Source organism: Rattus norvegicus, chromosome X (assembly GCF_021556685.1).
Source record: "Rattus norvegicus strain SHRSP/BbbUtx chromosome X, alternate assembly SHRSP_T2T, whole genome shotgun sequence".
Lineage (NCBI taxonomy): Eukaryota > Metazoa > Chordata > Mammalia > Rodentia > Muridae > Rattus > Rattus norvegicus.
This window is the reverse complement of record NC_141554.1, coordinates 151,998,541-152,070,629: the sequence shown is the minus strand read 5'-3', so window position 1 is coordinate 152,070,629 and position 72,089 is coordinate 151,998,541.

The window sequence follows — 72,089 nt, the reverse complement described above, 5'->3', positions numbered from 1 at the left end:
ATTTAAAGCTCAGAATACCCAAGATACAATTCACTGACCACATGAAGCTAAAGAAGAAAGAAGACCAATGTGTGGACTCTTTAGTCCTTCTTAGAAGGAGGAACAAAAATACTCACAAGAGGAAATATGGAGACAAAGAGTGAAGCAGAGACTGAAGGAAAGGCCATGTACAGACTGCACCACCTGGGGATCCAGCCCACACAGCCGCCAAACCCAGACAGTATTGTGGATGTCAAGAAGTGCATGCCTGACATAGCTTTCTCCTGAGAGGCTCTGGCAAAGCCTGACAAATACAGAGGCAGATACCTGCAGCCCACCATTGAACTTAGAACAGGGTCCCCAATCTGAGAGTTAAAGAAAGTACTGAAGGAGCTGAAGAGTTGTGCGAACCCATAAGAAGAACAACAATATCAACCAACCAAAGCCTCCAGAGCTCCCAGAGACTAAATCACCATGCCAAGAGTACACAGGGATGGATCTATTGCTCCAGTCTCATATGTAGCAGAGGATGGCCTAGTCTGTCATCAATGGAAGGAGAGTCCCTTGGTCTTATCAAGGCTCAATGGCCCAGTATAGGGGAATCTCAGGGCAGGGAGGTGGGAGGAAATATGTGGGTGGAGGACCATCCTCACAGAAGCAGAGGACATAGTGGGTTTCTGGAGGAGAAACTAGGAAAGGGGTTAACATTTGAAATGTAAATAAAAAATATCCAATAAAAGAAAAAATGTCAAAAATAAAAGATATTGGAGAAGACAAGATATCTTTGCCAATAGGTTGGTAGTACTAATTTTTTGTAAATGACCATCTTCTCAAAAGCAATATACAGATTCAACATAATCGCTATAAAAATTATAACACAATTCCTCATAGAAATTGGAAAGAAAAATAAAAGCAAATTAACTAACCAATCAAACAACCATGCAAAGGACTCCTGATTGGAGACCTCTTTGTTACACTGAGGCAAACCTGATGGCTGCAAATAGATTCACAGTTATTTATTCATCACCCTGCATGAAGATGCTGTGCTTTCTCCAAGAGTATTTTAGTATGTCAGAAATCAGTGTCAATAGGTATGTAGAGTTTTGTCTAGATCTTCAATTTGGTCTGATGATAAACATGTCTGTTTTTATGCCACACTAATTTTTATTACTATAGTTCTGTAGTACAATTGGAGTCTGGAATGCTGGTAGCTCTAGCCATTCTTTTATTATTCAAGATGTCTTTAGCTATTCTGGAAAATCGTGTTCCCAGATTAATCTTAGAATTAGGGTTTTGTAATGGTGGCATGTAAAAGGCCTGCTCAGGTTGAAGCTAGACAGGGTCCCAAGACTGAGAGGCAGAGGTGGATACAGATTTCTACCACTAACCAAAAAGTTATATGCAATTAATTCCCATTCTTAAGGGAAAAAAACAGATATTTTCAGTATCATACTAGATAATTATAAGCATACTTCAGGGTAGGGCCAGAAATAGTTGATCAACAAAAACCAAATTCAATGGTATTTAAAAAAACATTTTATTTCCAACCATTCTGGAAATCAGTCTGGAGGTTCCTCAGAAAATTGGACATTGAACTAGCTGCAGACCCAGCTATACCTCTTGGGCATATACCCCAAAGATGCCCCAACATATAACAAAGACACATGCTCCACTATGTTCATAGCAGCCTTATTTATAATAGCCAGAAGCTGGAAAGAACCCAGATGCCCTTCAACAGAGGAATGGATACAGAAAATGTGGTACATCTACACAATGGAATACTACTCACCTATGAAAAAAATGACTTTATGAAATTCATAGGCAAAGGGAGGGAACTGGAAAATATCATCCTGAGTGAGATAACCCAATCACAGAAAAACACAAATGGTATGCACTCATTGATAAGTGGCTATTAGCTCAAATGCTCAAATTACCCTAGATGCACAGAACACATGAAACTCAAGACAGATGATCAAAATGCAAATGCTTCACTCCTTCTTTAAAAGGGGAACAAGAATACCCTTGGCAGGGAATAGGGAGGCAAAGATTAAAACAGATGCAGAAGGAACATTCTGAGCCATTCAGAGCCTGCCCCACATGTGGCCCATACATATACAGCCACCCAATAAGATAAGATGGATGAAGCAAAGAATTGCAGGCCGACAGGAACCTGATATAGATGTCTCCTGAGAGACACAGCCAGAATACAGCAAATACAGAGGCGAATGCCAGCAGCAAACCACTGAACTGAGAATAGGACCCCCGTTGAAGGAATCAGAGAAAGAACTGGAAGAGCTTGAAGGGGCTCGAGACCCCATATGTAAAACAATGCCAAGCAACCAGAGCTTCCAGGGACTAAGCAACTACCTAAAGCCTATACATGGACTGACCCTGGACTCTGACCTCATAGGTAGCAATGAATATCCTAGTAAGAGCAACAGTGGAAGGGGAAGCCCTTGGTCCTGCCAAGACTGAACCCCCAGTGAACTTGATTGTTGGGGGGAGGGCCGTAATGGGGGGAGGATGGGGAGGGGAACACCTGTATAGAAGGGGAGGGGTAGGGGTTAGGGGGATGTTGGCCTGGAAACCAGGAAAGGGAATAACAATCGAAATGTAAATAAGAAATTCTCAAGTTAATAAAGAAAAAAAATTAAAAAAAACAAAAAAAGTAAGTAAAGAAATACATAATACAAATTTTTAAAAAAGAAAAAACATTTTATTTTATTTTGCTTCATTTGTGCATATTTTTACATCTTATTTGTGTTTTGTTTGCCTACTTCGGTTTCCGTTTGTGTGTGGTGTGTGTGTGTGTGTGTGTGTGTGTGTGTGTGTGTGTGTGTGTGTGTGAAAGAGAGAGAGAGAGAGAAAGAGAGAGAGAGAGTTTTGTTTATGTTTATTTTAAAATAGAGGGGAAAAACATAATATTGGGCTCTTGGGGAAGTGGGGAGGACCTTGGAGAAATTCTTATCAAATCATGTGGGAAAACAACAAAATATATTATACAAAAAGTTTTTCAGAAGTATTACATTAGAAATATAGGTGATGGAGAACTTTACAGCCGAATTTAACCAAACCAGAGATCCTAGGCCACACAAAAATCCATGAAAATTTAAAAAGGTTTGGTTCTTTGGACAAAATCATGAAAAGGGTTTGATGAAAAACTGAAATTGTCTTTTGGCAAATGTGCTTATTTCTGTTTACTTATTTGTAAATGTCAATATCCACAAAACATATATTTTCTATAAAATAAAGATAAACTCAAATCTCAATGTTATTGTAAGAAATACAATACTGTTTATACAGGACATTTTCAGAATAACTTACTGTAATTTTTGTGATGACCTTTCTTTAAGGACAAACTACAGAAAAATTGAAGCTTTTATTCTTGGTATTGACCAAAGGACCACGAAGCCTTTATCATGTCAATATTCACAATACTTAGGTTAAAAAAACCTCACTTACATATTCATCAATGGTTCCTGTGATTTAAGGATCCTAACTTTTATATAGATATATAAATTCATGTATGTTTATATAGCATTAGAATGGAAATAAAATTTTGTAAGAACTATTGAAGGCAGAAAGATATGAAACTTAAGGGTTGGAATATGGGAGAATTTTATTCAAAGTACATTATTTACATGTATGTAGCTCTTTTACTATAAAGTATCACCATATCCAACAGTGTAACTATAAAGTGCATATCAAAGTAAAATAAGGGAATCTCAAAAAGTTGCATTTTATTTCACTCACTCCCTGAATAGTACTGAAAGAAATGGAAAAGCCCCAGTCAGAATAGGTAAGATCAAAAACTCGGGTGACAGTAGATGGTCGTGAGAATGCAGGGAAAGAACACTCTTCCATTGTTGGTGGGAATGCATGCTGGTCCAACCACTCTGGAAATCGGTCTGGTGGTTCCTCAGAAAATCGGACACAGTACTACATGAGGACACAGCTATACCACTCCTCAGCACACCCAAAAGATATTGCAATATATAACAAGGACACATGCTCCACTATGTTCATTGCAGCCTCATTTTAATAGCCAGAAGCTGGAAAGAACCCAGCTGGTCTTCAACTGAGGAGTGGATACAGAGAATACAGTACATTTACACAATGGAGTACTACTCAGCTATTAATAACAATGACTTCATGAAATTCTTAGACAAATGGATGGAACTAGAAAATATCATTCTTAGTGAAGTAACCCAGTCACAAAAGAACACACATGGTATGTATTCACTGATAAGTAGATATTAGGCAAAAAATCTCAGAATACCCATGATACAACTCACAGACCATATGAAACCCAAAAAGAAGGAAGACCAAAGTGTTGATGCTTCAGGCCTACTAAGAAGGGTGAAGAATGTAATAACAGGTCATAGAGGGAGGGAGGGACCTGGAAGGGAGAGAGGAGAAGGGGAAAGGGGAGCATAACCAGCTGTGGGAGGAGACTGGAGAGAAGTACAGAGGTTCAGGAAATTGAACAAAGGTATGTAGAAGTGGGGGTTGGGAAACTGGTGGTAATCACGAGAATGTCCAGATGCTAGTGACATAAAATGTTCCCAGGACCCAACAGGGTTGACATTAGAGGAAATACCCAAGAAAGGGGGTAGAGAGAGAACCTGTAGAGACCATATCCAGTGGATAGTCATGGCTCCAGGTTGGGGATGGGGCCACCCACCCATCTCAAAACATACTAATTCAGAATTCTTCTTATCAAAAGGAAATGCAGGTAAAGAGTGTGGAGCAGAGATCATCCAGAGACTGCCTTACCTAGGGATATATCCCATCTGTAGATATCAAACTCAGGCAATATTGCTGAGGCCAAGAAGTGCTTGCTGCCAAGAACCTGATTTAGCTGTCTCCTGAAAGGCTCTACCAGCCCATGACAAATACCGAGGCAGATGCTTGAAGTCAACCATCTGACTTGACATGAAGACATCAATGGAAGAGTTAGGGAAGGACTAAAGAAACCCCACAGGAACAACAAGAATGTCAACCAGCCAGAAACACCAAAGCCCCCAGGGACGAAACCACCAACCGAAGAGTACACATGGAGGGACGAATGGCTCCAGCTGCATATGTAGCAGAGGACACCTTGTCCAGACTCAATGAGAGGGGAGATCCTTGGTCCTGTGGAGCCTTGATGTCCCAGTGTAGGGGAATGCTAGGGTTCTGAGGCAGGAGTGGGTAGACGGGTGGGGGAATACCCTTATAGAAGCAGGGAGTATGGGGGATGTGATAGGGGCTTTAACTGGGAAGAGGGATAACATTTGAAATGTAAATAAATAAAATAACCAATAAAATAAAAATACATTATATGCATATATAAAATTCTCACAGTTAATAAAACACTTTTTATAAAGGAAATAGTAAGAAACTGGACTACTGAGCTTTCATTTACAGAAGTTGAGAAAATGATGAATATCATATGCAGATGGAATTTTTAGACAGTAAGATCTCACTGCTAATTTTTTGGCTAGTAAGAAAATAGCTCAAGTATCGGCTTCCTTGAAAACATAAAAACAGCTGCAGTGCCAAGGGGCAACTTGAAAAGGTTATCTGTGTCCCTGCCTTCAACACATACATGAAGAAAATATAGTACATATATTTTAAAACAGATTGTTTGGTTATACTGTTTGATTTTCAGTCAAATCCCCACCCCTGAGCTTCCCTTAAACAGGTATTTTGGAATAACTGTGGAAGGCAAAGAATTGAAAGGAGATGCATGTGTTCCCATGCTAAACTGTAAAATATCTACATGTGTATTTGTGTCTGGATTTCAGAGTCTGCATTTACTTTTGACCAGTAAAGACGTTGCAGGAAAATATTCTCAAATCAAATCCACTGACAAAAATCAAAATAATAGAAGAAATTTATTTAAATTGACTTAAATTATAATGACTGTTTACTTTCTAGTGTCAAAAACAAATGGTTTGGATTCATTATATTAGTATTTAATATTTTTGTTATAAATAAGAAAATGGTTTGACCCTAAATAAATTAAATTAAGATTCAATCTATAATTTCTTTGAAAACCATAAAAGTACAATTTCAGAAGTTATTAAAATGTAAAATTAACAAAAATTTTCAGGATTATTTGATGCTGAATATGAAATAAATTTGTGAATCACTTTTAATTCGATATTTTCATTTAAAAGCCTGAGTAAAATGCTACGTGAGATCACTGAGTTAAATTTATATTTTGAATTTGTATTTATATGTAAACTGTGGGTAAATGCTCTGTTTTAGTAACTGAAGCTAATAATAAAACTTGAACATTTTGTGTTGATTAGGTTGAAACAGCTTTAATTTTAAGATGTGTTGTGATTTCATTGGTATTGTTTCTATTCAGTTGCTTTCTTGTAGCAGAAAATACTTTAGACCCCCTTTCATGAGTTGGAAGCTTAGCTGGATAGGCTCTATTTCTGAGAGCCTGCTTCACTCTACTCCATCGCAGACTAGAGTCCTCACCTTAATGATGCTAATCTTATTATTTCCTTTGGCATGAACCTTGGGAACAACATTAATTTTTCTCTTGCTCTTCTTCTTCTTCTTCTTCTTCTTCTTCTTCTTCTTCTTCTTCTTCTTCTTTTTCTTCTTCTTCTTCTTCTTCTTCTTCTTCTTCTTCTTCCTCTTCCTCTTCCTCTTCTTCTTCTTCCTCCTCCTCCTTCTCCTCCTCCTCCTTTTCCTCTTCCTCCTGGTCCTCCTCCTGCTCCTGCTCCTGCTCATCCTCCTCTTGCTCCTCCTCCTCTTCCTCCTCCTCCTCCTCTTATTTCTCCCTCTTCCTCCTCCTCCTCCTCTTCTTCCTCCTCCTCCTCTTATTCCTCCCTCTTCCTCCTCCTCCTCCCTCTTCCTCCTCCTCCTCCCTCTTCCTCCTCCTCCTCCTCTTCTTTCTCCTCCTCCTCTTCCTCCTCCTCCTCTTCTTCTTCCTCCTCCTCTTCCTCCTCCTCTTCCTCTTCTTCTTCCTCTTGTTTTGTCAAGCTATAATATGTATTGTATATCACAATTGTCTTTTTATTAGATTTTTAAACATTTTTAATAACAGCTATCCAATAGATTAAAAATTATGCTGCTTGGAAATCATTTTTATTGAATAAGTTAGTCTAATTTTTTTTAGCTCCAGGAAGTTCTTAGGACAGGATAAAAGGCATCCAAATTTTTTGTGAAAATCTCAGGAGTGGTCTGTAATCTAGTTATTATTAAAGTTCTGGCTTCCTTCTGAAATTTTTTCATATAAGCTCCTATAGTCTGCTTTGTTTTTAGCAATCTCTTGCAGACTTCTACCTTGACAACTCATGAAATTCTGTTTATAGCATTCAACTATTTAATTCCAAATTCCCCAAATCTTCCATATTTCTCCAAAATACGTGATTAGATTATCCATAATATAGACCTACTCAGTGGTACACATTAGATACATTTTTGTTTCTTTAATAAAGCAGCTCCCATGGGAAACTTTGAAAGTTATAAAGAAGAAGCAATTCCCACAGAAGGACTCTAAATAGAATAATACTACAGAATATTTTTGTGTGCATAAAAGTACTGTCTATACAAATCAAAACAACCCTGAGATTCCACCTCACACTAGTCAGAATGGCTAAGATAAAAAACTCAGGTGACAACAGATGCTGGCTAGGATGTGGAGAAAGACAAACACTCCTCCATTTTTGGTGGGATTGCAATCTGGTACAACTATTCTAGAAATCAGTCTCAAGGTTCTTCAGAAAATTGGACATAGCTTAGTCTGCAGCACCAGGTAGCGGCATAACAGACATATACTATAGAAGTTGCTAGTGAGTTGAGGTCAGAGACTCAAGGTAGAGAGCTTATCAAATAGAGTGTATAAAGATATAATGCTCTAATAAGTCTTACAAGATACTCATATTCTCTGTAATCTGGGCTCCACTGGAATATTGGGTTAAAATCCTGGTTTGACAAGCTGCCTGCTTCTTATTGACAAGTATTACTAGAAGTGTAATTAAGCTGTTTTTATAGTTAGAAGAGAATACAGATTTTGCCTGAGTAACGTGGGAAATTCTGTTCACAGTTCACAACTGGTACAGGGAAATATACAATGGCTCCAAGCAGAGAACATAATAGATAAAAGCTGCTTACTTCCTATAGGCAGGTATTAGTTCAAGTTTACTTTAAAGATGGTATATTATGGTCTTCAAAGGTGTCTCATATATTCTCTAACATGGTCTCCATGGGAATTTTGGCTTTATTTCCTGGCATGACAAACTAGAGAGGCATAAGAATAGCCTCACACCGTGCTGATGGACATCTGGTTTTTTTTTCAACTTCTGGCTACTATAAATAAGGCTGCTATGAACATAGTGGAGCATGTGTCCTTGTTATATGTTGGAGTCTATAGTTCTACCCGAGGACCCAGCTCTGCCACTTCTAATTACTGTTTTTATTATAGTTCCTTTTCATAACGATATATATGCTCAATTTCTTCTTTGAAACCACAGAAAGGGGAGTTTCTAGGAGCAGATAAGTGTCAATAACAAACAAGTAACATTAAATGTCAAATTCTGTGGATTTCTGACTTTTTTTAAACCATCTATGTCTGTAAAGTAATCTGGACATTTGTCCATTAACTACTCTTAGCTATTTCTTATAAATTATCTTGAAAATGCCCAAACAGCAAACTCAGAGCCATGAACTTGCTATCTGACCCTTAACTCATATGATTAATCACCTCAGATCAGTTTATAATAGCATTTATAGAACTGGGGTCTAAGCCTTGTATTCTTAAATGTGTTGCATAAGCAAATGCTTATGTGAGAGTAACAATATCAGTCTCAATTGTATATCACTAAGAAATTCATACCAATGAAAACCGTGAATTTCAATTAACTAAATTCTGTACCAATGTAAGAGTTTACAACTTCAATTTAGTAACAAATGTAACAATTTATAATAAATGAGATTATGGCTCCATATTCAATACTACCTAATTTCTCTGTGTTAAATTATGATCATTTCTAAATTTCCCAGAAAGCCAACCTCAGAAAAATGACTTTCAGCCCCCAAAGTTCAGGACATTGGGTCAATGACTCTTTACAATTTCTGAATATTGGAGTTGAGATATCTTGAATGGGGTGCAGTGTAGGGAAAATGAGGGAGCCAGCTAAGCTTAAGAGGCCCACACCAACAATCACTGAAGTCTGTGATGTTTGTCCTTACTGGATCCCTGCTGAATGTTCTGAGATCAGGAGTTAAAGCAGGTCAATTCACCATGTCTTATTATGAGACTCACCGAAGTTATATGTATTCTGTATATATAAATCTCAAAACAAAATTTTATTATCATCAATATCTGTATGGATTATATCAATCTACCTAGGGTGTACAGACTGGTTAGGATGAAATTTTTCTTTCTTTCTTTTTAGTTCTCTTGTATCTAGTAATTCCAGGAGAATTTCTCTATCAAATATGATCTATCTAAGTCTGAAAGAGGTTCAGAGCCTAATTGCCCTTTCTAAAAATGCAGGTTCCTCAGAAAATTGGACATTGAACTGCCTGAGGATCCAGCTATACCTCTCTTGGGCATATACCCAAAAGATGCCTCAACATATAAAAGAGACACGTGCTCCACTATGTTCATCGCAGCCTTATTTATAATAGCCAGAAAATGGAAAGAACCCAGATGCCCTTCAACAGAGGAATGGATACAGAAAATGTGGTACATCTACACAATGGAATATTACTCAGCTATCAAAAACAACGAGTTTATGAAATTCGTAGGCAAACGGTTGGAACTGGAAAATATCATCCTGAGTGAGCTAACCCAATCACAGAAAGACATACATGGTATGCACTCATTGATAAGTGGCTATTAGCCCAAATGCTTGAATTACCCTAGATGCCTAGAACAAACGAAACTCAAGACGGATGATCAAAATGTGAATGCTTCACTCCTTCTTTAAATGAGGAAAAAGAATACCCTTGGCAGGGAAGGGAGAAGCAAAGATTAAAACAGAGACTGAAGGAACACCCATTCCGAGCCTGCCCCACATGTGGCTCATACATATACAGCCACCCAATTAGACAAGATGGATGAAGCAAAGAAGTGCAGACCGACAGGAGCCGGATGTAGATCTCTCCTGAGAGACACAGCCAGAATACAGCAAATACAGAGGCGAATGCCAGCAGCAAACCACTGAACTGAGAATAGGACCCCCGTTGAAGGAATCAGAGAATGAACTGGAAGAGCTTGAAGGGGCTCGAGACCCCATATGTAAAACAATGCCAAGCAACCAGAGCTTCCAGGGACTAAGCCACTACCTAAAGACTAAACATGGACTGACCCTGGACTCTGACCTCATAGGTAGCAATGAATATCCTAGTAAGAGCACCAGTGGAAGGGGAAGCCCTGGGTCCTGCTAAGACTGAACCCCCAGTGAACTAGACTGTGGGGGGGAGGGTGGCAATGGGGGGAGAGTTGGAGGGGAACACCCATAAGGAAGGGGAGGGGGGAGGGGGATGTTTGCCCGGATACCGGGAAGGGGAATAACACTCGAAATGTATATAAGAAATACTCAAGTTAATAAAAAAAAAAATGCAAAGACAAAACAGTTTGCCAAATCAGCCTACCCATTAGTCAGCAACCAGAAAAACTTGTGTCTTGTATTCTCTCAAGAAAAATAATATTATCCCAAGACAAAAAATCACACTCATTTTGAAAAACAATAGGTTGGAAAAACATATTTACCAACCCTATATCTGATAGAAGGTTAATATCCAATATATACAAAGAACTCAAGAAGTTAGACTCCAGAGAATCAAATAAGCCTATTAAAATTGGGATACAGAGCTAAAGAAAGAATTCTCCATGGAGGAATACCGAATGTCTGTGAAGTAACTAAAAAAATGCTCAATATCCTTAGTCATCAGGGAAATGACAATCAAAATGACACTGAGATACCAACTCACAGCATTCAGGATGGCTAAGATAAAAAAGTCAGGTGAAAGCAGATGCTGGGGAGGGTATGGAGAAAGAAGAACATTCCTCCATTGTTGGTGGGATTGCAAGCTGGTACAACCACTGGAAATGTTTGAAGGTTCCTCAGTAAATTGGATATACTACTATCTGAGGACCCAGCTATACCATTCCTGGGCATATAATCGAAAGGTGTTATAATATATAACAAGGACACATGCTCCACTGTGTTCATAGCAGCCTTATTTATAATAGCCAGAAGCTGGAAAGAAGCCAGATGCCCTTCAAGAGAGGAATAGATACAGAAAATGTGGTACATCTACACAATGGAGTACTACTCAGCTATCAAAACAATGACTTCATGAAATTCATAGGCAAATAGATGGAACTAGAAAATATCATCCTGAGTGAGGTAACCCAATAACAATAAAACACACATGCACTCACCACAAAGTGGATATTAGCCCAAAAGCTCAGATTACCCAAGATACAATTGACAGACCACATGAAGCTCAAGAAGGATGGCCAAAGTGTGGATGTTTCACTTCTTCTTAAAAGGGGCAACAAAAATATTTATTGGAGGAGATATGAAGACAAAATTTGGAACAGAGACTGGAGGAATGGCCATTCAGAGCCTGCCCCACCTAGGGATCTTGCCACCAATACATGCATCCTCCAAACCCAGACAATATTGCTGATTCCAAGAAGTGCATGCAGACAGGAGCCTGATATAACTGTATCCTTAGAGTATCTGCCAGAGAATGACAAATACAGAGGCGAATGCTAGCAGCCACCCATTGGAATGAGAATGGGGTCTCCATAATGGGAGTTAGAGAAAAGATTGAAGGACTTAAGGGATTTGCAAACCCATAAGAACAATAGTACCAACCAACCAGAGCTCACAAGGAGTAAAACCATCCAAAGATTATACATGGACAGACACATGGCTCCAGCTACATATGTAGCAGATGATGGCCTTGTAGGATGTCAATGAAAGGAGAGGCCCATGGTCATGTGAAGGACACTGTCAATAGGACAAACGGCAACCAACAGATTGGGAAAAAGATCTTTACCAAACCTACATCCAATAGAGGTCTAATATCTAACTTATATTATGAACTCAAGAAGTTAGACTCCAGAGAATCAAATAACCCTCATGAAAATGGGGTAGAGAATCAACTAACCCTATTAAGAATGGATTTAGAACTAAACAAATCATTCTCAACTGAAGATTATCTATTGCCTGAGAAGTACCTAAAGAAATGTTCAGCTTCCTTAGTCATCAGGGGAATGCAAATCAAAAAGACAATAAAATTCCACTACATATCAGTCAGAATGGCTAAGATCAAAAATTCATGTGACAGAAGATGCTGGCCAGGATACTGAGATAGAAGAACACCCCTTCATTTTTGGTAGGATTACAAACTGATACAACCACTCTGTAAATCAGTCTCGTGGTTTTTCTGAAAATTTGACATATTATTACCTGATGACTCAGCTATACCTCTGCTGGGAATACACCCAAAAGATGCTACAACATGTAATAAGAACACATGCTCCACGATTTTCATATCAGCTTTATTTATAATAGCCAGAAGCTGGAAAGAACCCAGATGTCCTTCAACAGAGGACAGAAAATGTGGTACATCTACACAGTGGAGCTATTATATACCATGATTTCATGAAATTGGCAGGCAAATGGACGGAACTTGGAAATATCTTGACTAAAGTAAATCACAAACAAACATGCATGGTATGTACTCATTGATAAGCTGATATTAGCCGAAAAGAACCTCAGAATACCCACAATACAACTTACATACCGTATGAAACCCAAGAAGGAATAAGATTACAACAAACTGTGGATGCTACAGTACTACTCGGTAGGGAGAAGAGAATAATCTCTGGGAAGTAGAAGGAGAAAGTCATCTGGGAGGGAGAGAGGAGGGGGGGAAGAGAACTGTGGCCTTTCAGATACGGGAGGAGATGGGGAAGAAATAAAGAGGGTCAGGAATTTGAAAGTAGGTATACAACAGTGAGGGAGGGGAACTGGAGTTAGTCATTAGAAAGTTACAGACACCAGGGACCTAAGAGGATCCCATGATCCAACAGGAAGAACTTTAGCCAAAATACCCAACAAAGGGGAGAGAGAACCTGTAGATACCATATCTAGTGGATAGACACAACCCCCAGTTGATTATGAGGCCACCCACGCACCTTAAAAATATTAATCTGAAATTCCTCCTGTCAAAAGGAAATGCAGGGACAAAGAGTGGAACAGAGACAGAAACAAACACCATATAAACACTGCCCCATCTAGGGATCCATCCCATCTTCTGACACCAAACACATACCCTATTGCTGAGGTGAAGATGTTCTTACTTACAGGAGCCCAGTATAGCTGACCCGTGAGCGGCTCTGCCACAGCTGGACCAATTGGGATGCAGATATACACAGCCAAACATTGGAATAAGTGTGGGGACCCCAATGGTGAAATTAGGGCAAGGTCTGTAGGAGTTGAAGGGGTTTGTAACTTCATAAGAACAACAAATGAAACTCAAGAAGGATGACCAAAATGTGAATGCTTCACGCCTTCTTTAAAAGGGGAACAAGAATTCCCTTGGGAGGGAATGGGGAGGCAAAGTTTAGAACAGAGGCAGAAGGAAAACCCATTCAGAGCCTGCCCCACATGTGGCCCATACATATATAGCCGCCCAATTAGATAAGATGGATGAAGCAAAGAATTGCAGGCCGACAGGAACCTGATATAGATGTCTCCTGAGAGAAACAGCCAGAATTCAGCAAATACATGGGAGAATGCCAGCAGCAAACCACTGAACTGAGAACGGGACCCCTGTTGAAGGAATCAGATAAAGGACTGGGAGAGTTTGAAGGGGCTCAAGACCCCATATGAACAACAATGCCAAGCAACCAGAGATTCCAGGGACTAAGCCACTACCTAAAGACTATACATGGACTGACCCTGGACTCTGACCTCCTAGGTAGCAATGAATAGCCTAGTAAGAGCACCAGTGGAAGGGGAAGCCCTTGGTCCTGCCAAGACTGACCCCCCAGTGAACTAGACTGTGGGGGGGAGGGCGGCAATGGGGGGAGGATGGGGAGGGGAACACCCATATAGAAGGGGAGGGGGAGGGTTTAGGGGGATGTTGGCCTGGAAACCGGGAAAGGGAATAACAATCGAAATGTAAATAAGAAATACTCAAGTTAATAGATAAAAAAATAAAAAAAAATTAAAAAAAAGAACAACATCATCAATTAACCAGATCCCCCTCCAAAGCTCGCAGGGAATAAACAACCAACCAAAGAGTACACAGGGGGTAACAATGGTTCCAATTGGATATGTAGCAGAGGACAGCCTTATCTGGCATCACTGGCATGGGTGGCCCTTGATCCTGTGAAGGCTTGATGACTGAGAATAGGGAAATGAAGGCCTCTGAGACAAGAGTGATTGTGCAGTTGGGGCAGCACTCTCATACAGGCAGGGGGAGGGAGTAGGGGATAGGGGGCTTATGGAGGAGAAATTTGGAAGGAGGTAACACTTGAAATGTAAACAATAAAATAACAAAATTTAATAAACAAAAATTGATTAGGAATGACTAGATAGATGATCTTGTAACTTGAGTGTTTAATTTTTCACTTTATTGTTTATCTAATTTGTTGACCTTCACAACCTTTTAGTGAGTCTTATTCAAATTTCTAATTATCTAAGAGCAGGATTATATAAAATTAGCCCATTCATGAGCCGAATACTTAGCTCATGTAATGAGAATTTTGCCAATGCCCAACTCAGAAGAGGGTATTTGAAGGCACAATCCTTCTTGCAATGAATTTGTTGAGAAACTCAACATCCATGTGGTTGTCTGTAATCTACTTGCCACCAAAGCAGAAAAAAAATCATAAAAACAAATGTAAATCCTTCCAACAAAAGAGAAGTGCAGTTCTATTTCTTTACCATAATTGTTAAGATTATCTTATTATTTTATTGACTACACATTATATGCCAGTAATAATGTTAAATGTTTCACGTAGTTTCCTAATAATATTTTGAGATTATATTAAACCCATATTTTCTTGCACAATAATTTCAAATGTTGAACTTTGCAATGCTTATCATTCGGGAAAAAAATACTACTAATATGCATCATTCTCCTTACTGAAATTCTCATCTGTTGTTTATAAATGAATCATTAGCATAAAGAGATGAAAATGATTTTTTAAAAAAATATGAGTCCACATTAAATTTAATCTTTAAATAATGTGTGTTCTGGTTAACCTTTGTAGTTCATTGGATGATTTTGAAGCATACATGAGACATCCATCTGAGCATAGCTGTGAGAGTGAATACAGAGAATATCATGTGTACTGCAATCTACTCTTTTTTTTAATCTTTATTAACTTGAGTATTTCTTATTTACATTTCTATTGTTATTCCCCTTCCAGGTTTCAGAGCCAACATCCTCCTAACCTCGCCCCCTCCCTTTCTATATGGGTGTTCCCCTCCCCATCCTCCCCCCATTACCGCCCTCCTCCCAACAATCACGTTCACTGAGGGTTCAGTCTTAGCAGGACCAAGGGCTTCCCCTTCCATTGGTGCTTTAACTAGGATATTCATTGCTACCTATGAGGTCAGAGTCCAGGGTCAGTCCATGTATAGTCTTTAGGTAGTGGCTTAGTCCCTGGAAGCTCTGGTTCCTTGGCATTGTTGTTCATATGGGGTCTCGAGCCCCTTCAAGCCCTTTCACTCCTTTCTCTGATTCCTTCAACCTGGGTTCTGTTCTCAGTTCAGTGTTTTGTTTTGTTTTGTTTTTTTGTTGTTTTTTTTTTGTTTTTTTTGTTTTTTTCTTGTTTTTTTAACTTGAGTATTTCTTATTTACATTTCGATTGTTATTCCCCTTCCCGGTTTCCAGGCCAACATCCTCCTAACCTCGCCCCCTCCCCTTCTATATGGGTGTTCCCCTCCCCATCCTCCCCCCCTTGTCGCCCTCCCCGCAACAGTCTAGTTCACTGAGGGTTCAATCTTAGCAGGACCCAGGGCTTCCCCTTACACTGATGATCTTACTAGGATATTCAATGCTACCTATGAGGTCAGAGTCCAGGGTCAGTCCATGTATAGTCTTTAGGTAGTGGCTTAGTCCCTGGAAGCTCTGGTTGCTTGGCACTGTTGTTCATATAGGGCCTCGAGCCCCTTCAAGCTCTTCCAGTTCTTTCTCTGATTCCTTCAACAGGGGTCCTGTTCTCAGTTCAGTGGTTTGCTGCTGACATTCGCCTCTGTATTTGCTGTATTCTGGCTTTATCCCTTAGGAGAGATCTACAACCGACTCCTGTCGGCCTGCACTTCTTTGCTTCATCCATCTTGTCTAATTGGATGGCTGTATATGTGTGGGCCACATGTGGGGCAGGCTCTGAATGGGTGTTCCTTCTGTGTCTGTTTTAATCTTTGCCTCTCTATTCCCTGCCACGGGTATTCCCCTTTTAAAGAAGGAGTGAAGCATTCACATTTTGATCATCCGTCTTGAGTTTCATTTGTTCTAGGCATCTAGGGTAATTCAAGCATTTGGGCTAATAGCCACTTATCAATGAGTGCATACCATGTATGTCTTTCTGTGATTGGGTTAGCTCACTCAGGATGATATTTTCCAGTTCCAACCATTTGCCTACGAATTTCATAAACTCGTTGTTTTTGATAGCTGAGTAATATTCCATTGTGTAGATGTACCACATTTTCTGTATCCATTCCTCTGTTGAAGGGCATCTGGGTTCTTTCCAGCTTCTGGCTATTATAAATAAGGCTGTGATGAACATAGTGGAGCACGTGTCTTTTTTATATGTTGGGGCATCTTGTGGGTATATGCCCAAGAGAGGTATAGCTGGATCCTCAGGCAGTTCAATGTCCAATTTTCTGAGGAACATCCAGACTGATTTCCAGAATGGTTGTACCAGTCTGCAATCCCACCAACAATGGAGGATTGTTCCTCTTTCTCTGCATCCTCGCCAGCATTTGCTATCCCCTGAGTTTTTGATCTTAGCCATTCTCACTGGTGTGAGGTGAAATCTCAGGGTTGTTTTGATTTGCATTTCCCTTATGACTAAAGATGTTGAACATTTCTTTAGGTGTTTCTCAGCCATTTGGCATTCCTCAGCTGTGATTTCTTTGTTTAGCTCTGAACCCATTTTTTAATAGGGTTATTTGTCTCCCTGCGGTCTAACTTCTTGAGTTCTTTGTATATTTTGGATATAAGGCCTCTATCTGTTGTAGGATTGGTAAAGATCTTTTCCCAATCTGTTGGTTGCCAGTTAATCATATTTTTAAGTACTAGCTTTATTTTAGGAATGTTAATGGAATTTCTCTTATATACTGTGTTTTCTTCATTCTCATGCCCAAAGTATATCAATTTGTTTTATTTATTTTATTGGGGTTTGAAATTTGCCTTCCTATATTTTTCAATCATTATGAGGTAATTACATAACTTTTCTGCATTGAATTTCACTCCTATAAAAGTCTTCACAAATCTTCCCCATCTGTATAAAAATGACAACACAGTTGTTTCTATGTTTTCCATATACTTTAGAGTATGGAACTTTAAAAAAAATGAGTACTTATCACAAAACTTGGCAAACACTTAGTATGAAAATTTCAAGCAATAAAGAATAGTATAATGAGAAAAATAAAGTAATGTAAAAAGTAATAGGACTAAAAACATGTAGTAGACTAAAAGTATCTGATCAAACATACCATTAATCATATACACTATGTCTGAATAAGTGAATATTACTGTATATGTTCTTTCTTTATTTTTATTTTAATTTATGATAGCCTTTGTTTACACCTGTATTATCTAAAAGGGGGAGAACATTTAAACTTCTTAATACTGAACAATATAGCTGACCTTGTCAGATTGAAAAAAATCACATTTTCAGTGTTTATCTAATTGTAAAAATCTGCAGTATTGAATTGGCACATGCAGTTCCCTTTAGCAAGTAGAATGCCTACTCTTTAGGCAGCCTTTTAAAATATAAACAAAGAAAAGGAAATGACACATAAAACTGCATTTAATTATAATATTTTAAAAATGATTTAGTTCACACTGGAAAATATCTTCTTACCTCTCCACCACAACAGCTGTAAAAGAACTTATCCTTCCTACTTGAGTGAAGAGTTACAAAAATTGATCATTTTCTGTTATTAACTATTTAAATACATTACAAACTACTTTGAACTTACTATGAAAGGTAGCAAACTTCAGAAGAAAAGATGTACAGAGACTATTCCATTTGTGGAGGAGCAGAACTACTGTGGAATTAGCAATGGATTCTAAGTGAAGGAACTATTAATATAATCAGTTTAATTCATATGGTACTGACTTAATTTTATCTCAACTCATTTGGTTGAAATTAAATCTAATTGAGTAAGATTAATTCTTCTAATTCTTCCATATCTTCCCCATCTATAGATTTTTATCAACAGGAACAGAACCAATGGATCCACTTTCTTATCCCTTAGTAATAGTATATCAGCTGCTCCTCCCAGTACCCTACATATAAGTCCCCTACCCATTCTACCTTCTCCTCTTTTGAGAATGAATCCTCCTATGGGTGTCACTTCCTACTACCCCAACACCACATACATACACATCAAGTCACTGAGGACTAGATACATCTTCTCCCAATGAGGACATACAAGGCAGTCTGTTTAGGGGTACAGGAACCCCAGGCAGGCATGCAGGCCACACTCAGGAACAACCCCCCCCCCCCCACCACCACCACCACCATCACTCCAGTTGATGGGGGATCTTCAAAATCAAGATGCTCATCTTCTACATATGTGCAAGGGATCCAGGTTAAGTCTGTATTTGCCCTTTGGTTGGTGACTCAGTTTCTGGCAGACCCCAAGGGTCCAGGCTGATTGACTTCAGCATTTTTCCTGTGGAGTCCCTTTTCTCTTCATTACAGTCAATCCTTCTCCCAACTCTTCCATAAGACTCCCTGAGCTCTATGCTATTTAGGTGTGAATCTCTGCATCTTATTCCATTGGCTGTTGTGTGGGGCTTCTTGTAGGACAGTTGTGCTAGGTTCCTGTCTGCGAGCATAACGAAGTATTTTAACAGTATCAGAGTTTGGTTCTTGCCCAAATGGTGGGTCTCAATTAGGGGCAGTCATTTGTTGGCCATTCCTTCAGTCTCTGCTTTGTATTTTCTCCTATACACCTGTAGGCAGGACACATTTTGAGTAAAATGTTTTGTGGGTGAGTTGCTGTTCTTATCTCGCACTGAAAATCCTGCCTGGCTTCAGGAGGTGACCTATATAGTCTCCACATCCCTTACTTCTGGGAGTCTTAGCTAGAGTCATGCCCATAGACCCCCTATGACCTTCCCCATCCCAGGGCTCAGGCACATCCTAGAAATTGGTCCCCACTGCCAATTTCCCTTCTCTTTCCCATGCTCTACTTATATATGATACACAGTCCCATCCCTATCCCCTCTTCCAGTTCCCTTCTTCCATTGGCATCCAATATATTTTCTGTTTTCCCTTATGAGACAGATTCCACAATCCTCCACTGGACACTCCTTGCTATTTGGTTTCTGTGCCTCTGTTGCTTATAGCATGATTATTCTTACTTTATAGCTAATATCCACATATAAGTGAATATATACCATTGATGTCCTTTCAGGTCTGGGTTATCTCACTCAGGATTATATTTTCTAGTTCCATCGACTAACATATAAACTCTATATACTTGTTTTTAATAGCTGATTAGTATTCCATTGTGTAAATGAACCACATTTTCTGTATCTGTTCTTCAGTTGAGGGATATATAGGTTGTTCCCTGTTTCTGGCTATTGCAAATAAAGCTGCTATGAACATAGCTGAGCAAGTGCCTTTCTGAGATGGTCTTTAGGGTATATGCCCAGGAGTGGTGTAGCTGCGTCTTGAGGTACAACTATTCCCAGTTTTCTGAGAAACATCAAAATTGATTTGCAGAGTATTTGTAAAATTTTGGATGCCCACCAGCTGTGGAAGTTTCCTTTGCTCCACAAACTTGCCAGCATGTATTGTCCTTTGAATTCTTAATTTTAGCCATTCTAATGGTTGTAAGGTGAAATCTCAGTGTTGTTTTGGTTTGCGTTTACTTGATGACTAAGGAATTTGACAATTTCTGTAGTCTATTTTATTAAATACTAGAATGGCTACTCTAACTTGTTTCTTCAGTTCTTTTGATAGGAAAACCTTTTTCCATCCCTTTATACTGAGAAAATTACAATCTTTGTTGCTGAGATTGGTTTCTTATATACAACAAAATTTTGGATTCTCTTCAGGAATATGTTAGCCTATGTCTTCTTACTTTGATTGAGTTCATTGATGGTGAGAGGTACTAATGACTAATGGTTCTAACTTCCTGTTATTTTGATATTGGTGGTAGTTGTATTTGTGTTTGGGGTTCTCTTTTATTAGTTTTAATGGAGTAAAACTATATATATCTTCTGTTTTCTTGAGTGTAATTAGTCTTATTGGGTTGAAGTTTTCCTTCTAGTGTACTTTGTGTGATTGGATTTGTGTAAATACTTTTCCACTAATTTTGTTTAAATTTGGTTTCATCATGGAATATCTTGGGTTCTCTGTCTATGGTGATTGAAACATTTTCTGTGTAGTACTCTGGGCAGACATCTGTAGCTTGTAAGGTCTCCAAAACCTCTTCCCAGGCCCAGATTCTGATAGATCTGCCTATATATATATATATTTCATTGTCTTCTTCAATTACAGATTTTAATATTCTTTCTTACTTCTATATATTTAGTGTTTTGATAATTAAGTGGCAGGAAGATTTTTATTTCTGGTCCAAGATGATTGGTGTTCTGTAAGCTTCTGGAACATTCCTAGGCATCTCCTTCTTTAGGTTTGGAAAACGTTCTTCTGTGATTTTGTTAAAGATGATTTCTGGGCCTTTGAGCTGAGAGTCTTCTCCTTCTATTTCCATTTTACTTAGGGTTAGTTTTTTTCAATGTGTCCCAAACGTTCTGGATGTTTTGCATCATGAACTTCTTATATTTCCCATTTTCTTTGACAAATATATTGATTTCTTCTATAATATCTTCTAGGCCTGAGATTCTCTTTCATCTCCTATATTATGTTGATGATCTTTATGTCTATAGTTTCTATTCCATTTTCTAGGCTTTACGTCTTCATGATTGTGTTTGTGTTTCCCCTTTTACGTCTGGGGCAATTTTATTAATATCTTTTCTTGTTTGCTTGTATTTTCCTATATTTCTTTGTTTCCTTTTTTAATGCTTCTACCTGTTTAAATATATTTTCCTGTATTTCCTTAAGGGGTTTATTTATATCCTATTTAAAGGCCTCTATCATCTTTACAAGATTGGACTCAAGACCTCTTCCCATGATTCAGTTATATTAGAATGTCCAGGGTTTGTTGTTGCAAGAGAGCTGGGCTCTGGTGGTGCCATCTTGCCCTGGATATTATTAATTGTGTACTTAAGATGTCTGTTAGGCATCTGTTTTTCTATGGTGTGGCTAGATGCTACTTATGGGAGCAGGACTTCTTGGGAAGGTATGGAGAACCATGGAGATCTGGGTACCTAACTGTGCTGGCCTCAAGCAAACCCAACTGGCAAGGGATTGGTGTGACAATGTTCCAAGCTGGTAGCTCCTGGGGGTTTCTGAGGCCTACATTTGGTACTAGGAGGCTCATGGACCTCTTGGGAGAAGGCACAATGATAGATAAAGGGGCTTAGGGGGTGACAAACAACTCACATTTACAGGCTGTATCCCAGGCCAACCCAACTGAGAATGTAGGCAGATCAACTAAGAAGGGACTGGTGCAGCAGAGTTCCAAATAATTAGTCTTGTGAACACTGAAGGTTCCCATATAGAAGCAGGATGCTCTTGGCATCCTGCAGGCAATTGTGGCCTGCAGAGTGAGCCAAGAGCTGGACAGTAGTGCTGAGAGGACCTTTCACAATTCACCTAAGTAGGCTGAGGCTGTAACACAGTCAGATTTGTGAGGATTCCAAATCATTTCTTTAGCCCTTTTCAGTCTAACCTTAAGAAAGTTTAATAACTCTTTTCATCTTTACCAAGGAAATTTAAGTTTCTAGTGTTTTTGTTTCTCCTTTCTATTTCACTGTATACTATTTTCACTTCTTCCAATTTTGCCTCTTCTCAATCATGCATAATATGTTTATCAAGTTCTTAGTGTCTTGAATAAACAAAAAATCCTTCATTTTTTACATTTTCTGTCTAAATTTGTCTCTCTAAATTTGTCTGATTTAGTACATTAGATATGGTATCTGTAATTTTATATTTTGTTTCATTTGTGTGTGTGTGTGTGTGTGTGTGTCTGTGTGTGTCTGTGTGTGTCTGTGTGTATGTGAACTACAGGTTGAAAAATCATGTTTAGTTCTTGTAACTTCTTAATCCTGTTATCTTCAATTTCTTTTTAGTTTCACTTTGTGCTTCCCAATGTGGATTTTGTTGTCAAAATGTGACTTGATGATGTCAATCACCAAGTCATCAAGTGACAGTCTTCAATAAACTTTGATTATTTTCATCTTTTTGCACTCTAGACAAGAAAAAAGATTTTTCCCTCAATGATCTTCTGTTGCTTCTCTCACTTCTTGCTGTCCCCTAGATTGAGCCTGTTAAGATATCATGCTCAACAGACTGGTATACAAATGATTTATATATTGACATCTTGAAATACTGCAGCAGGGTCACAAGAGCAGGTTACAGAAAGCTTCTCACTCATGAGTACCTGAACTTGGCTCAGTATATCTGGATTTTGGTGGTCGATGAAATTTTGCTATGCTGTGTTGTGTGAATTGAAATAAATATTCATTACTATCAATTGTTATATACTATTGAAATTATATTAAATGTGTCAGTCATTTGTTTCCTATTTTCATCATCTAAAAATTATGGAAAATGTGTTTGTTCTTTATATAAAGGTGAACACATATAATGTCATAATGTCACAATAAGTTTGTCATGATAAATTCATAGACATACACTTATCATTTTAAAAAATTTTAAAGGTATTGCTATTGATGTTTTATTTTCACCATCTGTTTAATCCTTATAAACCTCATTCTTGTAAAAATATATTTTAGTACCAAAGAATTAGCACAAACATGAATCCTAAATATAATATTATATTTTAAATTCCCAGCTTCATTTGAAAAGAATTAATGTTTTCGTTTTAAACTGCAATGTCCACACAAAGTAAAAACACACATAGCATATTTCGATATAGTATTTTGGGATCCACATAGTTGTCTGTCATATTTTCTAGGAAAAAATGCTTTTGTAAAGACTCAGACTTCTTATTTACTGCTCCTCCCCCAGAACTGTCATTCCAACTTCAGCTTAACTGATTTTTTAAATTATCTTTTCTTTTCATTGCATTTGTTGAGGGTGGTATAGAGGTTCATAAATGTATTTGAGTGCTTTTAGTGACTTGATGATATTTGATCTCCAGGAGCTAGAGGTATAGTCAGTTGTCAACCAAACAAAGAGATTCTAGGAACAAAATTTGGGTCTTCTTAAAAAGCAGTAAGTCCCCTTAATTCTGCATCTCCATAATTGCTTTAAAAATCTACTAGTCATCCCAAGCTAACAAATAAAATGAAAGCAGTGTCAGGAATGGGTTTATTCTTTTGGACTCATTGGCCAATAAGCTCTCATAGATGCCCTGTACCCTGTTCCCAAATAAACATATTATATAGTTTGTATTGTCATTGTTATTGTTTGAATCTCAAAATTTGGTGAAGACAATACATACTTGAGTCAGAAAATATGGAAAAACCAAGCTTGTTCTCACTTGGAAGCTTCATACACATTGGCTCACTGTCAACGTGCTAGAAGGACTTAGCAGGAAAGTAATAAGCTACCAAAGCAGAAAAGTAATCATGAATCATAGCCATCTTTAAATTTTGCAAAGCACAACATTGACTAGTTTGGCAAGATATGCCAACTGGTACAATAGCTGCACAAACATCACAGGAGTTGGGCTTAAGTATCACTTCAAATCTGAAACTCATATCTGATATCATTATTTGGCCAAAACTTATGGCTAGAGAAGTCATGAGCCCTAGAGAAGGAACTACAACAATAATGGTACTAAATGAACATAATATTAAACTAACTTCTGATGACATTATTGCTGTAGATCAATGCCTCTCCGAACCTTCATCTGAGAAGATTGTATTTGCAATAGATGGTGATAAACAGAGAGCCACAACTGGTTAAAATATGGAGAAATAAGAGACTACTAATTGAATTTTTTTTCAAATCGTATTTTTAATGATGATTCTTAAATGCTTTAACCTCACTTGTAGCATACCACCTTCCAGAAGTCATGGAAAAGGCAGGATATGTGGGAAGTGGACCTGTTTAGAACATTCTTTGGAGCAACTCCTGTCTGTGTTGTCTGGAAATCAGCAGTTCAGTTCACAGGTTAGCCAGCAGCTGCAGCTAGATTCACTTACAAACACATTGAGGATATACCAGCAGTCCAAATCAGTAGGCTTAGGCTAGCAACAGCAGTGACATAACCTAGCAGAGATAGCCAGTCCTCAGCCTTCGCTTGGGTCAGCAGGAGGGATGAGGAGGGAAACCAGGAAAAGTTCTTGGTTGTGCCTCTCTCAGGGAAGCAAAGATCAGTCATGACACAAGACCCACAAGCATTGCACAGCTAGCTATACCAGCAAGCCAAGGTCTGTCTCCTTCATTCTGTCAAGTCCTATTTATATTCTCCAAGCGTCACATGTCCTTCATGTGCCTTGCCTTATCACAGCACTTTCCTCAGCACTTGTCTTACCTCAGCACATGCATGATATCAGCCCTATCCTACAAAGCAAAGAATCCTGTATCACATGTCCTTTCACATGTTTGCTTTAGCAGAACATCCTCTCTCCTGTGTCTACTTCAGTGAAATGTTCCTTCATGAGTCTTCCTTAGTCTTTTACCTGTGTCCACTTCAGGAAACATTCCTTCATATGTTTACACCAGCAAAACACCATCAACACAACTGCCTCTCCAAATAATGCTTACATTTCCACTTCAACTTAATGTTCAATCCAAAGAGAACATAAATACTTCTTCCTTCTCAAAGGCTCAGGAATAAATATAGAAGAAATGTTAAAATTGGAATCAGTGGATAACCGCAAGACATCATCTGGACACAGCAGGGCAACCTCCATACAAACTTATGGCAACTGTGATAGCACTTACAAACCATGTGGAAACTCACAATACATTAATTCCCAGCTTGGAGAGAGGACTTGGACATACAACTATATCAATGAGCAAGGAGCAACTGATAGATAACTCTTGGGAAAAAGAGACAGTTCTGTAAGAGTGTAGCCAGTGATAAGTAGACCACTCTCCAGTGAAAGATTGCACATCCAAAAATATTTGAGCAGCACAAATTGATCTTAAAGCATTAATTAAAATAATATAAGCAGGAAAGAAATCCAGTTGAGTAGTAAAGAGTGTTAGATTGGCAAAAAGATGAGGGAAAGGAACTAATAACAAACTCTACTGCGTCAATTCAGTATGTGTGTGTACAATGTTTATATCAAAATTTGCACAATCAAACCTAATTTTTTTATTCAGATAGTGGTACAGGTAATGCAGTTTTAAAGCAAAAAGTAATTAGGTAATGATATCTCTAAATAAAATTTTTTAACTTCCTAGTATCCCTAGATTCATTTAGAATATATATAAGCTATCTCACATAGAATTGTGAAATAGCATAATTATCTGGTTTATGTAAATTTATCTCTATTGAGGTCTTGGTTCTTGCAATGATATTACAAATAAAAAACTTTAGTAATAGCAGAAATTTGCATTACAGATTCCCACTGTGACAATATTATCTGCAGTGTGATAGTTGTGTTAGATTTTTCAGTTTCACTGAATGTGGAATAATAAGACTGTATGTGGCCTTCTAGTCTCCCTGTGCACCACACCTGGGGCTTTCCCACAGCCTTCAGACACAAAACCTGCCTGCAGAGATCTGGTCTGCCAGGAGCACTCTCTTTACTAAGCCCACGGCCCAAAACTCTCTCTACTGACTATCCAAAAAGAGATCTACTGGGAGTATACAGGGCTCAGGAACAGCAGTGAGGCCAAGACAGGACACTTCCAGGCTCCATATGTGCCCACAGCAGGGGCTGTCCCGCAGCACTGGACTCAAAACCTGCATGCAGAGAGCTGGTCTACCAGGAGCCTTCTGAGTCCAAAGATCACAGGCTCACAGACTCACAGGCCCACAGATGAGACAAACTCCAGTCAGAGACAGCAAGATCAACTAACATCAGAAATAACCAGATGGCGAGAGCCAAGCACAACAACATAGGAACAAAAACCAAGGCTACTTGACATCATCAGAACCCAGTGCTCCCACCACAGCAAATAATGGATATTGCAAACACCTGAAAAACAAGATTTGGATTTAAAAATCACGTCTTATGAACTTTTAGAAGGACATAAGTAACTCCCATAAAGAAATACAGGATAACACAAGTAAACGAGTAGAAGCCCTTAAAGAGGAAACACAAAAATCCCTTAAAGCATTACAGGAAAACACAACTAACGGGTGAAGTAATAGAACAAAAGCATCCAGGATCTAAAAATAAATATAGGAACAATAAAAAATCACAAAGGGAGGCAACCCTGGGGAGATAGAAAACCTAGGAAAGAGATCAGGAGTCATAGACGCAAGCATCAGCAATGGAATACAAGAGATTGAAATGAGAGTCTCAGGTGCAGAAGATATCATGGAAAATATGGACACAAAGTCAAAGAAAATGAAAAAAAGCAAAAAGTTCCTAACCCAAAACTTCCAGGAAATCCAGGACACCATGAGAAGATCAAATCTAAGGATAATAGGTATAGAAGAGAGTGAAGATTCCCAACTTAAAGGGCCAGTAAATGTCTTCAACAAAATTATAGAAGAAATCTTCCCAAGTCTAAAGAAATATATATCCATAAACATACAAGAAGCCTACAGAACACCAAAGAGATTGGAAGAGAAAAGAAAATCATTCTGTAATGTAATAGTCAATGCACCAAATGCACTAAACAAAGAAAGAATATTAAAAGCAGTAAGGGAAAATGGTCAAGTAACAAATAAAGTCAGACCTATCAGAATTTCATTAGACTTCTCAACAGACAGTGAAAGCTAGAAGACCTGGACAGATGTCATACAGATGTTAAGAGAACACAAATTACAGCTCAGGCTACATTATCCAGCAAAACTCTCAATTAACATAGATGGAGAAACTAAGATATTCCAAGACAAAACCAAATATACTCCATATCTTTCCACAAATACAGTCCTATGAAGGATAATAGATAGAAAACTCCAACACAAGGAGGGAACTGCACCATAGACAAAGCAAGAAAATAATCTTCTTGAAACAAACCCAAAAGAAGATAGTCACCCAAACATAATTCCAACTCTAATAAAAATATTAGGAAACAACAATAATTGGTTGAAAATATCTCTTAACATCAATGGCCTCAATTCCCCAATAAAAAGACATATACTAAAAGACTGACAATTAAACAGGACCCAGCATTTTTCTGCATACAAGAAACAAAACTTAGTAACAAAGACAGACACTACTTAAGTGTAAAAGGTTGGGAAAAATTTTTCCAAGCAAATGCTTCCAAGAAGTAAGCTGGAGTACCAATTTTAATATCAAATAAAATTGACTATCAGCAAAAAATTATCAAAAATTATAAGGATGGACACTTCATACTCATCAAAGGAAAAATCTACCAAGATGAACTCTAAATTCTGAACATCTATGCTCCAAGTACAAGGGCACCCACATTAAGAAAAGAAACTTTACTAAAGCACAAAGCAAAAATTGCACCACATACAATAATAATAGGGGACTTCAACACCCCACTGTCATCAAAGAACAGATCCTGGAAACAGAAAATAAACGGAGATACAGATAACATAACAGAAGTTATGAACCAAATTGATTTAACAGACATCTATAGGACATTTCATCTTAATACAAAAGAATATACCTTCTTCTAAGCACTTCATGGTAACTTCTGAGAAATTGACCATATAACGTGTCAAAATGCAGGCCTTAATAGATACAAAGACACTGAAATAATTCCATGCATTCTGTCAGATCACCATGGACTGGATTGCAATTACAACAAAAATAACAGAATGCTCACATACACATAGATGCTGAAATACACATTACTGATGACAACTTGGTCAAGGAAGAAAAAAAGAAATTAAAGACTATTTAGAATTTAATAAAAATGAATGCAAAACATAACCAAAGCTTATAGAAAATAATGAAAGCAGTGCTAAGAGGAATGCTTATAGCTCAGAGTGTCTCCAAAAAGAAGTTGGAGAGGGTATATACTAACAGCTTGACAGCACACATGAATGCTCTAGAACAAAAAGAAGCAAATTCACCCAAGAGGAGTAGAAGGCAGGAAATAATCAAACTCTGACCTGAAATGAACCAAGTAAAAACAAAAAGTACTATACAAAGAATTTAAAAAAAAGAGCTGGTTCTTTGAAAAAGTCAATGAGATTTATAAACCCTTAACCAGACTAACCAGAAGGCACAGAGAGTACATCCAAATTAAGAAAATCAGAAATGAAAATGGAGACATAACAGAATCTTAGGAATCTCAAAAATTGTCAGATCCTGCTACAAAAGCTTATATTCAACCAAATTGGAAAAATCTGGATGAAATGAACAATTTTCTAGGTAGATACCAGGTACCAAAGCTAAATCATGATCAGATAAAACATCTAAACAGTACCATAACTACTAAAGAAATAGCAGCAGACATTAAGTCTTTGACACAAAAAGGCCAGGACATGATGGGTTTAATGTAGAATTCTATCAGACTTTCATACAAGACTTAATATCAATACTCTCCAAACTAATCCACAAAACAGAAATAAAAGGAAAACTATCCAATTCATTTTTGAAGCTACAATTACAATGATACCAATATCACACAAAGATCCTATAAAGAAAGAGAACTTCAGACCAATTTCCCTCATGAATACAGATACAAAAATACTTAATAAAATTCTGGAATCCAAATCAAGAACATATCAAAAACGATCATTCACCATGATCAAGTAGGCTTCATCCCAGGGATGTAAGGATGGTTCAATATATGAAAATCCATCAACGTAATCTTCCATATAACCAAACTCAAGGGAAAAAACATGATCATTTCACTAGATGCTGAGAAAGAATTTGAGCAAATTTAACACCCCTTCTTGATTAAAGTCTTGGAAAGATCAAGAATTCAAGGCCCATACCTAAACATAATAAAAGCAAAATCCAGCAAACCAGTAGCCAACATCAAGCTAAATGGAGAGGAAGTTTAAGCAATCCCACTAAAATCAGGGATTAGTCAAGGCTACCCACTCTCTCCTAACTTGTACAGTAGAGAATTGAAGTATTAGCCAGAGGAATAAGACAACAAAAAGTGGTCAAAGGGATACACGTTGAAAAGGAAGAAATCTGAATATTACTATTTGCAGATGATATGAAACTATAGTTAAGCGACACCCAAAATTCTACCAGAGAACTCCTAGACCTGATAAACAACTTTGGCAATGTGGCTGAATATAAAATTAACTCAAACAAATCAGTAGCCTTCCTCTACCCAAAGGATAAATACGCTGAGAAAGAAATTAGCGAAATGACACATTTCACAATAGCCATGAATAATATAAAATACCCCAGTGTAACTCTAACCAAGCAAGTGAAAGATCTATATGACAACTATTTCAAGTCTCTGAAGAAAGAAATTGAAGAAGACCTCAGAGGATGGAAGATCTCCCATGCTCATGGACTGGCAGGATTAATATAGTAAAAATGGCCATTTTGCCAAAAGCAATCTAAAGATTCAATGCAATACCCATCAAAATTCCAACTCAATTCTTCATAGAATTAGAAAGAGCAATTTTCCAATTCATTTGAAAAAGCAAAAATCCCAGAATAGTGAAAACTATTCTCAACAATGGAAAATCTTCTGGGGGAATCACCATCCCTGACCTCAACCTGTAGTACAGAGCAATAGTGATAACTGCATGGTTATTGGTACAGAGACAGTCAGGTAGATCAATTAAATAGAATTGAAGACACAGAAATGAACCCAGACACCTATGGTCCCTTGATCTTTGACAAAGGAGCTAAAACCATCCAATGGAAAAAAGATAGCATTTTCAGCAAATGGTGCTGGTTCAACTGGAAGTCAGCACATAGAAGAATGCAAATTGACCCATTTTTATCTCTGTGTACAAAGCTCAAGTCCAAATGGATCAAAGACCTCCACATAAAGCCAGATACACTCAAACTAATAGAAGAGAAAGTGGGGAAGAGACTGGAACACATAGGCCCAGGGGATATTTCCTGAACAAAACACCAATGGCATATGCTAAAAAATCAAGAATCGAAAAATGAGACCTCATAAAATTGCAAAGCTTCTATAAAACAAAGGACAATGTCATTAGGCCAAACAGAAAGTAGCAGATTAGGGAAAGATCTTTACCAATCCTACATCTCATAGAGGACTAATATTTAATATCTTACAAAGAACTCAAAAAGTTAGACTCCAGAGAATCAAAAAAATCTATTAAAAAGACTGGTACATAGCTAAACAAATTCTCAACTGAGGAATACAGAATGGCTGAGAAACACATAAAAGAATGTTCAACATCCTCAGTCACGAAGGAAATGCAAATCAACTCATACCAGAATGGCTAAGGTCGAAATCTCAGATGACATGAAATGCTGGTAATGATGTGGAGAAATAGGAACACTCTTCCATTGTTGGTGGGATTGCAAGTTGGTATAAACACTCTGGAAATCAGACTGGAGGATCCTGAGAAAATTGGACATAGTGCTGCCTGAGGACCCAGCTATACCATTCCTTGGCATATACCCAAAAGATCCTCCAACATACGACAAGGACACATGCTCCATGATGATCATAGCAGCCTTATTTATAATAGCCAGATGCTTGAAACAACACAGATGTCCCTCAACACAAGAATGGATACAGAAAATGTGGTACATTTACACAATGAGTTACTACATGAAATTATTAGGCAAATGGATAGAACTAGAAAATATCATCCTGAGTGAGGTAACCCAGTCAAAAAAGAACTCGCATGGTGTGCACTCACTGATAAGTGGATATTAGCCCAAAAGCTTGAAATACCTTAGAAAAATTTACAGATCATATGAACCTCAAGATGAAGAAATACCAAAATATAGATGCTTCATTCCTTCTTAGAATGAAGAACAAAATACTCATGGGAGGAAATATTGAGACAAAGAATAGAGCAGGGACTGAAGAAAAGGCCTTCCAGAGACTGCCTTACCTGGGTATCAATCCCATATGCAGCCACCAAATGCAGTCACTGTTGCTGATGCCAAGATGTGATTGCTGACAGGAGCCAGATATTGGTGTCTCCTGAGAGGCTCCACCAGTGCCCTACTGATACAGATGAGGATGCTTGCAGCTAACTTTTGAACTGAAAAAGGGGGTTCCCAATGGAGGAGTTAGAGAAAAGACTGAAGGAGGTGAAGGGGTTTGCAACACCATAGGAAGAACAGTAATATCAACCAAGCTGACCCCACCAGATCTTTCAGGAACTAAAGTACCAACCACTGAGTAGACATGGAGGAGCTCATGACTCCAGCCACATATGTAGCAGAATATGGCATTGTCTGGCATCAATAGGAGGAAAAGCCCTTGGTCCTGTGAAGGCTTGTTTCCCCAATGAAGGTTAATGCCAGGGCATTGAGTTTGGAATGTGTGGGTGGGCATGAGATCTTCCTCAAAGAAGCAGTGGGAGGGCTAATAAATAAGGGAGATGGTGGAAAGGGGATAGCATTTGAAATATAAATACATAAGGTATCCAGGAAAAATAAAATTCAAAAAACATAGGCTGTATACATCTTAGTAAGTTCATGATGGTATTTTGGAGAAGGCTATATAAAGGAGAAAGATTCCAACCAAAGTGGTTGGAAAGTTTCTTCCATGACCCAGACACAAAGTGGTGTGAGTGAAAATCAGTGCTGTTTTCCAATTTATCTTCCCTTTTTGCCAGGTATTCTACTTACACAGTTACTGCTGCTACTGTCACTCTCTGCTGATATCAAACTTAATCTTTTTTCGCCCATCAATGTCAAATAAAGACCAATGTCTTTCTAGAAATCATTCAGGCCTCCAGCACCAGATTGTGTGGCTTTCAAGGCTAGCAACCTTCTATGTTGAGTAGTTATTCGAGTTTTATGCATCCTGGAAATCCCTAGTTTGCACTGCATAAGCCAATCTACTTGGAATATACATCCATTCTATTATCTCTGTTCCTTTAAAGACCCTTAACTAATACATGCACCATTATATGAATCACAGCTCACAGAAAGTATTTGAAAAACAAGACTTGTTAAGCGTAATAGCCCATTTTCTTCAAAGGAATAAAATGACTGGTGCCTGGTCACCAAGAAGGCTGGATTGTATGATGTCTAAAAATTTGGTTATCTTTTTGTTTTTCTATGGAACAAGCCTTCTTAAATCCCCTACTAGCCTGAGCATTGTTTTTCCCTTATCCAGAGCTTAGGTTCTCACTGAATAGAATCCATCTTTATGAAAGATGTACCATGTAGTTTGCATCCTACATTAATAGAATCTATTTTTATGCTTATTTAAAAGACATTCCTCCTTAGGTCCTTGCCCAGAGTACTGTTTTTCTGTCAAAAGAACTTATATGTATTGTAAAGGTCACAGTTGCTTACCTAATTTGAAAGAGAGGTTTGATGTAGTTATACCTGAAGCCTTGTTGTCACAACTGTCATGTACAGACTTTTCTCCCAAAGGTTTATTGTGGTTAGATGTATAAAACTGTTAAAATATGAAGTCAGACTCTGGAAGTTTTGGCCAAGGACCTGCAAAATAGTGCTAACTTGAATATAAATCTTAACTTTATGCAGATTGTTTCCCTGCTAGTCATGACAAGTACTTGAACAAATTTGCACATACATCATGAAATGACATCAATCCGTAGCCACAAATAAAATCAATAAGAATGAACATAAGAAAAGAAATTTCTCATTAGGCTAATACAGTTTTTCTTATTAAAATATAGAGTTGAGTTCCAAAGATGGGGTCAGTCATTATGGAGAAATCAGGATATCAAATAATTCATATATATACGATGAGAGTTTAGTTCTAATAAATTTTGTTATATTTTACAATAAGCAAATTTAATTTATGTAAGCAAACCATGATAGAAAAAAATCATAAAAGTATTACAGTACACATAAACAAAAACATCTAGAATGTACAGAGAAATGTTGTCCAGATTCCAGATATACATGAATCCATTTTATTTTCACTATTTTAATTCTAATAAAATCGTCATATAGGTTCATGATACATATCATGTTAATCAATTTTAGTTGCGTTTCTATTCCACTCAATAACATTGCTTTGAGAGAATATTCATGTTTTCTTAGTATTTAATGAGCATACAGTGTGGTTTGAGACAAATAGAAGTACTTTATAAATACAAAAATGAAGAAAGTATGGTTCATGCCATGAGGAAAAGTAATGATAGAGAAGCAGTATTATAATGAAAAAAATGTTGTGCTAAACTACAAGTAGCTGCTACCTAGAGAAATTTCAGTTGATAAGGGTGACATTTTAGATGACTCTATAAAAGGAGATAAAGTCAGAAAACTCTGCCCATTAGAATTGAGTATAAAATTTTTGATTTTCGAAGAGGATGAGTATATAGTTTAAAAGTAAAGTGGAAAAAAAGCATACATAACAAAGAAAACCAACATATTAAATGCATCTTAAGGACATGCACAGATTAAAGGTATAAATCGGATAATCAGGCAAGGAAATTGGGAGAGAAAAAGCAAAATGGATGAAGGATGGAAGCTCAGAGAAAGTTACACATTGAGGAGAAAGTTATTAGACGAAGCATCATTGAGTTAGTGAAAATATGCCTTCTGAATGCTAATATTACATTGTTGCCATTGGATCGTTGCAATATTCAAAGGACTGGTAATTTTACTGCCTAGAATACACATTGGGTCTAATATCCAGTCCTACATTAAGCGAGATGTGATGGCACACATTTTAACTCCAGCCTTCTGGAGACAGAGGCTTGGGTTTGAGGTCAAAATTAGCTACATAGCAAATTGAAGAACGAACTGGATGCAGAAGATTCTCTCTCTCTCTCTCTCTCTCTCTCTCTCTCTCTCTCGCTCTCGCTCTCGCTCTCGCTCTCGCTCTCGCTCTCGCTCTCGCTCTCGCTCTCGCTCTCTCGCTCTCTTGCTCTCGCTCTCTCGCTCTCTGTCATACACACATGTATATGACACAGAAATAAATATAAGTCTTAACTAAAGAGATTTCAGTAAAGTAACAAGAGGACCATCTATTTCTGTGTCTTGCCATATAGTACATACGTGGTAGAAACTGAAATCAGAATGGAAAATATAATATTATAATGCATGTTGAGATCAATAATGTAATAGAAAAGAGAAATATAGAATTTTATAATAATTTTTAAGATGAAAATGCCTAAGTATACCAAAATAGGTCTAATTTTTTGTACTCATTTCTAAACCATACACTGCTGGAAAAAGAAAAAAATATTAAAAAATATGAAAATACTATAGACATGATTCATCAAAGGCTTTGACTTGTTCAAGTTTTGATTGGAGCACTTTAGATATATAAACAGAGATGTTGAACTTTGAATTCATATTACTGACAAAGGAAATTACTTTAAAATACTAAGTATCCTCAAATTAATTGTGAATATCCTGAATGGTACTACCTGTAGGATTTTGGTAAATTATTATCAAAAAGTTAGACAATATGAATTATAATAGTAATGATAAATAATACAATTCCTATAAATTAATCTAGAAGATAGTAAATAATGATAACTATAGAAACTATTAATTGATTCCTATTTTGTACACACACACACACACACACACACATATATATATATATATATATATATATATATATATATATATATATATATATATATCACATCCTGAAGAAGACTGCAGTGAAATTAAAGGAGCTACTGTGATTATTACTGATTTTAGCTTTCCTTTTAAAAATAGTTCTTAATAATAAGCATGTGTTATGTTTAGAATTAAAAAAACTACTATAAACTAAATGAATTAAATGTGCCATGTATTTATTTTAAGGTTCATGTGCTTTTTTTATCTGCTCTATTAGTATACCTCTAGTCCTGTCCTCATCAACACCTCTTTTAAATATATATATATATATATATATATATATAATTATTTTATTAAGTATATAATAAAATATATATAATATATACAATTTTTAGAACTTACTATGCAAATATTGATATTCTTTCACAGTGAATGTGAGCCATTTCAAAGGATTTGTGGTATTGTGTGTGTGTGTGTGTGTGTGTGTGTGTGTGTGTGTGTGTGTGCATATATATGCCTTCTAGACAGTGAGAGAAAAGTGTATTTAAATAGCTGGATGTGCTAGTGTGTGTCTCTAATCTCTCAACAAAAGAAACAGTCTCATTTTTTACAAAAAATATGTTTTATTTTGGAGTCATATATGAGTATGAATGTATGAAGAATACTGATTTAATCTTTACCAAATACTGTGCTCCAATGATACAGCATTTCATATATTTTCTATAGAAAGGTAACAAGCTTCTATACTGAGACACTTTTCAAATACATTGGTTACAACAAACAAACACCTCATAAATCCCATACCACAAAGCAGGGGTAAGTAATTCCAGTTTTAAGTCTAGATATTATCTGATGACATTCATCGCTTTTGGGTTGATGGAAGCTAGTATTCAGTTAAATTAATACATTACTTTCTTTTTGTTTTTCTTTTTTGTTTTTGTTTTGGATATTTTTTATTTACATTTCAAATATTATTCCCTTTCTCAGTTTCCTATCCATTAACCCCATATCCCAGTCCTCCCCTTTCTTTTATGAGGGTGTTCCCCCTCCCAAACCATCCACCCCTTCCCACATCCCTACCCTGACCTCCCCCTACACTGAGAGGTCCAAACTTGGCAGGACTAAGGGCTTCTCCTTCCTTTGGTGCCCAACAATGCCATCCTCTTCTACATATGCAGCTGCAGTCATGAGTCTGTTCATGGGTACTCTTTGGGTAGTGGTTTAATCTCTTGGAGCTCTTTTTGATTGGTATTGTTGTTCTTATGGAGTTGCAAGGCCCTTCAGGTCCTTCAATCCTTTCTCTAAGTCCTCCAGTGGGGACCCCATTCTCAGATCAATGGTTTGCTGCTAGCATTCACTTTTGTATTTGTCATGCTCTGCATTAAACTCTCAGTAGACAGCTATATCTCATGTCAGCATGCACTTCTTGACCTCAGCAATATTATCTGGGTTTGGTGGCTGCATGTATATAGGCTGAATCACCAGGTAGGGCGGGCTCTGAATGGTCATTCCTTCAGTCTCTGCTCCAAATTTGTCTTCATATCTCCTCCAATGAATTTTTTGCTGTCCATTTTAAGAAGGACTGAAGCATCCACACTTTGGTAATCCTTCTTTTTAGCTTCATGTGGTCTGTGGATTGTATCTTGGTTAGCTTGAGTTTTTGGGCTAATATCCACTTATCAGTGGGTGCATACCATGTGTTTGTTTTTTTTTTTTTTGTGATTGCGTTTTACTTTCTTTTCTGAATATAGGTGACCTTCATTTGAAGCATAGGTACTCAGAATGGAGAGTTCATCTTGGTGGACTTTTCCTTTGATGAGTATGAAATGTCCTTCCTTACTTTTTTTTTGATAACTTTTGGTTGAAAGTCGATTTTATTTAATATTAGAATAGCTACTCCACCCTGTTTCTTGGGACAAATTGCTTGGAAAAATATTTTCCAGCCTTCTCCTTTAAGGTAGTGTGTCTTTGTCACTGAGGTGTGATTCCTGTATGAAGCAAAATACTGGGTTCTTGTTAAGTATCCAGTCTGTTAGTCTATGTCTTTTTATTGCTATTTTGAATCCATTGATGCTAAGAGATATTACAGAACAGTGATTGTTGTTTCCTGTTATTTTTGTTGTTAGAGATGGAATTATGTTTGTGTGGTGATCTTCTTTTTGGATTCTTGCAGGAAGATTAAATTCTTGCTTTTACTATAGTATAGTTTCCCTCCTTCTTTCCAACTATTAACCTTTGTAGAGCTGGATTTATGGAAAGATATTGTGAAAAATTGGATTTGTCATGGAATATCTTGGTTTTGTCATCTATGTTACTTTAAATTTCTGCTGGTTATAGTAGCCTGGGCAGGCATTTTTTTCCCTTACGGTCTGAATGATGTCTACCTGGGGTCTTTCATAACCTCTTGTAAGGTCTGGTGTAATTCTCATAGGTTTGCCTTTATATGTTACTTGAGTTTTCTCTTACTGCTTTTAATATTCTTTGTTTTGTGTATTTGGTGTTTGGACTGTTATATGATAGGAGGAATTTCTTTTCTGTTACAGTCTATTTGGAGTTCTATAGGCTTCTTGTATTTTCATGGGCATCTTTTCCTTTAGGTTAGGGAAGTTTTCTTCTATAATTTTTGAAGTTATTTACTGGTCTTTTAAGTTGGGAATTGTCACTCTCTTGTATACCTATTATTCATAGGTTTGGTCTTTTCTTTGTGTCCTGAATTTCCTGGATGTTTTCGGTTAGGAGCTTTTTGCATTTTACATTTTCTTTGCTATTTTGTTGTTTTCTATGGTATCTTCTGTCCCTGAGATTCTCTCTTCTATCTCTTGTTTTCTGTTGGTGATTCCTGAGTCTATGATTTCTGATCTCTTTTCTAGGTTCTCTATCTCAAGGGTTGTCTCCCTTTCTTCTTTCTTTATTGCTTCTATTTCCATTTTTAGATCTTGGATGGTTTTGTTCAATTCCTTCACCTGTTTGATTATATTTTCCTGTAATTCTCTAAGCCATTTTTTGTGTTTCCTTTAAAGGGCTTCTACTTGTTTACCTGTGTTTCCCTGTATTTCATTAAGGGATTTGATTACGTCCTTTTTAAAGTCCTTTATCATCATCTTGAGATGTGATCTTTAAATCCAAATCCTGCTTTTCTGGTGTGTTGTAGTATCCAGTATTTGCTTTTGTGAGAGATGTGGATTTTGATGATGCCAAGCTGTCTGAGTTTCTGTTTCTTAGTTTCTTGCACTTGCCTCTTGCGATCTGGTTATCTCTGATGTTAGTTGGTCTTCCTTTCTCTGACTTGAGTTTGTCCCTCCTGCGGGCCTGTAAGCCTGTTAGCATGTGAGCCTGTGATCTTAGGAGTGAGAGTGCTCTTGGGAGACTAGCTCTCTTAGGGCAGGTTTTGGGTCAGAAAGCTGTGGGGCAGCCCCAGCTTTATGTACAGATGGAGACTGGAAAGTTCCTGTCCTAGGCTGCCCTTCAGCTCCTGCACTGTGTGTGCTCCTGGAGTGTCTCTTCTTGGAGAGTCAATGGAGAAAGTGGGGTCCCACTTTTTGGCTGTGGGCTTAGGACGGAGAGCACTCCTGGCAGATTAGCTCTCTGCAGGCAAATTTTATTTTGGAGGGCTTTGGGACAACCCCAGATATGGTTGCAGATGGAGACTAGAAGGGTCTTGTCCCAGGCTGCCTTGCTGCTTCCTGCCCAGTGAGTTCCTGGTGGGTCTCTCTTTGTTTAGTTAGTGGAGAGAAAGTGGGATTCTACCTGTGGGCTTAGAGGGAGAGCACTCCAATTGACTTTAATATAATCTAATTATAAAAGAAATTACAATGAAAGTTGTTCTTTCCATGAAACTTAATTAATTTAGAAGGACTTCATAGAAACAGGATATTAAGAATATTTTATAATTACATGGCTGGGGAAGATAAACAAAACTCTTGAAACATTTTATCATTTAATTACGTCCTATGTGTCTTGAAATTTATGTAAGATATTCTGGGAGGATGGACTGTTCCAGGAAACTTGATCATGTTGAACAGGTTCAGAGTCCCAGGCATCCATGCACCCAGGCACCCTCCTGAGATGGTAGAACCTTCCTGCTCCGTGCAAGATTCCTTGCCTAGAATACTTCCAACATAGAAAACATGAACTGTGGTTACAGAGTCCATTGCAGAGTTCTCCATGCTAATGAGGTGTCTAAAATCCCAGAAGGTTTATCCAATAAGCTTCTCTTCACATTCTTCCCTGTAAAAGGTATTTAATCTCTGGTTAAGTACCAGAGGATTTAGATGATGAAAATCAATAAACAGCTTGGAATGAATGACTGTTTACTTCATTAAGAACCACTGGGGATTGTGGAGGGGAGCTGAACTCCCAGAAGTGCAGACAATCCTGAGACCTCAGGACAGAATGCCACTTCTGTGTACTTCTGTCTACATTCCCGGCCCAAGAGAAAACTGCATAGTGCCTCTGGATACAGGAATATAGGAGGAGTCAGAAGGAGGAACCTGTTGATTTCTGCCTTCACCCAGAAATTAAATGAACCAGTACCACAGCCCCCTGCACCGAAATCTCCTGTGGGAGACAGCTGGACTCTCAGAAGTGTGGACACTTTGGAGAACATATAGGAGACAACTACTTTCTGCCCACATTCCTGACCTAAGAGAAAATTGCTTAGTGCCATCTCTGCCCTCTGAGCACAGGGACCTAGAAATAGTCAGGGGCAGGAGGACCCTTGGGGTTTCTACTTGTGCAGAGATCTTAAAGCCAGGCTACAGGAGCACCTAAACACCTGAGAGGAGAGCTCTCTGTTCACAGATCTGTCTGAAAGAAAACAGGTCTGCAGGATTATTAACACACAGACCTACAGTAGGGCCAAGCCATTTTGAGAGACAGCAAGACAAGTTAACACCAGAGACAACCTGATTGGGCAAGGTAAGCACAGAAACCTAAGCAATAGAAACTAAGACTACTTGGCATCATCAGAGTCCAGTTCTCCCACCAAATCAAATATTGGACATCCAAACACACCTGAAAATGAAGATTTGGATTTAAAATCACATTTTATGACAAAGATAGGGGACTTTAAGGATATAAATAACTACCTTAAATAAATACACAACAACGAAAGTAAACAAATAGAAGCCCTTAAAGAGGAAACACAAAAATACCTTAAAGAATCCCTTAAAGAATTACAGGAAACTCAACCAAACTGGTGAAGGAAATGGACAAAATCATCCACAATTAAAATTGAAAATAGAAACAATGAAGGAAGCACAAAGGGATACAAACCTGGAGATAGAAACATAGGGAAGAGATCAGGAGTCATAGATGCAATCTTCACCAACAGAATACAAGTGATGGAAGAGAGAATCTCAGGGGCAGAAGATTCCATAGACTCATCGACACAACCATCAAAGATAATGTACAAATGTTGAATGCAAAAATTTCCTAGCATACAACATCCAAAAATCCAGGACAAAATGAGAACATCAAACCTAAGGATAATAGGTATAGAAGAGAGAGAAGACTCCCAACTTAAAGGCCCAGTAATTCTAGAAGAAAACTTTCCTAACCTAAAGAAAGCCCATTATATAATAGACGAAACACCAAATGCACAAAACAAGAAAGAATTTTAAAAGCAGTAAGGAAAAAGGTCATGTAACATGTAAAGGCAGACCTATACAATTACACCAGACTTCTCACTGGAGACAATGAAAGCCAGAGGATCCTGGGCAGATGTCACACAGTCCCTAAGAGAACACAAAGGCCAGCAAAACAAAAAGGACTATACAAAGAATCAACAAACCAGGAGCTGGATCTTAGAGAAAATCAACATGAGAGATAAACCCTTAGCCAGACTAAACATGGGCACAGAGACAGTATCCGAATTAACAAAATCAAAAATGAAAACATAACAACAGAAACAGGAAATTCAAAAAATCATCAGATCCTACTACAAATGCATATATTGAACAAAACTGAAAAATCTGGAAGAAGTGGACAATTTTCTAGACAAATAACATGTCCAAAGTTAAAATAGGACCAGATAAAACAGGGAAACAACCTGAAAACTCCTAAAGAAATAGAAGCAGTTATTAAAAGACTCCCAACCAAAAAGAGCCCAGGACCAGATGGGTTTAGTGCAGAATTCTTTCAGAGCTTCACAGAAGACCTAATGCCAATACTGTCTAAACTATTCCACAAAATTGAAACAGCAGGAACACTACCCAATTCCTTTATGAAGCCACAATTATGCCTATACCTTAAGCACACAAATACCGAACAAAGAAAAAGAAATTCAGACCTATTTCCTTTATGAATATTGACTTCAAAATACTCAATGAAACTCTTGTAAACCAAATCCAAGAACACATCAAAAAGACCATCCATCATGATCAAGTAATCTTCATCCCAGGGAAGCAGGGATGGTTCAGTATATGGAAATCCAGCAACATAATCTACGATATAAACAAACTCAAAGAAAAAGACCACATCATCATTTCATTAGATGCTGAGAAAGCATTTGACAAAATTCAACATCCCTTCATGGTAAAAGTCTTGGAAAGATCAGCAATTCAAGGTCCTTACCTAAACATAGTAAAAGCAATATACAGCAAACCAATATCTAACATTAATAATGGAGAGAAACTTGAAGCAATCCCACCAAAATCAGGGATTAGACAGGGATGTCCACTTTCTCCTTACTTATTCAATATAGTACTGGGTGTCTTAGCCAGAACAAACAGACAACAAAAGGAGGTCAAAGGGATAAAAATTGGAAAGGAAGAAGTCAGAATATCACTATTTTCAAATGGTATGATAGTTTTCTTAAGTGACTCTAAAAGTTCCACCAGAGAACTACTAAGCCTGATAAACAACTTCAGTAAAGTGGCTGAGTATAAAATTAACTCAAACATATCAGTAGCCTTCCTCTACTCAAAGGATAAACATGCTGAAAAAATTAGGGAAATGACACCCTTGGCATTAGTCCCAAATAATATAATATACCTCAGTGTGACTCTAAGCAAACAAGTGAAAGATCTGTATGACCAGAACTTCAAGTCTCTGAAGAAAGAAATTGAAGGAGATTTCAGAAGTTGGAAAGAACTCCCATAATCCTGGATCGTCAGAATTCATATAGTAAAAATGGCCATTTTGACAAAAGCAATCTATAGATTCAATGCAACCCCATCAAAATTCCAACTCATTTCTTCATAGAGTTAGAAAGAGCAATTTGTAAATTCATTTGGAACAACAATAAACCCAAGAAAATAAAAAGTATCCTCATCAATGAAAGACTTTCTGGGGGATCCACCATCATTAACCTCAAGCAGTATTGCAGAGCAATAGTGAAAAACTGCATGGATTAGTACAGAGACAGGCAGGTAAATCAGTGGAATAGAATTGAAGACCCAGAAATGAACCCGGCCACCTATGTTCACTTGATGTTTGACAAAGGGAGTTAAAACCATCCAATGGGAAAAAAAAACAGAAATTTCAACAAATGGTGCTGGTTCAACTGGAGGTCAGCATGTAGAAGAATGAAAATAGACGCATTATTATCACCCTGTACAAAGCTTAAGTCCAAGTGAATCAAGGACCTCCACATCAAGCAGGATACATTCAAATTAATAGAGGAAAAAGTGGGGAAGAATCTCAATCACATGGGTAACCGGGGAAATTTTCCTGAACAAAACACCAATGGCATATGCTCTAAGATCACGAATCTATGAATGGGACCTCATAAAACTGGAAAGCTTCTGTAAGGCAAAGGACACTGTCACTAGGAAAAAACGGCAAGCAACAGATTGTGTAAATTTTTTTTACCAATCCTCCATCTAAAAGAGGGATAATATACAAAGAACTCAAGAAGTTAAACCCGAAAAAGCCAAAAAAAAAAAAAAAAACCCTATTAAAATGGGGCACAGAGCTAAACAAAGAATTCTCAGCTGATGAATTTTTTTTTTTATTTTTTATTAACTTGAGTATTATATACATTTCGAGTGTTATTCCCTTTCCCGGTTTCCGGGCAAACATCCCCCTCCCCCCTCCCCTTCCTTATGGGTGTTTCCCTCCCAACCCTCCCCGCATTGCCGACCTCCCCCCATAGACTAGTTCACTGGGGGTTCAGTCTTAGCAGGACCCAGGGCTTCCCCTTCCACTGGTGCTCTTACTAGGATATTCATTGCTACCTATGGGGTCAGAGTCCACGGTCAGTCCATGTATAGTCTTTAGGTAGTGGCTTAGTCCCTGGAAGCTCTGATTGCTTGGCATTGTTGTACTTTTGGGGTCTCGAGCCCCTTCAAGCTCTTCCAGTTCTTTCTCTGATTCCTTCAATAAGGGACCTATTCTCAGTTCAGTGGTTTGCTGCTGGCATTCGCCTCTGTATTTGCTGTATTCTGGCTGTGTCTCTCAGGAGCGATCTACATCCGGCTCCTGTCGGTCTGCACTTCTTTGCTTCATCCATCTTGTCTAATTGGGTGGCTGTATATGTATGGGCCACATGTGGGGCAGGCTCTGAATGGGTGTTCCTTCAGTTTCTGTTTTAATCTTTGCCTCTCCCTTCCCTGCCAAGGGTATTCTTTTTCCTCATTTAAAGAAGGAGTGAAGCATTCACATTTTGATCATCCGTTTTGAGTTTCGTTTGTTCTAGGGATCTAGGGTAATTCAAGCATTTGGGCTAATAGCCACTTATCAATGAGTGCATACCATGTATGTCTTTCTGTGATTGGGTTAGCTCACTCAGGATGATATTTTCCAGTTCCAACCATTTGCCTACGAATTTCATAAACTCGTTGTTTTTGATAGCTGAGTAATATTCCATTGTGTAGATGTACCACATTTTCTGTATCCATTCCTCTGTTGAAGGGCATCTGGGTTCTTTCCATTTTCTGGCTATTATAAATAAGGCTGCGATGAACATAGTGGAGCACGTGTCTCTTTTATATGTTGAGGCATCTTTTGGGTATATGCCCAAGAGAGGTATAGCTGGATCCTCAGGCAGTTCAATGTCCAATTTTCTGAAGAACCTCCAGAATGGTTGTACCAGTCTGCAATCCCACCAACAATGGAGGAGTGTTCCTCTTTCTCCACATCCTCGCCAGCATCTGCTGTCACCTGAGTTTTTGATCTTAGCCATTCTCACTGGTGTGAGGTGAAATCTCAGGGTTGTTTTGATTTGCATTTCCCTTATGACTAAAGATGTTGAACATTTCTTTAGGTGTTTCTCAGCCATTCGGCATTCCTCAGCTGTGAATTCTTTGTTTAGCTCTGAACCCTATTTTTAATAGGGTTATTAGTTTCCCTGCGGTCGAACTTCTTGAGTTCTTTGTATATTTTGGATATAAGGCCTCTATCTGTTGTAGGATTGGTAAAGATCTTTTCCCAATCTGTTGGTTGCCGTTTTGTCCTATCCACAGTGTCCTTTGCCTTACAGAAGCTTTGCAGTTTTATGAGATCCCATTTGTCGATTCTTGATCTTAGAGCATAAGCCATTGGTGTTTTGTTCAGGAAATTTTTTCCTGTGCCCATGTGTTCCAGATGCTTCCCTAGTTTTTCTTCTATTAGTTTGAGTGTGTCTGGTTTGATGTGGAGGTCCTTGATCCACTTGGACTTAAGCTTTGTACAGGTTGATAAGGATGGTTCGATCTGCATTCTTCTACATGTTGCCCTCCAGTTGAAACAGCACCATTTGCTGAAAATGCTATCTTTTTTCCATTGGATGGTTTTGGCTCCTTTGTCAAAAATCAAGTGACCATAGGTGTGTGGGTTCATTTCTGGGTCTTCAATTCTATTCCATTGGTCTATCTGTCTGTCTCTGTACCAATACCATGCAGTTTTTATCACTATTGCTCTGTAATACTGCTTGAGTTCAGGGATAGTGATTCCCCCTGAAGTCCTTTTATTGTTGAGGATAGCTTTAGCTATCCTGGGTTTTTTGTTATTCCAGATGAATTTGCAAATTGTTCTGTCTAACTCTTTGAAGAATTGGATTGGTATTTTGATGGGGATTGCATTGAATCTGTAGATTGCTTTTGGTAAAATGGCCATTTTTACTATATTAATCCTGCCAATCCATGAGCATGGGAGATCTTTCCATCTTCTGAGGTCTTCTTCAATTTCTTTCCTCAGTGTCTTGAAGTTCTTATTGTACAGATCTTTTACTTGCTTGGTTAAAGTCACACCGAGGTACTTTATATTATTTGGGTCTATTATGAAGGGTGTCGTTTCCCTAATTTCTTTCTCGGCTTGTTTCTCTTTTGTATAGAGGAAGGCAACTGATTTATTTGAGTTAATTTTATACCCAGCCACTTTGCTGAAGTTGTTTATCAGCTTTAGTAGTTCTCTGGTGGAACTTTTGGGATCACTTAAATATACTATCATGTCATCTGCAAATAGTGATATTTTGACCTCTTCTTTTCCGATCTGTATCCCCTTGATTTCCTTTTGCTGTCTGATTGCTCTGGCTAGAACTTCAAGAACTATATTGAATAAGTAGGGAGAGAGTGGGCAGCCTTGTCTAGTCCCTGATTTTAGTGGGATTGCTTCAAGTTTCTCTCCATTTAGTTTAATGTTAGCAACTGGTTTGCTGTATATGGCTTTTACTATGTTTAGGTATGGGCCTTGAATTCCTATTCTTTCGAGGACTTTTATCATGAAGGGGTGTTGAATTTTGTCAAATGCTTTCTCAGCATCTAATGAAATGATCATGTGGTTCTGTTCTTTCAGTTTGTTTATATAATGGATCACGTTGATGGTTTTCCGTATATTAAACCATCCCTGCATGCCTGGGATGAAGCCTACTTGATCATGGTGGATGATTGTTTTGATGTGCTCTTGAATTCGGTTTGCCAGAATTTTATTGAGTATTTTTGCGTCGATATTCATAAGGGAAATTGGTCTGAAGTTCTCTTTCTTTGTTGGGTCTTTGTGTGGTTTAGGTATAAGAGTAATTGTGGCTTCGTAGAAGGAATTCGGTAGGGCTCCATCTGTTTCAATTTTGTGGAATATTTTGGATAGTATTGGTATGAGGTCTTCTATGAAGGTCTGATAGAATTCTGCACTAAACCCGTCTGGACCTGGGCTCTTTTTGGTTGGGAGACCTTTAATGACTGCTTCTATTTCCGTAGGAGTTATGGGGTTGTTTAACTGGTTTATCTGTTCCTGATTTAACTTCGATACCTGGTATCTGTCTAGGAAATTGTCCATTTCCTTGAGATTTTCAAATTTATTTGAATATAGGTTTTTATAGTAGGATCTGATGATTTTTTGAATTTCCTCTGAATCTGTAGTTATGTCTCCCTTTTCATTTCTGATTTTGTTAATTTGGACACACTCTCTGTGTCCTCTCGTTAGTCTGGCTAAGGGTTTATCTATCTTGTTGATTTTCTCAAAGAACCAACTTTTGGTTCTGTTGATTCTTTCTATGGTCCTTTTTGTTTCTACTTGGTTGATTTCAGCTCTGAGTTTGATTATTTCCTGCCTTCTACTCCTCCTGGGTGTAATTGCTTCTTTTTGTTCTAGAGCTTTTAGGTGTGCTGTCAAGCTGCTGACATATGCTCTTTTCTGTTTCTTTCTGCAGGCACTCAGCGCTATGAGTTTTCCTCTTAGCACAGCTTTCATTGTGTCCCATAAGTTTGAGTATGTTATATCTTCATTTTCATTAAATTCTAAAAAGTTTTTAATTTCTTCCTTTATTTCTTCCTTGACCAGGTTATCATTGAGTAGAGCATTGTTCAATTTCCACGTATATGTGGGCATTCTTCCCTTATTGTTATTGAAGACCAGTTTTAGGCCGTGGTGGTCCGATAGCACGCATGGGATTATTTCTATCTTTCTGTACCTGTTGAGGCCCGTTTTTTGACCAATTATATGGTCAATTTTGGAGAAAGTACCATGAGGAGCTGAGAAGAAGGTATATCCTTTTGCTTTAGGATAGAATGTTCTATAAATATCCGTTAAGTCCATTTGGCTCATGACTTCTCTTAGTCTGTCGACATCACTGTTTAATTTCTGTTTCCATGATCTGTCCATTGATGAGATTGGGGTGTTGAAATCTCCCACTATTATTGTGTGAGGTGCAATGTGTGTTTTGAGCTTTAGTAAGGTTTCTTTTACGTATGTAGGTGCCCTTGTATTTGGGGCATAGATATTTAGGATTGAGAGTTCATCTTGGTGGATTTTTCCTTTGATGAATATGAAGTGTCCTTCCTTATCTTTTTTGATGACTTTTAGTTGGAAATTGATTTTATTTGATATTAGAATGGCTACTCCAGCTTGCTTCTTCTGACCATTTGCTTGGAAAGTTGTTTTCCAGCCTTTCACTCTGAGGTAGTGTCTGTCTTTGTCTCTGAGGTGTGTTTCCTGTAGGCAGCAGAATGCAGGGTCCTCGTTGCGTATCCAGTTTGTTAATCTATGTCTTTTTATTGGGGAGTTGAGGCCATTGATATTGAGAGATATTAAGGAATAGTGATTATTGTTTCCCTTTATATTCATATTTGGATGTGAGGTTATGTTTGTGTGCTTCATTCTCTTTGTTTTGTTGCCAAGACGATTAGTTTCTTGCTTCTTCTAGGGTATAGCTTGCCTCCTTATGTTGGGCTTTACCATTTATTATCCTTTGTAGTGCTGGATTTGTGGAAAGATATTGTGTAAATTTGGTTTTGTCATGGAATATCTTGGTTTCTCCATCAATGTTAATTGAGAGTTTTGCTGGATACAGTAATCTGGGCTGGAATTTGTGTTCTCTTAGGGTCTGTATGACATCAGTCCAGGATCTTCTGGCCTTCATAGTTTCTGGCGAGAAGTCTGGTGTGATTCTGATAGGTCTCCCTTTATATGTTACTTGACCTTTTTCCCTTACTGCTTTTAATATTCTTTCTTTATTTTGTGCGTTTAGTGTTTTGACAATTATGTGACGGGAGGTGTTTCTTTTCTGGTCCAATCTATTTGGAGTTCTGTAGGCTTCTTGTATGTCTATGGGTATCTCTTTTTTTAGGTTAGGGAAGTTTTCTTCTATGATTTTGTTGAAGATATTTACTGGTCCTTTGAGCTGGGAGTCTTCACTCTCTTCTATACCTATTATCCTTAGGTTTGATCTTCTCATTGAGTCCTGGATTTCCTGTATGTTTTGGACCAGTAGCTTTCTCTGCTTTACATTATCTTTGACAGTTGAGTCAATGATTTCTATGGAATCTTCTGCTCCTGAGATTCTCTCTTCCATCTCTTGTATTCCGTTGGTGAAGCTTGTATCTACAGCTCCTTGTCTCTTCTTTTGGTTTTCTATATCCAGGGTTGTTTCCATGTGTTCTTTCTTGATTTCTTCTATTTCCATTTTTAATTCCTTCAACTGTTTGATTGTGTTTTCCTGGAATTCTTTCAGGGATTTTTGTGTCTCCTCTCTATGGGCTTCTACTTGTTTATTTATGTTTTCCTGGAATTCTTTCAGGGATTTATGTGATTCCTCTCTGTAGGCTTCTACTTGTTCTCTAAGGGAGTTCTTCATGTCTTTCTTGAAGTCCTCCAGCATCATGATCAAATATGATTTTGAAACTAGATCTTGCTTTTCTGGTGTGTTTGGATATTCCGTGTTTGCTTTGGTGGGAGAATTGGGCTCCGATGATGCCATGTAGTCTTGGTTTCTGTTGCTTGTGTTCCTGCGCTTGCCTCTCGCCATCCGATTATCTCTAGTGTTAGTTTGTTCTGCTATTTCTGACAGTGGCTAGACTGTCCTATAAGCCTGTGTGTCAGGAGTGCTGTAGACCTGTTTTCCTCTCTTTCAGTCAGTTTTGGGGACAGAGTGTTCTGCTTTCGGGCGTGTAGTTTTTCCTCTCTACAGGTCTTCAGCTGTTCCTGTGGGCCTGTGTCTTGAGTTCACCAGGCAGCTTTCTTGCAGCAGAAAATTTGGTCTTACCTGTGGTCCTGAGGCTCAAGTTCGCTCGTGGGGTGCTGCCCACGGGCTCTCTGCAGTGGCAGCAACCAGGAAGACCTGTGCTGCCCCTTCCGGGAGCTTCAGTGCACCAGGGTTCCAGATGGTCTTTGGCTTTTTCCTCTGGCGTCCGAGATGTGTGTGCAGGGAGCAGTCTCTTCTGGTTTCCCAGGCTTGTCTGCCTCTCTGAAGGTTTAGCTCTCCCTCCCACGGGATTTGGGTGCAGAGAACTGTTTATCTGGTCTGTTTCTTTCAGGTTCCGGCGGTGTCTCAGGCGCAGGGGTCCTTCCGCTCCTGGGCCCTCCCCCACGGCAGCCCAGAGGCCTTATACAGTTTCCTCTTGGGCCAGGGATGTGGGCAGGGGTGAGGAGTGTTGGTGGTCTCTTCCGCTCTGCAGCCTCAGGTGTGCCCACCTGACCAGGCGGTTGGGTCTCTCTCTCACCGGGTCTGGGAGCAGAGAGTCAGCTGATGAATTTTTAATGGCTGAGAAGTACCAAAAGAAGTGCTCAACATTCTTAGTCATCAGGGAAATGCACCTCACACCAGTCAGTATGGCTAAGATAAAAAGCTCAGATGACAACAGATGCTGGTGAGGATGTTAAGAAAGAAGAACACTCCTCCAGTTTTGGTGGGATTCCAAATTGGTACAACCACTTTAGAAATCATTCTGGAGATTCCTCAGAAAATTAGACATTATACTACCTGAGGACCCAGCAATACCTCTCCTGGGCATATACCCAAAATATGCTCCAATATACAACAAAGGCACATGTTCCACCATGTTCATAGCAGCCTTATTTATAATAGTCAGAAGCTTGAAAGAATGCAGATGCCCTTCAACAGAGGAATGGATACAGAAAATGTGGTACATCTACACAATGGAATACTACTCATCTATCAAAAACAATGACTTTATGAAATTCATAGGCAATCGGATTGAACTAAAAAATATCATCCTGAGTGTGGTAACCTAATCACAGGAAAACACACATGGCATGTACTCCCTGATAAATGGATATTTGCTCAAAAGCTTGAGTTATCCAAGATATAATCCACAGAGAACATGAAACTCAAGAAGGATGACAAAAGTGCAGATGCTTCACTCTTTCTTAAAAGGGGTAACAAATGTATTCATAGCAGGGCATATGGATGCAAAATTTGGAACAGAGACTGAAGTAACAGCCATTCAGGGCCTGCCCCAAATGTATGTGTGTGTGTGTGTGTGTGTGTGTGTGTGTGTGTGTATATATATATATATATATATATATATATATATATATATATATGACTAGATATGATTGATGTATAGATGTCTCCTGAGAGACAAGAGCAAACCATGTCAAATACAGAGGTGAACATTAGCAGCAAACCTTTGAACTGAGATCAGGACCCCCATTGGAGGAATTAGAGAAAGAATTGAAAGAGCTGAAGAGGCTTGAAGTATCATAAGAACAAGAATGACAATCAACCAGAGCTCCCAGGGACTAAACCACTACCCAAACAGTATGAATGGACTGGCCCTTGACTCTAGCTTTATATGTAGCAGACAGTGGCCTTGTTGGGCAAGAAAGGAAGAAGAAGCCCTTGGTCCTGCCAATGTTGGACCTCCCAGTGTAAGGAAATGTTGAGGGGAGCAAGAAGGGGGTTTGTATGGGGAGGGGAACACTGTTATAGAAGAAGGGGAAGGGGAGGGTATACAGTGCTTATGGACACAAACTGGGAAATGGTATAACATTTTAAATGTAAATTTAAAAAAATCCAAAAAAAAACCACTGAAAAAATATAAAACATATTTTATATTTCTCTCTTTATATATAAACCCTTATTTGACCCTTATAATTTAAATTAAATGTTTATCTCCGAAAAGAAATCCGCTGTGGGTAGGGGAGCATGGTAAAAGCTTTTACCTGCCTCAGTCTCCTGCAGAAGGCTTCTCTGCACTCCCAGGAAACTGTAGCTAAGCAAAGGACTTTTACAGATGATCTAAACCAGAGTACCCCTCCCCCTGTCCCCAGGCTCATCCTCAGCCCAGGGGCCTCTTCTTTACTAGGCTCTTCCTCATATTCCAGTGGAGTCAGCATCTCCAAGAATGTGAGAAACCTCAGCCCAGGCCTTTTTGCAGGTCTGTGGATCCACAACCCTGCTCCCAACTCCCCATTAGTGAATGACCTCTGGATATCCAGAAGTTTGAGAGCCCCCACCCTAGGCTCTTCATCACAGGACTGCTGATCCTTCCTTCCAAATTCCATTGGGTTTCTAGCAGAGACTTGATGCCCATGAATTTGGGAAACTCGCTTTGGCCTCCCACATCTTAGACTGTGTTCTCCCACACCCTGAACTCCATATTGGAGTTTCACTGAAGCCTGGCACCTGACAGCAGCAGTGCAGGGTAAACCAGTCTAGAGTCGCTGGGTTCCACCTACCCAAGTAATCATTTCCAAACCCCAGTGGTATGACAAAATGCTAAGCCACAAGAGCTCAAAGTAAGGGGAACTCACACTAAAGATGATACCATACTATGTCGTTAATGTACCAAGAATCATAATAACTAAAAATCTAATACACACTCAAACAAAAATCTTGTAGAAAGAAAAATGAAGCCAAAAAAGGGAACGAGAAAGATCTGTTTGCTATTGTAATATAAGGGAACTTATCTTTGACAAATTTTGTTTGTCATTTTCAAATGATTATTAGATTCATACAATGTGCTTTAATAGTCAACCAAATATTGATAAGTGCATCTGACAGAAATGGTTTTATTCATACATATTTTAAGAGATGTTATATTAATTAGTGAATGGGAAATGAGATAAGGTTGATAAAACAACTTGCATACAAGGTATTTTTAGTCTATTTGTAAATTTGTCAACATTCACTTAATTTAGATCTAAGTTTCAACTGTTTTGCATCATTGTGTAGTTAGAGAAGATTTAAAATAAAATAAATACCAAACTATATCTGAGATTCTCTAGTTTCATATTTTTGGCAGAGTACATTTTCTCTTTCTGGTGTTTTATGAAATCTTTCCCTCTCTAGTTCTAGCTGAGTGTGCCTTCCATGCTGGTTATTAATTTGCATGCAATAAGTTTTTTCATTACAGTACATGATGTGATGGTAGTTTCTAACAAAGGAGTTTCCATGGTGGCTAAGCCACCATTGCTATTGGCTAAAAATAGGGAGCAGTCATCATATTTTGGGACTTGAAGCTGAAGGAGCTTTTATAAGCTAATAGCTCAAGTATTTAATTACTATTGTACATTCCCTTTGAAATAGATTTTAAAATACATGTCATTTGTACCCGTAATCATTTATAAACCCAAGGCTGTATTTTGATTCAAGGTCTTGCTTGTATTGATTTGTTTTTGGGTTTAAAAATGTGAATTGTTTATCAGCAAAAACCCTGTCTGCATACTAATTAAAGACAAATACTAGAATGTTTATCATGTGTGTTTTGAAAACTTACTTTATGATATATTATGTGGCAATTTCTACACATATTTATCTTTATGTATCACTATGTCTGCATGAATCTTACCTCTTCATTTCTTGATTTTTATTTGTTTATTCAACATTAATTACCTACATTTAAAATCACTTTTCTATCATTTACCCACTGTTATTCTTTTGGCATTTTTATTAAACTATGCTAACTGGTCAGTAAATATCACATACATCAATCCCTTATTTCTACCATACAATATACAGCAACATATAATACTTGCTTCTTCATCCATGCATGTCTTTATTTTTAAATCTTGATGGCAATAATTTTGACTGTTAGCTCCCCATTCCTTCAAATTTTAGTAGCACTTAACATCCCCCAAATTAGTACAGCAAACTCTGAAATCCAGGAAAGCTCTGTACATAAGACTCATTTTGCTTTTTTGTTAATGTTTTCTACAGTGAATGACTCAAAATTAAAAGTCACTAAACAAACATATTCATTAAATTAATAGATAAATTGATATTAATCGTATATTTGTATCCTTCTACATTTTGTCTCTTTTATCCCCTCTTTCTATGAGGTTATATCTCATCATTTTGTTCAGTGTTCTAATAAATAGAGTAGGCTGTCTCACCTTTACTCCACTCATCATCTTAGACATTCATATATCCATTTTAAACTCTAAACTCACTATCTTATCTTTATTGCATCAGATATTCATCATATTTTTATCTTTATCCATTCTTGCACCTATTTTTCCTGTTTCTTCTATCATGTCTTAATATATCATTTTTATTACGTCATACTACCTTAATTATAATAGGTGTCATTTCAACATTAACTAGTAGTTGTGCTAACTTTTCAGTGAAATATACAATGGATGGAAACCAGAGTATTTACACCTTTGGACTGTTTACTTTATATAAATCCAATTATATGAATTCAGCAAAGAGAAATAAGAATTAGAAGATAAACATAACGAGAGACACCACCGGACCCTGAAGGAAACAGACCGGATAAACAGTTCTCTGCACCCAAATCCCGTGGGAGGGAGAGCTAAACCTTCAGAGAGGCAGACAAGCCTGGGAAACCAGAAGAGACTGCTCCCTGCACACACATCTCAGACGCCAGAGGAAAAAGCCAAAGACCATCTGGAACCCTGGTGCACTGAAGCTCCCGGAAGGGGCGGCACAGGTCTTCCTGGTTGCTGCCGCTGCAGAGAGCCCCTGGGCAGCACCCCACGAGCGAACCTGAGCCTCGGGACCACAGGTAAGACCAAATTTTCTGCTGCAAGAAAGCTGCCTGGTGAGCTTGGGACACACGGAAGCAGAATTTCTCTAAGACCAGGCACGTTCTGTGTTTACCGGAAGTCCCACACCCGAGGATCCCGGCCCGCAGCAGCTCTCTACTCCCAGACCCGGTGAGAGAGAGACCCAACCGCCTGGTCAGGTGGGCACTCCTGAGGCTGCAGAGCGGAAGAGACCACCAACACTGCTCACCCCTGCCCACATCCCTGGCCCAAGAGGAAACTGTATAAGGCCTCTGGGCTCCCGTGGGGGAGGGCCCAGGAGCAGCAGGACACCTGCCAGAGACACCACCGGACCCTGAAGGAAACAGACCGGATAAACAGTTCTCTGCACCCAAATCCCGTGGGAGGGAGAGCTAAACCTTCAGAGAGGCAGACAAGCCTGGGAAACCAGAAGAGACTGCTCCCTGCACACACATCTCGGACGCCAGAGGAAAAAGCCAAAGACCATCTGGAACCCTGGTGCACTGAAGCTCCCGGAAGGGGCAGCACAGGTCTTCCTGGTTGCTGCCACTGCAGAGAGCCCCTGGGCAGCACCCCACGAGCGAACCTGAGCCTCGGGACCAGAGGTAAGACCAAATTTTCTGCTGCAAGAAAGCTGCCTGTTGAACTCAAGACACAGGCCCACAGGAACAGCTGAAGACCTGTAGAGAGGAAAAACTACACGCCCGAAAGCAGAACACTCTGTCCCCATAACTGACTGAAAGAGAGGAAAACAGGTCTACAGCACTCCTGACACACAGGCTTATAGGACAGTCTAGCCACTGTCAGAAATAGCAGAACAAAGTAACACTAGAGATAATCTGATGGCGAGAGGCAAGCGCAGGAACCCAAGCAACAGAAACCAAGACTACATGCCATCATCGGAGCCCAATTCTCCCACCAAAACAAACATGGAATATCCAAACACACCACAAAAGCAAGATCTAGTTTCAAAATCATATTTGATCATGATGCTGGAGGACTTCAAGAAAGACATGAACACACTTAGGGAAGCACAGGAAAACATTAATAAACAAGTAAAAGCCTACAGAGAGGAATCGCAAAAATCCCTGAAAGAATTCCAGGAAAACACAATCAAACAGTTGAAGGAATTAAAAATGGAAATAGAAGCAATCAAGAAAGAACACATGGAAACAACCCTGGATATAGAAAACCAAAAGAAGAGACAAGGAGCTGTAGATACAAGCTTCACCAACAGAATACAAGAGATGGAAGAGAGAATCTCAGGAGCAGAAGATTCCATAGAAATCATTGACTCAACTGTCAAAGATAATGTAAAGCGGAAAAAGCTACTGGTCCAAAACATACAGGAAATCCAGGACTCAATGAGAAGATCAAACCTAAGGATAATAGGTATAGAAGAGAGTGAAGACTCCCAGCTCAAAGGACCAGTAAATATCTTCAACAAAATCATAGAAGAAAACTTCCCTAACCTAAAAAAAGAGATACCCATAGACATACAAGAAGCCTACAGAACTCCAAACAGATTGGACCAGAAAAGAAACACCTCCCATCACATAATTGTCAAAACACCAAACGCACAAAATAAAGAAAGAATATTAAAAGCAGTAAGGGAAAAAGGTCAAGTAACATATAAAGGGAGACCTATCAGAATCACACCAGACTTCTCGCCAGAAACTATGAAGGCCAGAAGATCCTGGACTGATGTTATACAGACCCTAAGAGAACACAAATGCCAGCCCAGGTTACTGTATCCAGCAAAACTCTCAATTAACATTGATGGAGAAACCAAGATATTCCATGACAAAACCAAATTTACACAATATCTTTCTACAAATCCAGCACTACAAAGGATAATAAATGGTAAAGCCCAACATAAGGAGGCAAGCTATACCCTAGAAGAAGCAAGAAACTAATCGTCTTGGCAACAAAACAAAGAGAATGAGGCACACAAACATAACCTCACATCCAAATATGAATATAAAGGGAAACAATAATCACTATTCCTTAATATCTCTCAATATCAATGGCCTCAACTCCCCAATAAAAAGACATAGATTAACAAACTGGATACGCAACGAGGAACCTGCATTCTGCTGCCTACAGGAAACACACCTCAGAGACAAAGACAGACACTACCTCAGAGTGAAAGGCTGGAAAACAACTTTCCAAGCAAATGGTCAGAAGAAGCAAGCTGGAGTAGCCATTCTAATATCAAATAAAATCAATTTCCAACTAAAAGTCATCAAAAAAGATAAGGAAGGACACTTCATATTCATCAAAGGAAAAATCAACCAAGATGAACTCTCAATCCTAAATATCTATGCCCCAAATACAAGGGCACCTACATACGTAAAAGAAACCTTACTAAAGCTCAAAACACACATTGCACCTCACACAATAATAGTGGGAGATTTCAACACCCCACTCTCATCAATGGACAGATCATGGAAACAGAAATTAAACAGTGATGTCGACAGACTAAGAGAAGTCATGAGCCAAATGGACTTAACGGATATTTATAGAACATTCTATCCTAAAGCAAAAGGATATAACTTCTTCTCAGCTCCTCATGGTACTTTCTCCAAAATTGACCATATAATTGGTCAAAAAACGGGCCTCAACAGGTACAAAAAGATAGAAATAATCCCATGCGTGCTATCGGACCACCACGGCCTAAAACTGGTCCTCAATAACAATAAGGGAAGAATGCCCACATATACGTGGAAATTGAACAATGCTCTACTCAATGATAACCTGGTCAAGGAAGAAATAAAGACAGAAATTAAAAACTTTTTAGAATTTAATGAAAATGAAGATACAACATACTCAAACTTATGGGACACAATGAAAGCTGTGCTAAGAGGAAAACTCATAGCGCTGAGTGCCTGCAGAAAGAAACAGGAAAGAGCATATGTCAGCAGCTTGACAGCACACCTAAAAGCTCTAGAACAAAAAGAAGCAATTACACCCAGGAGGAGTAGAAGGCAGGAAATAATCAAACTCAGAGCTGAAATCAACCAAGTAGAAACAAAAAGGACCATAGAAAGAATCAACAGAACCAAAAGTTGGTTCTTTGAGAAAATCAACAAGATAGATAAACCCTTAGCCAGACTAACGAGAGGACACAGAGAGTGTGTCCAAATTAACAAAATCAGAAATGAAAAGGGAGACATAACTACAGATTCGGAGGAAATTCAAAAAATCATCAGATCTTACTATAAAAACCTGTATTCAACAAAATTTGAAAATCTTCAGGAAATGGACAATTTCCTAGACAGATACCAGGTATCGAGGATAAATCAGGAATAGATAAACCAGTTAAACAACCCCATAACTCCTACGGAAATAGAAGCAGTCATTAAAGGTCTCCCAACCAAAAAGAGCCCAGGTCCAGATGGGTTTAGTGCAGAATTCTATCAAACCTTCATAGAAGACCTCATACCAATATTATCCAAACTATTCCACAAAATTGAAACAGATGGAGCCCTACCGAATTCCTTCTACGAAGCCACAATTACTCTTATACCTAAACCACACAAAGACACAACAAAGAAAGAGATCTTCAGACCAATTTCCCTTATGAATATCGACGCAAAAATAATCAATAAAATTCTGGCAAACCGAATTCAAGAGCACATCAAAACAATCATCCACCATGATCAAGTAGGCTTCATCCCAGGCATGCAGGGATGGTTTAATATACGGAAAACCATCAACGTGATCCATTATATAAACAAACTGAAAGAACAGAACCACATGATCATTTCATTAGATGCTGAGAAAGCATTTGACAAAATTCAACACCCCTTCATGATAAAAGTCCTCGAAAGAATAGGAATTCAAGGCCCATACCTAAACATAGTAAAAGCCATATACAGCAAACCAGTTGCTAACATTAAACTAAATGGAGAGAAACTTGAAGCAATCCCACTAAAATCAGGGACTAGACAAGGCTGCCCACTCTCTCCCTACTTATTCAATATAGTTCTTGAAGTTCTAGCCAGAGCAATCAGACAGCAAAAGGAAATCAAGGGGATACAGATCGGAAAAGAAGAGGTCAAAATATCACTATTTGCAGATGACTTGATAGTATATTTAAGTGATCCCAAAAGTTCCACCAGAGAACTACTAAAGCTGATAAACAACTTCAGCAAAGTGGCTGGGTATAAAATTAACTCAAATAAATCAGTTGCCTTCCTCTATACAAAAGAGAAACAAGCCGAGAAAGAAATTAGGGAAACGACACCCTTCATAATAGACCCAAATAATATAAAGTACCTCGGTGTGACTTTAACCAAGCAAGTAAAAGATCTGTACAATAAGAACTTCAAGACACTGAGGAAAGAAATTGAAGAAGACCTCAGAAGATGGAAAGATCTCCCATGCTCATGGATTGGCAGGATTAATATAGTAAAAATGGCCATTTTACCAAAAGCAATCTACAGATTCAATGCAATCCCCATCAAAATACCAATCCAATTCTTCAAAGAGTTAGACAGAACAATTTGCAAATTCATCTGGAATAACAAAAAACCCAGGATAGCTAAAGCTATCCTCAACAATAAAAGAACTTCAGGGGGAATCACTATCCCTGAACTCAAGCTGTATTACAGAGCAATAGTGATAAAAACTGCATGGTATTGGTACAGAGACAGACAGATAGACCAATGGAATAGAATTGAAGACCCAGAAATGAACCCACACACCTATGGTCACTTGATTTTTGACAAAGGAGCCAAAACCATCCAATGGAAAAAAGATAGCATTTTCAACAAATGGTGCTGGTTCAACTGGAGGGCAACATGTAGAAGAATGCAGATCGATCCATGCTTATCACCCTGTACAAAGCTTAAGTCCAAGTGGATCAAGGACCTCCACATCAAACCAGACACACTCAAACTAATAGAAGAAAAACTAGGGAAGCATCTGGAACACATGGGCACTGGAAAAAATTTCCTGAACAAAACACCAATGGCTCATGCTCTAAGATCAAGAATCGACAAATGGGATCTCATAAAACTGCAAAGCTTCTGTAAGGCAAAGGACACTGTGGTTAGGACAAAACGGCAACCAACAGATTGGGAAAAGATCTTTACCAATCCTACAACAGATAGAGGCCTTATATACAAAATATACAAAGAACTCAAGAAGTTAGACCACAGGGAAACAAATAACCCTATTAAAAAATGGGGTTCAGAGCTAAACAAAGAATTCACAGCTGAGGAATGCCGAATGGCTGAGAAACACCTAAAGAAATGTTCAACATCTTTAGTCATAAGGGAAATGCAAATCAAAACAACCCTGAGATTTCACCTCACACCAGTGCGATTGGCTAAGATCAAAAACTCAGGTGACAGCAGATGCTGGCGAGGATGTGGAGAAAGAGGAACACTCCTCCATTGTTGGTGGGATTGCAGACTGGTAAAACCATTCTGGAAATCAGTCTGGAGGTTCCTCAGAAAATTGGACATTGAACTGCCTGAGGATCCAGCTATACCTCTCTTAGGCATATACCCAAAAGATGCCTCAACATATAAAAGAGACACGTGCTCCACTATGTTCATCGCAGCCTTATTTATAATAGCCAGAAAATGGAAAGAACCCAGATGCCCTTCAACAGAGGAATGGATACAGAAAATGTGGTACATCTACACAATGGAATATTACTCAGCTATCAAAAACAACGAGTTTATGAAATTCGTAGGCAAATGGTTGGAACTGGAAAATATCATCCTGAGTGAGCTAACCCAATCACAGAAAGACATACATGGTATGCACTCATTGATAAGTGGCTATTAGCCCAAATGCTTGAATTACCCTAGATCCCTAGAACAAACGAAACTCAAGACGGATGATCTAAATGTGAATGCTTCACTCCTTCTTTAAATGAGGAAAAAGAATACCCTTGGCAGGGAAGGGAGAGGCAAAGATTAAAACAGAGACTGAAGGAACACCCATTCAGAGCCTGCCCCACATGTGGCCCATACATATACAGCCACCCAATTAGACAAGATGGATGAAGCAAAGAAGTGCAGACCGACAGGAGCCGGATGTAGATCGCTCCTGAGAGACACAGCCAGAATACAGCAAATATAGAGGCGAATGCCAGCAGCAAACCACTGAACTGAGAATAGGTCCCCTATTGAAGGAATCAGAGAAAGAACTGGAAGAGCTTGAAGGGGCTCGAGACCCCAAAAGTACAACAATGCCAAGCAACCAGAGCTTCCAGGGACTAAGCCACTACCTAAAGACTATACATGGACTGACCCTGGACTCTGACCCCATAGGTAGCAATGAATATCCTAGTAAGAGCACCAGTGGAAGGGGAAGCCCTGGGTCCTGCTAAGACTGAACCCACAGTGAACTAGTCTATGGGGGGAGGGCGGCAATGGGGGGAGGGTTGGGAGGGGAACACCCATAAGGAAGGGGAGGGGGGAGGGGGATGTTTGCCCGGAAACCGGGAAAGGGAATAACACTCGAAATGTATATAAGAAATACTCAAGTTAATAAAAAAAAAAAAAGAAGATAAACATAACATTTAAGTAAATTCTGTCACTTTAATACAAGTGATATATAATTCTGCTAATACGAAAAATGTAAAAAATTACAAATTTTAAAAGCAGGTATTATTCAGGAAACATAATTTTTCTTTTATTTTTTTCACCTGTTTCAAGATTACGGAAAATTCATTGTTCTTTTATGTACTATTAGCAAATAATCTGAATGATATTTAAAATTATCTCATTATAATATCCTCCAAAAGAATTAAAAATGTATATGAGGCTGGTAAGGTTTGTACACTAAAATGCATAAAAAGAATTTCTGAAAGTTCTTGAAGAGATACCTAAATGTATAGAAAGATACTTTGTGTTCATGTTTTGGAGAATTCAACTTTGTTCAACGTAATCTCTATCAAAATTCCAATACATTTTAACAAGAATTGAAGACTTCATATTTAAGTTCATTGTGGAACTACAGAGATCAAAGTAGGTAAACAATAAACAAAATGAAGGAAATACTCATACTTGTAAATTTTAAAATTGATTACAATGCTTAGATAATAAAAATACTGTAATGGAAGCTATGGATATGCATATAAAGCGATGGGATGGCATTAAAATGCGAGAAAGAAATCTTTATACGTGTGGAACTAATTTATTTCTCTAAAGGGTTGTAATTGCCCAAGTATGGCCCTGTGACAACTTGATTTCTACATACTTAAGAATGAGTCTTGAAACTTGTGGTGGTTTGAATAAGGATGGCACACATAGGCTCATATGTTGAATGTTTTGCTGACAGTTGGTGGAACTATTTGAAAAGATTCCGATGTATGGCATTGTTGGAGGAAGTGTGTGACTTAGAGGTGGACTTTGAGATTTCAAAAGCCTATGCAAGTGTCTCTCTACCTGTTGCCTATAGATTAGGATATAGTGCTCTTAGCTGCTGCTTTGGTGCCATGCCTTTCTGATTTCTGCCATGATCATCATGGACTAATCCAATGAAACTGTAAGCAATCCTACAATAAAATGCTTTCTCTCATAAGAATTGCTGGAATCATTGAACCTCTTGGCAGCAATAGAATACAAACTAAGAAACTACCCTATCTTACCCATATGTAAAAACTGGCAGGAGCAGATAAAAATTAAATATATAGTACCATCATAAAATTATTAGAGAAAAATAGGATTAAATATTTATTGCAATAATTCTTAGTTCTGACATGTTAAATAAAAAAAAAACTTAGTAACTTGGTCCTCATAAAAAAGGTTTTAAAAGAACATTTCACAAAATGGAAGGAAATAGTGTCAAATTGCATGTCTGACAAGCAGTCTGACAAGCATTCACTATCTAGATAAGCCCTGCAACTCAACAACATAGACAGTGGCGGCATGACCTAATTGAAAACATAAGCAGCTTATCTGAATTGTAATTTAGAGATTTGTTAATATCAATAGTCATTGGACAATAGTAAGTCAAATTCATCTTATTCTTTATCTACTAGGATGGCTTGAAACTTTTAAAATGGGAAAAATAGAAGTGTTGCTGAGGAGATACAGAAAAAAGTAAAGGCAACATAATCTTAACACTAAAGCTGCACTTTTGTTTGTTTTCATTTTTGTTGGGGAGATGTTTTTTGAAATAAAAATAATAATAAAGTGCATCACATTTGAAAGAAAACATGTTGTTATAGTTACCAGGAAGCAGGAGTTCTTTAGCAATTGAATTTTCCTTGAGGGATGATAAATTGAACTTTGTCTACTGACAATTTAAGCTCTATTGGCTACATTTTAGCATGAAGTCTCTATGAAATACATGAGTTTAATAAAGCCATTATTCTTAGGTCAAAAATACACTAAGGGGGAATAATACTAGGTGAGCTTTTCTGCTTTTCCTTAATGGATGACTAGTATGTTTTTACAAGAAAAAATCCCTCAAAATACGCAAAATATGTTTTTATTTTTATTTTTTTATATTTATTTTTCATGGACTTTTCATGTAGTTTTCAGATTATGGTTTTCCTTCCCCCAACTCCTCTCACTTCCTGCCCAAACTACTACTCATTCAAATTGAAATATTTTCTTTTTCTCTATATAGAACACAAAGTATACCTCTATAAAATAACAAGGGAATAACATAAGATAAAACAAAACAAAAGAAATTAAAAAAAATCCACAGAAGTCTAAGCCAGATTGGGTTCCAGAGGAGAAGTGGATGCAGGCCCCATCCCTAACCCAGAATTTATCTCCAATAGGTGTTTTTCTTGTTGTTGCAACCAAATAACTGAATAAAATTTCAGCATTAAAAGAAGATTAATTTCATATTGGCTTAACATTTGAGGGGACATATTCTATCAGAGAGGACAAGCAAGGCTTTAAGAACTTGCCATACAACTTATTACATTTATGCAAAGCAGAAAGAAACATGAAGCAGGAAATAGGATCAGTTTATAAAAGCTCTTCTCATTGAGTTCTTAAGAATTAGTCCAGTGGAATAGAATTGAAGACCCAGATATGAAGCCACACACATAAGGTCACTTGTTTTTTGACAAAGGAGCCAAAACCATCCAATGAAAAAGGATAGCATTTTCAGCAAATGGTGCTGGTTCAACTGGAGGTCAACATGTAGAAGAATGCAGATCGATCCATGCTTATCACCCTGTACAAAGCTTAAGTCCAAGTGGATCAAGGACCTCTACACCAAACCAGATACACTCAAACTAATAGAAGAAAAAGTGGGGAAGAATCTCGAACACATGGGCACTGGAGAAAATTTCCTGAACAAAACACCAATGCCTTATGCTCTAAGATCAAGAATCGACAAATGGGATCTCATAAAACTACAAAGCTTCTGTAAGGCAAAGGACACTGTTATTAGGAAAAAAGGGCAACCAACGGATTGGAAAAAGATCTTTACCAATCCTACAGCTGATAGAGAGCTTATATCAAAAATATACAAAGAACTCAAGAAGTTAGACCGCAGGGAGACAAATAACCTTATTAAAAATGAAGTTCAGAACTAAACAAAGAATTCACAGCTGAGGAATACTGAATGGGTGAGAAACACCTAAAGAAATGTTCAATATTTTTAGTCATAAGGGAAATGCAAATCAAAACAACCCTGAGATTTCACCTCACACCAGGGAGAATGGCTAAGATCAAAAACTCAGGGGACAGCAAATGCTGGCGAGGATGTGGAGAAAGAGGAACACTCCTCCATTGTTAGTGTAATTGCAGACTGGTACAACCATTCTGGAAATCAGTCTGGAGGTTCCTCAGAAAATTGGACATTGAACTACCTGAGGACCCAGCTATACCTCTCTTGGGCATATACCCAAAAGATACCCCAACATATAAAAGAGACACGTGCTCCACTATGTTCATCGCAGCCTTATTTATAATAGCCAGAAGCTGGAAAGAACCCAGATGTCCCTTCAACAGAGGGATGGATACAGAAAAAGTGGTACATCTACACAATGAAATATTACTCAGCTATCAACAACAATGACTTTATGAAATTCGTAGGCAAATGGATGGAACTGTGAAATATCATCCTGAGTGAGCTAACCCAATCACAGAAAGACATACATGGTATGCAGTCATTGATAAGTGGGTATTAGCCCAAATGCTTGAATTACCCAAGATGTACAGAACACATGAAACTCAAGAAGGATGACCAAAATGTGAATGCTTCACTCCTTCTTTAAAAGGGGAACAAGAATACCCTTGGGAGGGAATAGGGAGGCAAAGTTTAGAACAGAGGCAGAAGGAACACCCATTCAGAGCCTGCCCCACATGTGGCCCATACATATACAGCCACCCAATTAGACAAGATGGATGAAGCAAAGAAGTACAGACCGACAGGAGCCGGATGTAGATCGCTCCTGAGAGACACAGCCAGAGTACAGCAAATACAGAGGCGAATGCCAGCAGCAAACCACTGAACTGAGAATAGGACCCCCGTTGAAGGAATCAGAGAAAGAACTGGAAGAGCTTGAAGGGGCTCGAGACCCCATATGTACAACAATGCCAAGCAACAAGAGCTTCCAGGGACTAAGCCACTACCTAAAGACTATACATGGACTGACCCTGGACTCTGACCTCATAGGTAGCAATGAATATCCTAGTAAGAGCACCAGTGGAAGGGGAAGCCCTTGGTCCTGCCAATACTGAATCCCCAGTGAACAGGATTGTTGGAGGGAGCGCGGTAATGGGGGGAGGATGGGGAGAGGAACACCCATAGAGAAGGGGAGTGGGAGGGGTTAAGGGGATGTTGGTCAGGTAACAGGGAAATGGAATAATAATCGAAATGTCAATAAGAAATACCCAAGTTAATAAAGATGGAAAAAGAGTTAGACTTTACCAATAACGATTAAAGTAAACTTCCAAAATATTCTTCAAGAACTGGTTCATTTTGCAGCTTTCATATGTTATTTATTTTAGTAATTTGTAATATATCTAATATTAATTCTTAATGAAATTCATCTATGATCATTATTAAATAATTGTAAAGAATAATTGAAACCTGACACCGATCCTGCACTCTCCATAATCAAAATGCTCCATAGAGTGAGACAGGAGGATTATTTTAAATTCCAGGACTCCCAGCAATGCATAATAAGAGCCTGACAAAAAGGGGGAAAAAGAAGTACAAAAAACATGAGTAGAAAAAAGGGTGAAAATTAATATTTTTCACTTGTTTATCAGCCTGAAATTTTCTAAAATTATTCAAATTGAATCGAAAGGCACACTTTAAGATGATAATATGTCCTTGAAGCTATTTTTCTGGGTTTAAACTCTTCCCTGTTTTAGTGACCTTGAGTGCATTACTTGAATCTGTCCATGATGCAGCCTTCAAATCCTTGAATAGAAATAAATATACCATCATTCTTAAAATCAATTCTAATTAGAGAGTATGATACTTGTCTTTAAAACAATGGTTGATATAGTCTTGATTATTACTTTTTCTTATGTTTGCACAAAATGACTTGAAATCATTTTTGTCACTCATCCTTTTTATTACCTTCCTTCCAGCATGCTTACAGTATGTCATCTGCAACTTTAAGGACTATTAAACTAATTATTTTCTTAGCTTTCCACATTTTCTATACTCTTCTTCACAAATAGATCAATGTTTTGATCTTTCTTCTAATTAATCATCTACATGTTCTCCTTTATTCTTGATCAGCTTTGTTCAAGACTGTCCATGGAGTAAATGTTGGCTTCTGAATCTACAGCCTCTGAATCCAGGGGTGATGTCACCTACTGGAAACAAAGAAACATATGTCTTTTGCCATGGCAACCTCTGTACATTCCCAGCCTTCCTTTGCCCACCTGTAGCAGTGCATGTGATTATGTCACATCCTAAATAAAAGGTAGAACCCCCTGACCTTTACTATTTTTTCTTCTTCTTCTCCATTGCTTCCATACATCCTTTTCTCTTTTCCTCTTCTCCTCCAATAAACCACTACCTGGAGCTCTGCTGTCCTGGTATGATCTGTCCATATACAAGTCACCATTCTAACATGACAATTAGTGTGTTCTGTACATATAATTAATCTTTGGTGGTTTGCCTAAAAGAATAAAATGAAAAAAATAACATTACTATGGACATAGGTGTATTCATCATTTTATAGTCATGGAGCATCCTCACAAACACATTCATTCCATATTCAGAGTCACCTACCTACATAAAAGGGAATGCCTTGATTCCATTTCAAATGTATTCACTTTTTTCTATATGCCGCAATCAATCATAATAAAACTTCAGTTATCCTTAAGAACAAAAATTTGGTGAAATATATTAGTTCTATCTATTTCCCAGATATTTCCATCTTGGATCTCTTCACCCCACACATGTAGCCAGACTATGGGTTCTGTAAACTCCTAAGTAATGTAGTCCTAGAATTTCCCTAAATACTTTACTGGATTCTGCAGCTTCAAAATCCTGACTTCTTTCTTTCCTGGAAAGTATTCTTAAATAGCATCTTAGAAAAAATGGAAAATTTCAAACTCTTCTTACATGAGATGTTTTGTATTTTGCTTTCATGTCTCATAGTTCAGTGTATTGGGTAATATTTTTTTCACATTGTATGAATGTGTGTCTCTATATTTTTAATTGTTACTTCTGTACTGACAGAGAGTTAAATGCTTGCAGGTTATTGGTATTGCCATTCTATGATCCATCGCTAGCCTTATATTTTGTAAATATTTTATCTTTCCTCACTTGCCTAAAAGAAATCTAGATTATATCAGAAGTTATAATTGATTGTAATAAAGATCTGATGGTCAATAGGTGGGCTGGAAATTGAGGGCAGAACTTATGAGCAGAGAGAAAACGACTGAAAGAAAAAGGGAGATTTGAAAAGGTGAACACAGAAGAAACAGAATACTGTAAATAATCAGATGATCTTGGTCTCCTCATATTAATTTGATATTTTTAATCAAGCCCCTTAATTTTAACTGATCAATAATATCCTACTGCTAGGAAAGTACTCTGTATCATTACAGGTAAGACACTCTATAAATATGTTCTTTGGTGAAATCATTGGAATATATATGTATGTATTTATATACTCTTGTATAAATATATATATATATATTATATGAATATTTATGTGTATATATGTGTAGGTATATTTACATTTGTAAAATGATATTAAGGACAACACTTAAAGTGGAAAATTATTTATGAAAATTTCAAATCCCATAAGAATACTAACAGGCTATACTTTTACTAAGAAACTTTTCCTCCATCTTTCATCAAAATTCAGTGGGCCAGAAACTCCATCCCAGATGCAATAAAAAAAAAAACACACACACACACACAGAAGGATCTCTTTTAACTCAAGTCTCATCCTTGAGATAGACATGTGCCAGTACTTTTCACTCTGCCTCAATTGTCTTTACGGGCTAGTTCTTTATGAAATTTGCCAAAATGTAATGCGAATACACACCAATAAAAAATTGGAAGTAGTGATAAAAAGATTTATTTTAAACTGCTGGGGATAAAGTCCAGGTCTTTCACATATTAGACAAATGCACTGCTTCTCAGCTATGATTCCAGCCTTTAAAACCACCCCTTTCTGAAACTAGTTCTTGCTACCTAGCCCACGCTAGGCATGAATATACTGCTATCAATATACTGCTATCAATAAATGCTGGGCATACTCATATGAATATATATATATACATATATATATATATGTGTGTGTGTGTGTGTGCCTATGTGCGTATGTACTTATATATATATAAACATATGTGTTCATATATACATATGTACACATATATACAGATGTATAGATTTGTATACATATATATGTATTATATACATGCATACATATGCAAATAAGTACATATATATATATATATATATATATATATATATATATATATATAGCCATGGCTATTATGGTATGGCTTTATATGCTGGCTACACTCAATCTGTGTCACAGGGTAGCCTTGACCTAAGTCAATCTTTTGGTTTCAGCGTTCTGATCGCTGAAATTATAAGCTCATTCCTCTAATTATAAGTAGCTTGATTCTAAACTAGACTTTTAAAAGAGAAAATAACAGAAACTCCAAAGTAGAAAAGTAAAATAACTGCAATAAATGTACCAGGAAAACTTCAGCATTAGATTTCAACTCACTGAAGAACTTGAAGCTACACCCAAAGATGTAATGCAAGCTCAACAACAGGAAAACAAACGAAAAATGAAAAACCTAAACTGAACTTCTGAAATCTGAAAGACACAGTAAAGCAAACCAGTATTCACTATTTTCATTAGTTTTATGATTCGTCTTAGTTAAGTTGTGTAACTTAGCAACTAATAAGGATATTATCCAAGTAATTCTGTGTGTATTTTTTGCATATATGGTTAATATAGTAGAAATGTATCTACCCTATTAATTTATTGGGATTAACAGAAAGCAGCCTTAAGAACTGGTCAGATTCTTCAAATGAGGTAAAGGCATTATGCCCAGTTCCCGGGAATCCCAGGAGATCACCAGAAATTGTGATATCGATGTAACAAACAGAGAGTTTTTACTGTATGAGTCTGGACCTGGATCACAGTTTCCAGTCCTTCCTACTCCACTGGTTGAGAAGGCAATGCTCGAGTCTAGGAGTTTGAGAAGGCAAGTACAAGATAGAATGAGTCCTGCCATTGGATGAGAAGGAAGGATGGGTGGGAGAAAAGTTTGAGAGAGGAAGAAGAGGCTGGAGTAGGGAGACTGGAGTAGCCAAGAGAAGATGGAAGCAGATGTTAAGACTCCTCTCTGCACATCTACAGGTTATGAATACTCTTAAGGGACAGATGTGTACAGGGCTTTGTATGTCTAGGTGAGCCATTATATATTATCAATTGGATCAGAGGTTATTGTGTTGTGTATTCTTTCATGCGACAATCTAATTGAATTCAAAGGAGTATGTGGTAGCTGGAGGCTGCCACAGAATTTGGATATGTATGTCTGGCATGGTGGCAACCTGCCTTGGGAACTAGATGGGTAGAAATATTGTTGTCAGGTTCAGAGAGTAGCCATCGGCAGTGTGATACAGGATAGAGCAAAGTGGATGAGACTATTGGTAACAGAGATGAAGGTATCTAACAGATATTTTGTGGGGCACCAAGGTGCCTGATCTAGTGTGGGGGTGGGGGGAAGGAAAGCACATTTAAATTCTTCAGCAAATATATATATATATATATACATATATATACACACACACATACACACACAAACACACACACACACACACACACACACACACACATATATATATATATATATATATATATATATATATATGCATAAGCTATTGCTCTTGCACCCTGGCACTACATGATTGGATAGGGGTAAAGGAGTGCTGTCCTTCAAATGTGACAACATTTGTTCAGGCAGATAGGCGGAATAGCACAGGTAGAGAAGGACCTTTTTCACCTGGGAAGAAGTAACTCATTTCATTATCAAAGGCTAGTGTGTTTTTACAAGCAATCACAGCTATCTGGGAATACTTAATTGCCTCTTTTTTATAGCTCAAAAGTTGGTATTATTACTTCAAAGGTACTAACTCCTGCCTTCTTCAAAGGCAAGTGCCATCTGCAATGGGGAGGTGACAGCAGTTAGAATTATCATGAAAAGTGCATGCAATGTTCAGCCCCATGGATAGATGTCGAGATGTAGAGGCTAGTTTGGACTTCCCTTTGTCTGGCCTTTTCAAGGTGTCTGTGCTGGTGGTTGGGGAAGGGAGTGCTGTCCATTCTGGCTCAGCACAGGGACAAGAGAGTGCAGGATTTGATGTGCACAGACAGGGGGAAGATTACCAGTGTCTATTCAATCCTCCCTCAGAGAATAACTTTAGAGGCCAATCTTGGGCTCTCTGAGATTTGGGCTGACTATTCTAATTTGTTGATTCTGTGACCTTATTACCATCAATTGAATAGTTCCAAGCCTCTATTTCATATATTGAAAAGCTTATTGATAATGCATGGCCCAAATGTGAGGAGTGATTAGATGATTAGATTATTAGAAGTCCGACAAGGGTGGTATACCTGATTGACTGCTTGTTTATTTATCTATCTGTTGAGATTTGGACCTGAACCCACTGTTTCCTACTTTTAGACCTTAACTCAGAATTTAACCTTGAAGGTGAGTACTCCTGCACTTCCAGCAGCAGCTCCTTCTTTGTCCAAATAAACATTTCTCAGTCCCCTGGACTCTGTTGAAGTCCAATAACTTGCTTTTATTCTGTAAACCACATATATGCACATAGTTATGTTTAATGTGCATTGTATGGTCTGTGATATAAGGGATAATTTTAAAAGTGTATTGTTGAGTAAAACCCTGACTTTACCTTACTAAAGGAAGATGGGATTCTATGACAAATTGTCACTGAAATCACTAAATCTTGTGACTGTATTGCTATTCAGTATATTCCAATAATTGTATAAGGCACAGTGTGTTTATCTACATTTCTGCCAGTATGCTTATGACATTCTTTCTAGAATATTTCACTATTACTTTTATGTCACTTAGGAGACTTCATTAGAAAAATATTCAGCTTCAAAATGCAGCATCAACTCTTGCTTAACAGTTTTCAGCCTTCAAGTTGAAGATATGCTGTCACCCTGTTTCTTTGAGGAATATAGAGTGATGCATAGAATTAATAGCATGTCAAAAGGAGAAGTGCTTGAAAAAAAAAGTACTTGAAGAAATAATGACCAAAGTCTTTATAAATGTCACAAAGGAGAATGATTTGCATATTCAAAATTTCAAAGAAGTCCAAATAGATTACATGCAAAACCTAGACAGATCATAGTTAAATTGTGAAAAAAAGAGAGAAAATGATTAAAGCAATAAAAAAAAAAAACCTGATCCAATGCAGAATAACAACATTTAAATAATAGCTGTGTTTTTTAACAGAAACAATGGAGGACAAAAGGAGTTGGTTAGCACATTAGCATATTCAAAGTGCTCAAAGGAAACCCTTATGTAAGAATCCTTTATCAAGGAAAGTTGTTTTTGAAGCATGAAGACCAAGTAAAAACAGCCTCATGAGAAGGAACTGAAAAACACAACTGGCCTTTTGTTGACATGACTAACAATAAATACTAAACTTATTTCTTCAGAAAGAAAGTAAATAATCTCTTATGGGCAATGAGTGATTATCACTAGAGGTGATTATATATCTTAAGAGATATATTTCCAATTTACAAAAATATATACAAAGCATTACAGAGATATATTACAAAAATATTTATTTGGGTTTTTCTTCTTTTAGTTGATCAAAAAACCATAACACAAAAGAAAGTGCAATCAAATCCACACTTATGAGAAATTGTTAGCTGTAAACTCTGCATTCAAAAGGAAGAATTCAAATTAAAATTGTAATCTCTCTTCTTTAGAGAACTTGAAAAATAACTCAAGTTAGCATTAAGAAGAAAAGAAAACATTTTAAGAGTTTTAAGAAATACATAGAATAAAAAACAAACGAACACTTTGTATATGTTAAGAAAGTCTGTTTTTAATACTTTCAAACACTAGTTTTCAGGCATAGACACAAAAAGATATCACTGTTTTCTCATATTTCTACAATTAAAATATATAAAGAGTTGTACATAGATTTTGTTATCAAATACAGATATTCAGCAAGGGTTTCTGTTCTGTGGCTTTCTCTGATGTTTGTACTATTCCTTTACCTACTTTGCATTTCTCCTAATGAGCTATTGCAATTGCTTTAAATACTATAGGTGGCTGGCTGTTAAACACCAAGAATGTACTTTTCGTGAATTTAATTCCAATCCAAGAAACCAATCAATTCAACATTTTACTAAATTCTACTTCCTACTACATAGACTGCAGCATTTTGGGGCTAAAATTGGACTGGAGCAAACAGGCTATGACTGTTCTGTAGTATCTCCAGCTATATTTTTCCTTTTTATTTTGAAGCAGGTTATCATTAATTTTCTCAGGCTTCTCTTGAACTTACTTTATACCAACTGTCTTTGAACTTTAATTCTCTTGACACAGTCAAGACATTACATGCTTGTGCCATCTGACAGGCTTCGTGTTTTCTTAACATGTGATTTGGGGATCAAAATGTCCTGACTTATTTTATCAGGGAACTAATTTATTTATAAAACATAAAACTTCATGAGCTCAATACTTTATAAGCCCTCATTGGCGGGTTGGGGATTTAGCTCAGTGGTAGAGCGCTTGCCTAGGAAGAGCAAGGCCCTGGGTTCGGTCCCCAGCTCTGAAAAAAAAAAAAAAAAAAAAAAAAAACCAAAAAAAAAAAAAAAAAAAAGCCCTCATTGGCTAGTAAACATCACATTTGGGGCTAGGTTTTGACATACAAGTTTGAGAAATAACAAAGCTAGTCTAGAGAACTGAGTTCCATACATTGGCTTTTTAAATTAATTAATTAATTAATTAATTAATTAATTAATTAATTTTTACACTCCAGATTTTATTTCCCTTTCTATC